At 47.3% G+C, this 72,089-nt stretch overlaps 3 non-coding genes across 3 annotated transcripts; 2 read left to right on the top strand and 1 right to left on the bottom strand.

Moving 5' to 3' along the window:
• Window positions 1-9,807: 9,807 nt before the first annotated feature.
• Window positions 9,808-9,890, top strand: trnal-uaa (transfer RNA leucine (anticodon UAA)). Its single transcript has one exon. It is a non-coding gene; the product is annotated as a tRNA-Leu (tRNA).
• Window positions 9,891-35,059: 25,169 nt separating this feature from the next.
• trnap-ugg (transfer RNA proline (anticodon UGG)) lies at window positions 35,060-35,148 on the bottom strand. The gene is given in 2 exon segments: window positions 35,060-35,095; window positions 35,113-35,148. It is a non-coding gene; the product is annotated as a tRNA-Pro (tRNA).
• A 15,371-nt stretch (window positions 35,149-50,519) lies between these two features.
• Window positions 50,520-50,591, top strand: trnat-cgu (transfer RNA threonine (anticodon CGU)). Its single transcript has one exon. It is a non-coding gene; the product is annotated as a tRNA-Thr (tRNA).
• Window positions 50,592-72,089: the final 21,498 nt, after the last annotated feature.

Genomic DNA, 72,089 nt, shown 5'->3' with positions numbered 1-72,089 from the left:
AATGATTTTTTTATACAGTGATGTGTTGTCATCTGGAATGCACTGTCTGATCAGGACTTGAAAGCAGATTCAGTAGTAACTTTGAAAAGCAATTAGGATAAATACTGGAAGGAAAATGTACAGATTACAGGAAAAAGCTGAACACCAGGACTAATTGGATAGCACAACCAAAGAGACAGCACTGACACAATGGACCAAATGGTCTCCTTCTTTGGGTATCATTCTATGGTTTTATGAACATAATGTTGGTACAATTGCCTGAGTTGGAAGGGAAGTGAACCCAGATTCTGGGTATTCTAAACACCAGACCCAAACCAAATGAACAAGCCCGTTGTTTAATCTCTGTTTTTCACACCAGCTTCTCCTCGCTCTTTCTGTGTTTCCAGCCTGGTCTGTTCCTCTGCCCTTCATTCCTGACACTCTATTGAGAATGGCCAACTCACTGCGCCTCTCACTCACACCGTCACTCCACCCCTTCACCCACTTCCAAACCTCTCTGTTCAACAGTACCTCACATCTGCTCCTCTGCTCCATTAATATAACAGGAAAACATTTTCAAACAGACATCTCCAGACAGTGAACGTTCCAGTAAGACAAGGCAAAGAGCAGATTCATTCACTTTAAACATAGAGAGAGCAGCTCTCCCTGTTCAGTCTAAGGAGCAGGTGTGGTTTCACTCCCATTAGTCTTAGAGACATGCGCCAGAATTTTAAGGGACCGTTGGAGACGGGAATGGAGGCCGGGGAGGGGGAGGGGGGTGTATAAAATAGGGATGGAAGACGTTGGACCGGATTTTTCTGTCGGCGGCTGACATGGAGGGCAGACTTCGCACATCCACACGGCAAGAAGGCATTTCAAGTATTTATGAGTCCAATTGTCAGCAATTTTATTCACTGGATCCAATTGAACTAATAGCACACGGGAACCACGGGTCTTCAGAGCCTCGCCTGGTTAAAGGAGGTGACTGGGAGGTGGGAGCTGAGTGTTGTCTTCACTGGGAAGCTATCGGGTGAGGCAGCAAAACTTGGCAGAAAGGGCATCGGGAAACACTGTCAGGAGTGGGAGCCAATGTGCCAGCTCTGCAGAGGGAACAACACCAGGGTGCCATTGGGGCAGTGCCACTTCATTGAGGGTGACAAGTGAGGTAAATGTGGCTGGGTGTTGTTTACTGTGAAGGCCTTGCACTCAGGGAGGGGCAACCTGTCATGGGCCTCATTCGAGGCTCTCATTGGATTCGAGGCTCCCATTGAGGAGGAGGAGGAGGAGTAGAGAGGAAGGGAGGGAGGCGCAGGCACCAGCAGGGGCACCACAGCAGCTTGGGGGCCCACAGGAAGGCCAGCCTCGAACAGGAGGCTGGAGAAGGAGGCAGAGGAACACGTCAGCCGAGGTTCAACTACCTGCAGATGTCAGAGTGACGGTGTCTCCGCAGACTGCACCTCTCCACGGAGGTCGTCACTGATCTCTCTGCCATAATGCAGCTGTGCCCCATGCGACTTGGTGGGCACCTGATGCCAGTGTCACTGAAGGTCACCGTGCCACTGAACTTCTTCACCACCAGATCATTGCGGGGATCCACTGGAGATATGTGTGGAATCTCACAGTCTGTAGTGAATCAGTGCATCAAGGAGGTCACCAATGTCCTGTTCAGGAGGGCCGGTGACTATGTGCACATTGATCCAAACAGTCAAGCTGAGAGAGCTATAGGATTCGGGGATATCGCTGGATTCCACCAGGTGTAGGGTGTCATTGACTGCACCCATGTGACCATCATGGCTCCTGCAGACCAGCCAGCAGCCTTCAACAGGAAGGGCTTCCACTTGCTCAGTGTGCAATTGGTCTGCGACCACTGCAAATGGATCCCATAGGTGTGTGCACAAATCCCGGGAAGCAGCCACAACGCCTGCATACCAAGGCACTCCCAGGTGCCAGAACCTTTCCGCGGCCCCATCCGCTTTCAGAGATGGATCCTTGGAGACAAGGGCTACCCACTGAGGACATGACTACTGACGTCTGTGAGGAACTCACGCACGGATGCAGAGGAGAGGTACAACACCTGCTGCGGGTCAACCCGAGCGACCATCAAGGAGGCCATTGGTCTCCTGAAGATGAGATTCAGGTGCCTAGATCGATCCAGTGGAGCCCTTCAGTATGTCCCGGCGAGGGTCTCGCATATCGTGGTGGTTTGCTGTGCACAGCACAACCTGGCATTACAGAGGGGCGAGGTGTTGACTATTGAGGATATCGTGGAGTGTGATGTCTCCTCTGATGATGAGGATGTGGAGGAGGATGCTACCCAAGCAGTGCCAGATGAAGAACCTCAGGCACAGCAGGAAAGGGGCCATGAGATACACACAAGGGAGACATGAGACACCCTTATACATTCAAGTTTCCTTTGAGCTTTACCACCTTCTGGAACCAAGGCAATAAAGTCTTAGCTTTAAACAGCCCTGTTGTCGCCTCCTTCCTTCTGCACTGCAGCATCCAGGTACACATCGCACAGTGACAAGGCCGAAGCTTTGTGAACTCAGGGCTTGGTCCCTCACTTCCAGCCCCTTGGGTGGAAGGGTTTAAGTGAAGTCCCAAAGGGCATCAACAATAGGAAGGAGACATAGTGAGAGAACATCATTTCTTTCTTCCGTGTGACAACAAACGCAACCCTATCCATCTGGAATGTACATACACCGTGAACCCTAAGTGAATCTAGGTGCTCTTCTGAAATCTTTTCCGCGTGCTCCTACGTGGTGCTCCCCCTGCTCTGTCAGCTGATGTGGAGACAGGCTGCTGACCTTGCTGCCCCATGGCTTGGGATGACATTGGTGGCCGCCCTCTTGCTGCCTGAGGCCTGGAGGGCCCCGGCACACTGAGGGCCTCCTGCACAGGTACAGGGACCCCCCTCTGTCATCGAGGGTGATGGAGGCAGGCACTGGCATCACTTGTGTCACTGGCAGAGGGGCTTTGGAGCTACTGTCCACACCAGGAACATCCTGAGAGGAGACCCCAGATGTAGCAGCCAGCTGCTCCTCCCCCTTATAAGACACACTTGTAACTCGCTGCTGACCTGAGAGGGACGTGGACCTGGTGAAGAGTTCAGGTGCCTCGTCCCCCCTCTCACCTTGTCACCGCTGGATGGATCTCATGGACAAAGCGATGGAGTGCAGGTCTGCACACATCTCCGGCAGCCACTGATTGGTCGGCTGGATCTGGCTCTCCATCAGAGTCACCAATCTCTCAAGGAAGGAAGCCAGACACACCCCCATCAGAGACAGTACAGCATGCAAGGTCTGGATGGACTCCTCCATCATCCGAACTTGGGTACACATAACCTCCGGCAACTCTGCCAGATGTTGCCTGACCTCTTGCTGCAGCTTCAGCATTTCCCGTGTTGCTGGTGACACCAGAGGCACATCATCAGCCTGGGACTCAGCATGGGCCTGACCTCCCACAGACTTCCAACTGCCAGTGGCCTCGGCTGTCACTGCATCCGTCATCTGCCCGGGCCTGTCTGTGACGTGCTCACCAGCTTGTGTGCCCAAATCTAACAGCGAGTGGATACCCACCGAGTGAGGGTTTCTGTGCTGGTGGAGGGTGCAGGGGAATGATGTGACGGTGCACCCTCTGAGGCTCCCTCCTCCTCCTCAGAGGTGTCTGGCTGTCCCCCAGTCTCTCCAGCTCTTCGCTCTTGTCTTTCATCCTAGCCTGCATGTGAAAACAGGGACATTGAAGGGTTAGGGTCTGCCCATCGTGACATTCCAACCACCCCTACTGTGCAGCTCCATTGATGCAGTGGTGAACAGATGAGCAGTGTGGCTCCTTTGCAGCGGATGCACCCTTGTGCCCCAGGAGATGTTCATTCACTCTCTTAGGTAGGTGTCCCTGTCTCTCCATCAGCTATGGATCAGCTGCTTTGCTTCCCGGCCTGTTCCATGGCCTCCTCCTCCATCGGGATGAGGACATGGAGATTAGGCATCCACTGCCAGTCTTGACATGCTCTTACCGATTGTGGGCTGTCTTCTCCTGCAGCCACTATGATCAACAAAGTTAGTCTCCCAGCGGGGACAAACCCAATATCTCTGATGGTGATAGTCCAGCAGTCCATGATGTGGACACACATATTCCTCCTGCATGTGGCCCCTCTCGAGGGACTGTGTGAGTTTATACAATGACTGACGTGCACCTCCCACCGAGATGCAGCCAAGCCTCAGGCAGCATGTCCTGCTGCCCTTCCCCAATACACATGACTGGGTGGCCACTCCCTTTCCACCAAACACTCCCTCTCACTCTGCCATGCGCAATGTCCAAAAGGTCCAAAGTGTTTTGAGTTTGCGCCTGAGCAGCCCGGATCCGGTCATTGACCCACTTCTTGCACTCGATCCATGTCTTGGGGGTGACCCCACGGCTGCTGACTTCACCTACTATCTCAAAGCAGCTTTGCTTGGTCAGGTGGACAGGCCTCCACCTCCCATCCCTGGGGAAGAGGATCTTCCACCTATCTGTTGTCACCTGGAGGCGAACCTGCAGGAAGGCATCGCTAAACTATTGGACCATGGTCACTGCAGGCTCGCATTCAGCTCCTTACCTATCAGGCAGCAGAGACAGCAGAACGGGTCCTGGGGCATCAGTGACAGCAGAACGGGTCCTGGGACAGCAGAATGGGTCCTGGGCAGCAGAGGCAGCAGAACAGGTCCTGGGGCAGCAGATGCAGTAGAACAGGTCCTGGGGCAGCAGAGGCAGCAGAATAGGTCCTGGGGCAGCAGATGCAGCAGAACAGGTCCTGGGGCAGCGGAGGCAGCAGAACAGGTCCTGGGGCAGCAGATGCAGCAGAACAGGTCCTGGGGTAGCGGAGGCAGCAGAACAGGTCTTGGGGCAGCAGATGCAGCAGAACGGGTCCTGGAGCAGCAGAGGCAGCAGAACGGGTCCTGGGGCAGCGGAGGCAGCAGAACAGGTCCTGGGGCAGCAGATGCAGCAGAACAGGTCCTGGGGTAGCGGAGGCAGCAGAACAGGTCCTGGGGCAGCAGATGCAGCAGAACGGGTCCTGGAGCGCAGAGGCAGCAGAACGGGTCCTGGGGCAGCAGAACGGGCCCTGGGGCAGCAGAGGCAACAGAACGGGTTCTGGGGCAGCAGAGGCAGCAGAACGGGTCCTGGGGCAGCAGAGGCAGCAGAACGGGTCCTGGGACAGCAGAACGGGTCCTGGAGCAGCAGAACGGGTCCTGGGGCAGCAGAGGCAGCAGAACGGGTCCTGGGGCAGCAGAACGGGTCCTGGAGCAGCAGAGGCAGCAGAACGGGTCCTGGGGCAGCAGAACGGGTCCTGGGGCATCAGAGGCAGCAGAACGGGTCTTGGGGCAGCAGAACGGGTCCTGGGGCAGCAGATGCAGCAGAACGGGTCCTGGAGCAGCAGAGGCAGCAGAATGGGTCTTGGGGCAGTAGAACGGGTCCTGGGACAGCAGAACGGGACCTGGGGCAGCAGAGGCAGCAGAACGGGTTCTGGGACAGCAGATGCAGCAGAAGGGGTCCTGGGGCATCAGAGGCAGCAGAATGGGTCCTGGGACAGCAGAACGGGACCTGGGGCAACAGAGGCAGCAGAACGAGTTCTGGGACAGCAGAGGCTGCAGAACGGGACCTGGGGCAGCAGAGGCAGCAGAACGGGTTCTGGGACAGCAGAGGGCTCTCAGGAAGACACTTCTTTAAACCAGGCAGCAGTGAATACAGGTCTGGCAGTCCTTTCAATATGGTGCCAGCACCTGCCGTTGTGTCAGATGTCGGTGCCATCGGTGCCTCGTTCCCTGCCTCTGGTCCTTGTTTGCATGGGCCCCACGCCTCCCCTTCATTAATTGGTCAGCTGCTCCGTGATCGGGGTCGGCCGGCCACATTTCACTCGTGTGGTGACGGCACCCACTCACGGTGTCTCTGCCGAGAGCCGCACCGTTAGTTTAAAATTCAGCCCATGGGGTCAAGAGTGGAAAATCTCCCCTCTGATTCTCTCTAGTTAAACTGATGGAGACACCAAATTAAAACTGATGAAACCAGGGTTTGTATCCTGGTTCTTCAATCTAGTGTCCTCCCAACTGAGCTATTCCATCCTCACTGTGAACTCATCTTCATTGGAGACAAATATAACTCCAGGCAGAATTTCCCCACCCATTCATTCCTCACTTCAGGGGAATGGGACCCGACCAGATCGCGGAGCTCAGATTATGTTAATGTTCTGCTCTTGATATCTTAATATTATCTTGCGTTTGAGCCACTTTTAATCAGGTTCACGGACAAATTCTTCCATCATCCCTTCTCCCACATTCTCTCTCTCTCATTCATTCTTTCTTCCTCACAGTCCAGAAAGAGTTAGGAATCAGAGCTCACTCCCACACCCTCTGCACACAGACCTCTGTCTGTTACCCTGTTTGATCCAAGAGACCAGTCAATAAATTACACTCTTTATAAACACAGAAAGCTGCCTCAGAGTGTTGGACAGAGATAAATACACTGAAGTCTTTTGAAAAAAGTTCATCTTACGGGTTGTTACTGAGCCCACAGAGCAGGGCGGGCCCAGGCTCCAGCCCCAGCCCCAGCCTGTGCTGTGTTAGCTGATGCCACCTGGTGTGATACTGAGCCACACGGAGCAGGAAAGGGCCTGATTGTATTCATGGCCTGTGTTGAGTTAACTGATCCCACTCAGTGTGGTAGGAGCCACACAGAACAGAATGGGCCCAGGCTCCTTCCTCAGCCTGAGGGATGATAGTTCTTCTCACACATTGTTGTACAGAGCCCCACACAGAACAGGGAAATCTCAGGCTCCATCCCCGGCCTTTGGTATTTTACTTCATCGCACCTGGTATGGTACGGAGCCCCCAGAGCAGGAAAGATCCAGCTTCCATCTCCGGCCTGTGCTGAATTAGCTGATCTTACCTGGTTGGTACTGAACCGCAATCAGCGAAGGATGGGCCGAGGCTCCATGGCCTGTGGTGTGTTAGTTATTCTCATTTGGTGAGGTACTGAGCACTATATAGAGCAGGATGGGCCTGTGCTCAGTGAGCTGATCTCACCTTCTGTGATTCTGAGACCACACACAAAGCAGGACAGGCCAAGGCCTCATCCCCGGCCTGTGTTCAATTAGCTGATCTCATCCAAAAGATTTTGATAAGGTTCCACACAAGAGACTTCTCTATAAGATTAAAGTCCCTGGTATCAGTGGTAATATATTGATCTGGATTGGGAACTGACTGGCAGGACGTAGGCAGAAAGTAGTTACAAATGGATCTGGATCTGTTTGGAGACCAGTTACCAATGGTATCTCACAGGGATCGGTGTTGGGTCTGTTGCTCTTTATTATTTTTATTAATGATCTGGATGGAGGTGTAGGGGGCACCATCTGTAAATTTACAGATGATTTGAAGATCTGTGCGAGTGTTCAGACTGTAGACGATACTCGACTGTTTCAGGCTGATCTTAATGTGTTGGGAGATTGGGTTCATGACTGGTAAATTATGTTTAATTTGGGTAAGTGCAGTGTTATTCATGTGGACAGGGCGAATGCTCAACATTCATACACCCTTCAGGGAAAAACATTAAAGTAGGTGGAAAAAAGAAAATAATTTTGAGCAGAGATCTGGATATTCTAGTGCACAGATCTCTAAAGGTACAGCAGCAATGCTGTGAAGTGATAGTTGGAGCAAATAGGGGGTTGGGCTGCATTCAGAGGACAATTGAGTATAAAATGAGGCATATTCTTTCATGGGATGTGAGCGACACTGGCAAGTCCAGAATTTGTTACCCATCCCTAATTGTCCTTGACAAGGTGGCGGTGAGCTCCCTTCTCGGATTGCTGCACTCCATGTGGTGTAGGTACACCCACAGTGCTGTTAGGAAGGGAGATCCAGGATTTTGACCCAGCATCAGTGAATGAACAGCGATATATTTGCAGATCAGATGGTGTGTGACTTGGAGGGGAGCTTGCACATGGTGGTGTTTCCATGCATCTGCAGCCCTTGTCCTTCAAGGTGGTGGAGGTCTTCGGTTTGGAAGGTGCTGTCAGCGGAGCCTTGGTGAGTTGCAGCAGTGCATCTGGTAGATGGTACACACTACTGCCACTGTGCGTCAGTGGTGAAGGGAGTGAATGTTTAAGGTGGTGAATGGGGTGACAATCAAGGCGGCTGCTTTGTCCTGAACAGTGTCGAGTTTCTAGAGTATTGTTGGTGCTGCACTCATCCTGGGTTGTGCCTTGTAGATGGTTGACAAGTTTTGGAGAGTCAAAAATCACAAAATTATTACAGTGGAGAAGGAGGCCATTTGGCCCATTGTGTCTGCACAGAATCATGGAACATAGAAAGTTTACAGCACAGGCAGGCCAAAAAACGAGCCACCCAGCTGAATCCCATTGTCCAGCATTTGGACCGTAGCTCTGCAGGTTCAGGTACTTGAGGTGCACATCCAGACTCCTTTTAAATGAGTTGAGGGTTTCTGCCTCAGCTACCCTTACAGGCAGTGAGTTCCAGACTCCCACAGCCCTCTGGGTGAAAAAACCTTTTCTCATCTCCCCTCTAATTGTTCAGCACATCACTTTAAATCTATGCCCCCTAGTCACTGACCTCCCTACTAAGGTAAATAGACCCTTCCCATCCATTCTATCCAGACCCCTCACAATTTTGTACATTTCAATCAAATCTCCCCTCAGCCTCTTCTATTCCAAGGAGAACAACCCCAGTCTATCCAATCTTTCCTCATAGCTGCATTTTTCCAGTCCTGGCAACATCCTCGTAAATCTCCTCTGTAACCTCTCTAGTGCAATTACATCCTTTCTGGAATGAGGTGACCAGAACTGCACACAGAACTCAAGTTGTGGCCTAACTAATGATTTATACAGTTCCAGCATAACCTCCCTGCTCTTATATTCTATACATTGGCGAATAAAGGAAAGGATTCCATAAGCCTTCTCAACCAACTTTTCAACCTATCCTGCTACTTTCAGGGATTTGTGGACATTCACTTCAAGGTCCCTCACTTCCTCGACACCTCTCAGCATTCACCCATTAATTGTGTCTGACTTTGCTGTGTTTGACCTCACCAAAGGCATCACCTCACACTTCTCCAAGTTGAATTCCATTTGCCACTTTTCTGCCCACCTGACCAGTCCATTTCTCCAGCTCTCCAAATGAGCTTTTCACCATGTGCCTTGCGCTGAGTTACTCATCACAGAATTCCCACTATCTGATTTAGTCTTGTCGCCAGAGTATGTATATGAATGGTCCAGTTAAGCTTTTGTCAATGGTAACCCCCAGGATGTTGATGGTGGGGGGATTCAGCGATGGTAATGCTGTTGAACCTCAAAGGGAGATGGTTACATTCTCTCTTGTTGGAGATGGTCATTGCCTGGTATTTATGTGGTGTGAATGTTACTTGCCACTTAGCAGCCCAAGTCTGAATGTTGTCCAGGTCTTGCTGCTTCTGGACATGGACTCCTTCAGTATCTGAGATGTCCCGAATTTGTCCTTTTATGAAACCTTGGTCAGGACTCACTTGGAATATTGTATCCAGTCTTGGTCTCCTCACATGATGGGTGATATTGAGGCTTTGGAAAGGGTACAGAGGAGAGAAATTCGACGAATTCCCAGTATAAGACATCTTGGTTATCAAGTTAGACTAAAAGAGTTGGGACCCTACACCTTAGAGAAACCTAGACTGAGGGGTGATCCGATTGAGGTTCATAAATAATGAAGGGTCCAATTCAGCATGGGAGAGGAGTCATAACTTTGTATTGTAAAAGGCCAGATGGCACCCGAATCACATTAAATTTCATTTTCAGTGGTTGGTTACTGTACCAGGATGGCCGAGTGGTTAAGGCGTTGGACTTAAGATCCAATAGACATGTGCATGCGTGGGTTCAAACCCCCCTCCTGGTATCTGTGCTTACAAAATGTTACTTTTTCTTTCCCTGACTTTTGCCTTGCACCATCATCTCTTCTGTCATTTAATCACTCTTGCCTTCCAACTGATCACAGCTTCCTATTATTTGATCTGCCCCAGCACCGTTCCTTGGCTCTGCGCTTGCTTATAAACTGGTAAATCTTTAACTTAATCTCCTCTGTACCCTGACAATGACCTTCTCATCCTTCCTGGATTGTGGTTCCTCACAGGATCCGCTGCCTCTCCGACTCCCCTCCAGGTAACTGAAGGCCCTGAGCCTTGGTCTCGCTTTATACGCTAGCTGGTAGTTGCTTCCTTGCAGGTCTGCCACCGCTCAGGAGAAGCTCAAAACCCAGATCAAGCAAAGTATCAAGAGGAATGTGAACAAAGGTTCCCTGGTGCAGAGCAAGGGACAGGGAGCCTCCGGCTCATTCAAAATCAGCAAGAAGGAAAACCTAGGGAAAAGTGGGAAAGAAGGTGAAGAAACCAGCACACAAGAACTCTTCAGTGAAGAAACCAGCAGACAAGAAATCTTTAGTGAAGAAACCAGAAGACGTGAAAGTGACAACAAAGAAAGTAACAGCCAAGAAAACGAGCAGCAAGGCGGCGGCAACGCCAAATAAGGTGGTGAAGAAAGCAGCGCTTCAGAAAAAGCCTCCTGCGAAGAAGGTCAAAAAAGGCAAGAGTGCGGCGGGCGGAAAGGCGCTGAAGAAAGTGCAGACATGGAAGAGCAAGGTCAAGCCGAAAGCAGCGAAGGCTCAGAAAGCAGGGTCTGGAAAGAAGTGAAAGACCGCGGGAAACTTGGAAACATCTGAACACAAAGGCTCTTCTCAGAGCCACCCACATCTCTCAGGAAAGAGCTGATCCCCTGATCAAATGATCCCTGTCCCGGCCCCGCCTGCAGATTCCACATGGAAATGATTTGGAGTAAATCCAGGATCCCTGGTGACTCCCCTCCACCCAGCCCTTTCCCCACTCTCTGTAATAAAACAGAGGGATATCCGGCCCTCACTCTAACTGGAGATGTGTTCGGTGCAGTCTCAGTTCACAAATTCAGGGGGAGAGTCTGTAAGACAGGAACACTGGCGGAGAAACCCCACCTCACAACTCAAACCCCAACACATGAGTTTCTCCAATTCAGCTGGAGTCGGGTGACAACAGGAGCTGGGATAGGCTGTGATCGGGAATGTGAGGAATGGATTTGTTCAGGGATGAATGTACCTGTAATCTCCGAAAATAATAGTTCCTTATTTTGCCCAGATGACACATTCTGCAGTGAGAGTGAAAAGTCTCTTCACTGCTTCACATTTACTAATTGTTTGGTTCGAGATGAATAATGAGTCAGAGAGTAATGACAGGATCTGAAGCTTTTCTCACACCAGCCCTTGAATGACTCAGTGTGAAGTGTCCAATGTGTGAAGCTACTGCCAGGGTTTGTCAATCTGAACAGTTTCAGCTCAGTTCCTGGGGGCCTGAAATTCCAACAGTTTGACTCTGTCTCTGATTGGTCACCCGCTTCTCAATCCAATTCTTAACCAATAGGAGAATCACATATAAGTAAATAGAAGTTCTCATTGGCTTAAATTTTCCAATTGGAAAAAGCCCGGCAATTCCAGAGCAGGAAGGAATTGAAGTGATGGAAAATTTCAATTTTCAGGCAACAATTTTAAAACCTCTCATTTTATGTTCTGTTTTACTGTATTTACCGTCACAAAATCCTGACGCGATTTTAGGAATCGTTTTCATTTGTCAATCTGTTAACTGTAAGCGGCGGGAGGAAGGTCCGGTTCAGCAATTTAAAACGGGACAAATATCAGCTTCCACTCTGTAAAAGGAACAAATTAGCGACTAACCGCTTCTCACAGGCTTCTCGGGGACTGACAGAAACGAGCGGTTTCTGATCCTTTCTGCTGAAAGAGGCGGATAATGCTGCAGGGAGCAATGAACTGCCCTTCACTTTCTGGCTGCTAATACACCCCTGACTTTAAACAGTTCAAACAGCGACTGATGCTTCTGTCGGAAAATGAGCAGATTCACCAGAATGATCCCGGTCCATCATGGCCAAAGACATCCAGCTGGCCCGCCGCATCCGCGGGGAACGCACCTTAAACCCAGCTTCAGTAACAAGTGTAACAAGGGCTCTTTTCAGAGCCACCAAATCAGCAAAGGAAAGAGCTGCCATCTCTGTTCATCATCAAACCCATTAGATTGAAGGGGCGGTCACATGGTTTCTGTTTTGTCACATCACTTTCCCGAAAGGCCTGTCGGACTGAGAGCTGATCTGGAATTTAGACAGCAGCATTACCGGAGACTCATTGCTGCTCAGCACAATCTCAACCCCGCTCCTGGGATCCGTTCGCTGGCATTTGGGGAAAAGAAATGGATCCCAGTTTTATTTGGAAGGCATTAATGGAGCCGGGTCCGTTCACATGAGGGTTATTTACAAACATTACCCAATGAGTTCACTAATATTTGAATCCATTGGAGATTAGTACACAGGACATATAAGGCAGCTCGGTCATTCTGACTCGAACCGCCAGTTCCCCGGGGTTGCAGACCCTGACACTGCGGGGAGAGAATCCCCGACTCTATCCCGCCGCCGGGGGGAAACAGACAGCTCTGTGTCCGGAGAATAGGGAGGGCCGGGGAGCAGGCACATATCAAAGCGCTGCAATGGACTCAGCTCCTGTGTGTGCACAACTCTCACTGATTCCGTCCTCTGGGAACAGTGCGGTCGAAACAGATCAGGTTAGGAGAGAAACACACAGCCCGAGAATGGCCTCTTCCTTCCTGCATTTACTCTGTTCTGGGAGCAGATTCTAATTGTGAAGCGGCGCTCAGATCACCAGAGAGAAAAAAAAAACACAATTCAAACTGTCCAAATAAAAAACAGAGAATTAACCCGGACACTTCCATTATTAAATTAATTCATCAGCTCCGAACCAGTTCCCGTTAATGTACCGGGATAATCTCGGGAATTATAAAATCGAAGGCAGCGGGATTTATTAAATTGTTGATTCTGACACCCTGTCGTTCACTTCTTCACTTAACTAGAGGGGGAGATGTGTGAGCAGAGAAACAGAGCGAAATCCAGAGAGGGAACTGAAAAGACACCTGGACAGATGTGAAACAGGTCAATCCACTGTTCCAATAACTCCATCTCTGACTCCCTCCTGACAGTAACCAGTCCTTTCAAAGAGACTGTGGGTGGCTCTGAAAAGAGCCTTTGGTTTATTTGATGACATTTTGGCCGCTTTACTTTTTCTGGGAGCTCTGAGTGCTGGTTTTCTTGGGCAGCAGCACAGCCTGGATATTAGGCAGCACCCCGCCCTGAGCGATGGTCACCCCTCCCAGCAGCTTGTTGAGCTCCTCGTTGTTGCGGACGGCCAGCTGCAGTTGTCTGGGGATGATGCGGCTCTTCTTGTTGTCCCGGGCTGCGTTACCTGCCAGCTCGAGGATTTCAGCGGTCAGACTGCAGCGTTGATCGCAACGGAGGTGCGTGAACGGGCTTACAGCTGGGAAGTCAATTTCAGCGTAAGTTTAAAAGTGAATTCCCTTTTGTTTTCAGAGGACCAGGGGACTGCTGGGTAAGGAAAAAGGTATATATTTGTGTGGTTTAGAATCTCTTTCTTTTAGTTTCGGTGACTGCAGCGTTGATAGCAACGGAGGTGCGTGAACGGGCTTACAGCTGGGAAGTCAATTTCAGCGTAAGTTTAAAAGTGAATTCCCTTTTGTTTTCGGAGGACCAGGGGACTGCTGGGTAAGGAAAAAGGTATATATTTGTGTGGTTTAGAATCTCTTTCTTTTAGTTTCGGTGACTGCAGCGTTGATAGCAACGGAGGTGCGTGAACGAGCTTACAGCTGGGAAGTCAATTTCAGCGTAAGTTTAAAAGTGAATTCCCTTTTGTTTTCGGAGGACCAGGGGACTGCTGGGTAAGGAAAAAGGTATATATTTGTGTGGTGGCTGTACCCGAGACACTACACGTGCAGTGTCTCCCACCCACCCTCCTCCTCTAACAAAAAAAAAAGGACTCTGGTGTGTTGATAAGGTAAACTTTTTATTTGGGAAGTTCTGTCCGTTGGATTGCTAACCTAACAAGTTTTGACTTTTTGTTTTTTTGGTTTTTCAGTAGATTTGTTGGGAATTTGGAATAGTGGGAATGGAGATTAAGGCAGTTGTATGTTCCTCCTGCAGAATGTGGGAGGTAAGGGTCGCCAAGAGTGTCCCTGCTGACTGCATCTGTGGGATGTGCACCCAACTCCAGCTCCTCGAGAACCGCGTTAGGGAACTGGAGCTGGAGCTGGATGAACTTAGGATCATTCGGGAGGCGGAGGAGGTTATTGAGAGGAGTTATGGGGAGGTAGTCACACCTCAGATAAAAGAAGTAGGTAGATGGGTTACCGTCAGGGGAAGGAGAGGGAACCAGCAGGCAGTGCAGGGATCCCCTGTGGCTGTTTCCCTCAACAACAGGTATACCGTTTTGGATACTGTTGCGGGGGACGACTTACCAGGGGTAAGCAATGGGGTACAGATATCTGGCACAGTGTCTGTCCCTGTTGCTCAGAAGGGAAGGGGGAAGAGGAGCAGAACATTAGTCATTGGGGACTCCATAATTAGAAGAACAGATAGGAGGTTCTGTGGGAACGAGAGAGACTCACGGTTGGTATGTTGCCTCCCAGGTGCCAGGGTTCGTGATGTCTCGGATCGTGTTTTTGGGATCCTTAATGGGGAGGGGGAGCAGCCCCAAGTCGTGGTCCACATAGGCACCAACGACATAGGTAGGAAGAGAGATGGGGATTTAAGACAGATATTTAGGGAGCTAGGGTGGAAGCTTGGAGCAAGAACAAACAGAGTTGTTATCTCTGGGTTGTTGCCCGTGCCACGTGATAGCGAAGCAAGGAATAGGGAGAGAGAGGAGTTGAACACGTGGCTGCAGGGATGGTGCAGGAGGGAGGGATTTGGTTTCCTGGATAATTGGGGCTCTTTCTGGGGTAGGTGGGACCTCTACAAACAGGATGGTCTTCACCTGAACCAGAGGGGTACCAATATCCTGGGGGGGAGGTTTGCTAGTGCTCTTCGGGGGGGGTTTAAACTAATTCAGCAGGGGAATGGGAACCCAAATTGTAGTGCCAGTGTACAGGATTTTGAGAGTAGTGAGGTCAGGGATATGGTTACAAGGACGCAAGAGGGCACTGGCAAGCAAGAACCTGGTTTAAAGTGTGTCTATTTCAACGCCAGGAGCATCCGGAATAAGGTGGGTGAGCTTGCAGCATGGGTTGGTACCTGGGATCTCGATGTAGTGGCCATTTCGGAGACATGGGTAGAGCAGGGGCAGGAATGGATGTTGCAGATTCCGGGATTTAGATGTTTCAGTAAGAACAGAGAAGATGGTAAAAGAGGGGGGGTGTGGCATTGTTAATCAAGGAGAGTATTACAGCGACACAAAGGACGTTTGAGGACTCGTCTACTGAGGTAGTATGGGCTGAGGTTAGAAACAGGAGAGGTGAGGTTACCCTGTTGGGAGTCTTTTATAGATCTCCGAATAGTTCCAGAGATGTAGAGGAAAGGATAGCGAAGATGATTCTCGACAGGGGTGAGAGTAACAGGGTAGTTGTTATGGGGGACTTTAACTTTCCAAATATCGACTGGAAATACTATAGTTCGAGTACTTTAGATGGGTCAGTTTTTGTCCAGTGTGTGCAGGAGGGTTTTCTGACACAGTATGTGGACAGGCCAACCAGGGGCGATGCCACATTGGATTTGGTACTGGGAAATGAACCCGGCCAGGTGTTAGATTTCGATGTAGGTGAGCACTTTGGTGACAGTGATCACAATTCGGTTAGGTTTACCTTAGCGATGGGCAGGGACAGGTATATACCGCAGGGCAAGAATTATAACTGGGGGAAAGGAAATTATGATGCGATTAGGCAAGATTTAGGATGTGTAGGATGGGGAAGGAAACAGCAGGGGATGGGAACAATCGAAATGTGGAGCTTATTCAAGGAGCAGCTACTGCGTGTCCTTGATAAGTATGTACCTGTGAGGCAGGTAGGAAGTTGTCGTGCGAGGGATCCGTGGTTTACTAAAGAAGTTGAAGCGCTTGTCAAGAGGAAGAAGAAGGCTTATGTTAGGATGAGACGTGAAGGCTCAGTTAGGGCGCTTGAGAGCTACAAGCTAGCCAGGAAGGATCTAAAGGGAGAGCTAAGAAGAGCAAGGAGAGGACACGAGAAGTCATTGGTGGATCGGATCAGGGAAAACCCTAAGGCTTTCTTTAGGTATGTCAGGAATAAAAGAATGACTAGAGTTAGATTAGGGCCAATCAAGGATAGTAGTGGGAAGTTGTGTGTGGAATCAGAGGAGATAGGGGAAGTGTTAAATGAATATTTTGCGTCAGTATTTACAGTAGAGAAAGAAAATGTTTTTGAGAATACTGAGATTCAGGCTACGAGGCTAGATTGGATTGAGGTTCACAAGGAGGAGGTGTTAGCAATTTTGGAAAGTGTGAAAATAGATAAGTCCCCTGGGCCAGATGGGATTTATCCTAGGATTCTCTGGGAAGCTAGGGAGGAGATTGCAGAGCCTTTGTCCTTGATCTTTATGTCGTCATTGTCGACAGGAATAGTGCCGGTAGACTGGAGGATTGCAAATGTTGTCCCCTTGTTCAAGAAGGGGAGTAGAGACAGCCCTGGTAATTATAGACCTGTGAGCCTCACTTCGGTTGTGGGTAAAATGTTGGAAAAGGTTATAAGAGACAGTATTTATAATCATCTTGAAAAGAATAAGTACATTAGAGATAGTCAGCACAGTTTTGTTACGGGTCGGTCGTGCCTCACAAACCTTATTGAGTTTTTCGAGAAGGTGAACAAACAGGTGGATGAGGGTAAAGCAGTGGATGTGGTGTATATGGATTTCAGTAAGGCGTTTGATAAGGTTCCCCACGGTAGGCTATTGCAGAAAATACGGAAGTATGGGGTTGAAGGTGATTTAGAGCTTTGGATCAGAAATTGGCTAGCTGAAAGAAGACAGAGGGTGGTGGTTGATGGCAAATGTTCATCCTGGAGTTTAGTTACTAGTGGTGTACCGCAAGGATCTGTTTTGGGGCAATTGCTGTTTGTCATTTTTATAAATGACCTGGAAGAGGGTGTAGAAGGGTGGGTTAGTAAATTTGCAGATGACACTAAGGTCGGTGGAGTTGTGGATAGTGCCGAAGGATGTTGTAGGGTACAGAGAGACATAGATAGGCTGCAGAGCTGGGCTGAGAGATGGCAAATGGCGTTTAATGCGGAAAAGTGTGAGGTGATTCACTTTGGAAGGAGTAACAGGAATGCAGAGTACTGGGCTAATGGGAAGATTCTTGTTAGTGTAGATGAGCAGAGAGATCTTGGTGTCCAGGTGCATAAATCCCTGAAGGTTGCTAACCAGGTTAATAGGGCTGTCAAGAAGGCATATGGTGTGTTAGCTTTTATTCGTAGGGGGGGTCGAGTTTCGGAGCCACGAGGTCATGCTGCAGCTGTACAAGACTCTGGTGAGACCGCACCTGGAGTATTGTGTGCAGTTCTGGTCACCGCATTATAGAAAGGATGTGGAAGCTATGGAAAGGGTGCAGAGGAGATTTACTAGGATGTTGCCTGGAATGGAGGGAAGGTCTGACGAGGAAAGCCTGAGGGACTTGAGGTTGTTTTCGTTGGAGAGAAGGAGGAGGAGAGGTGACTTAATAGAGACATATAAGATAATCAGAGGGTTAGATAGGGTGGATAGTGAGCCTCTTTTTCCTCGGATGGTGATGGCAAACACGAGGGGACATAGCTTCAAGTTGAGGGGTGATAGATATCGGACAGATGTGAGAGGTAGTTTCTTTACTCAGAGAGTAGTAAGGGCGTGGAATGCCCTGCCTGCAGCAGTAGTAGATTCGCCAACTTAAAGGGCATTTAAGTGGACATTGGATAGACACATGGATGAAAATGGAATAGTGTAGGTCAGATGATTTCACAGCTCGGCACAACATCGAGGGCCGAAGGGCCTGTACTGCGCTGCAATATTCTAAAAAAAAAGATACTCGAGCACAGCAGCCAGAGAGACCGGGGCTCCGGCACCCACACGCTCAGCATAGTTGCCCTTTCTCAGGAGCCTGTGAACACGGCCCACTGGGAACTGCAGTCCAGCCCGGGAGGAGTGAGACTTGGCCTTGGCCCGAGCTTTCCCGCTGGTCTTTCCTCTTCCAGACATTTCCACAATCTCACAAATACTTTCACAAAGAATGAATAATTTCCTTAGCATTGATAACACATCGCAGGCAGTCAGGATGGCCGAGCGGTTTAAGGCGCTGCGTTTAGGTCGTAGTCTCCATTGGAGGCGTGTGTCCGAATCCCAATTCTGACAAGTAGTGTTTTGACTGCACTGGAGGCGTTTGGGAGCAGCGGTGAAGAGCAAAGAGAAAGCAGGAACGAACATGGACAATCAAAGTAACAATGGACCCAAAGATGTTGCATCAAAACATTCGAGCAAGAGGCAACGAAGCAAACAGCAGGGCACATAAAAGATCAAGAATGTAACCTTTGTATCGGGGTTGAAGATGTTGCCAATATCCTTAATGAATACTTTACTGTTTTCCCGAATGAGAGGGTGATGCAGATATTGTTATTAAGGAGGAGGAGTGTGAAGTATTGGACGTGATAACTTAAGGAGAGAGGAAGTCTTCATGGGATGAGCATCCTTGAATGTGGATAAATCATCAGGACCAGATGAAATGTACCCCAGGCTGTTGAAAGAAGCCAGGGAAGAAATAGTGGAAGGTCTGACCATCATTTTCCAATCCCTCACTGGATGCAGGTGTGGTGCCAGAGGATTGGAGGTCTTGTAACGTTGCAACAAAAGCAAAATACGAGGCAGATCAAGCATGGCTGATCCTTTCGAGTAGAGAAACAGGGCTGAATTCCCTGAACCAGTGCTGCAGCTTTCAGAATAGAAGGAGCCGATACACACCTGATGGGTTCCACTTAAACAAAAGAGCTGGAGGTGTTGACAGTCAGAACAGATAAAATGTGGAGGAGTGTTTGAAGCAGATGATGTGTGGTTACTGTAGTTGTACTATGGAGTTATTTCAAGGAGGTGATTCTGAATGTAATGGATCAACGTGGACCCGTCCAAGGCAAAGGTTCTAAGCTTCCCTGTGGTCCAGCCTGGTTGAATGGAACTGAAGCAAACAAATCATCCAGAAGAGGGAAAGATATGTAAGGCCATGAAAGCACAGAATTCAGATGGATGCAATACCAGATGGTATGGCAAGAGTGTAAAACAGCAACAGACTGGTGAATAAAACTTTCCCATTGAATGAGACAAGAGCAAAGGGTAATAATAGTGTCAGAGGTGAGTTGTGACACTATTCACATTCCACCTTGATCTGAATAGGACTGTTGAAGGGAGTGATTGAGAAGAATAGAGGAGAAATGAAAAGAAAGGAGAAATAAACAAAAGGTCTTTTGATTTTAGAATGTTTGTTTTTGGAAATGACAGACTGTAAAGTGTGTGTGTCAGAAGATATAGAGCGAAGTTGGGTATGACAAGATCACAGGAAAGTTGTGCCCTGAGACAAGGTGTGTGTTGACAGGAAAGCTGCTCTCTTTTGCACAATATGTATTTTATTCTTATAATTTGTGCAATTACATTGCAAAGCAGTTCAAATTTAATATTACTTAAGGTACAATACAGATCAGTTTCCTTCAATAATGTACATGATGTATCTCACTATCCCTGCCTGCACAGGTTATATTTACAGTATTTACATTACACATCAAACATTCTCTGGTGCAAACAGCCCGAGGGGTTTTACACAGGTTCCAGCCCCTCACTGTACGATGGCCTACTAGGGCCTCAGACTGCAGCCTTTCCCCATTGTGTCTCCATGGTGGCTTCCCCAAGCTTTCATGCCGTCCCACAGCACATAGTCTTGGACGTTGCAATGTGCCAGTCTGCAACACTCGGTCATGGACAGCTCTTTGCACTGGAATACCTGTCCCACGGCCGGGCTCGTTCTCAATAGAGTTCATTTCAAATGAACATTTCCTAAATCCGTGCTTTCTCTCTCGCAATAAAGAGAACAGGATGTCTAGCAGATTCAGTGTGAGACAATAACACTGCCGGGTAAAGGCCGCTTTCCAACTCCAATCTTAACACAGCTGATTCCCCAAACAGCTGCAGTAAGGTGTTTGTAAACTGCAGGAAGCGGGTGTGGGTGGAAATGGTGATGTTACTGAGGAGGTTTCTTAGTATAGAATGGACTGTGTTTAGGTGGGAATATTACTGAGTGTTAATTGCATCGGGACCATATTTAAAAGCTCTGGCTTTCTGGAAAGTCTTGACTATGAAGGCCGAGTCTGGAAGGGTTTGTGTGGAGAGCTGGGTTTCGGTTCTACTGTTCATAAAGGGTTTGAAATTGGCAGCCCGGAGGAAACTGGAGGTGGAGCTGAAAGATGAGGGGCCGTTCTCTCTCTGTCTGTCACTCTGGGTGTCTCCTCCATCTAGCTCTCTGTTTAATCTTCACTCTTGTCTCCTCCCCTCCCTGCTCTCACTCTGCCTTTCTCAGCCAGGTCCAGGTGGCCTGTATAAAAAGGAGCCTGACAGAATCAGTCTCTTTTATTGTGCACTGATTTGAGGAAAGACTCAACATGTCTGCCAGTAAACAAGAGTATGCTCCAGGCTGGCAGCATGTTAGAATCCATGAGGAAAGGCATCATCACCCTCATCGACAAGCAGAAGGGGGAGAGGACAGAAATCAGAAATTGTTGGCCCGATTTCTGCTTAATGCTGACTACAAGATTCTGTCAAAAGACATAGCCAGTCGATTCAAGTCTGCTCTGGAGTTGGTGATTCACCCTGATCAGACCTATACTATACCAGGCAGGACAATCTCTGATATCTTTGCGCTACTCAGGGATATGATCACCTATGTACGGGACAGGAGGGTGGACACCTGCCTCATCAGCCTGGACCAGGAGAAGGCTTTTGACAGGATATCGCACACTTACATGATGGATGTGCATTCCAAAATGGGGTTTGGGGAGGGAATCTGCAATTGGATCAAACAACTCTACACAAACATCAGTAGTGCAGTCTCAATCAATGGGTGGGAATCAGAAAGTTTCCCGATCCAATCTGGAGTCAGACAGGGCTGTCCTCTCTCCCCTGTCTTGTTTGTTTGCAGTATTGAACCCTTTGCTGAGTCTATTAGGAAGAATGCGAGCATCAGAGGGGTGACAATCCCAGGCAGTGGAGGCACTCAGGTTAAAACCTCCCTGTACATGGATGACGTCGCCGTTTTATGCTCGGATCCACTGTCATGGCGCAGAGTGATGAGCATCTGCGACCAGCTCGAACTGGCCTTGGGCGCCAATGTTAAACACGGCAAGAGCGAGGCCATGTTCTTTGGGAACTCGGCTTACCGATCCTTTGTCCCCTTGACCGTTAGGTCAGATTACCTGAAGGTGCTGGGGATATGGTTTGGAAGGGCTGAGACGTGCACCAAAACCTGGAAGTAGTGAGTAGCCAGGGTACAACATAAGCTGAGCATGTGGGAGCAGCGATCTCTCTCCATTATGGGTAAGAACCTGGTCATCAAGGGCGAGGTGCTCACATTGCTGTACGTGGTGCAGGTCTGGCCCATACCGCATTCCTGCGCTGTGGCGATCACCTGAGCCATTTTCCACTTCATCTGGGGATCCAAAATGATCCGAGTCCGGAGGGACACGATGTTCAAACCTCTGGATAAGGGCGGGAAAAATGTACCCAACGTCGCCTTCATCCTTATGGCTACCTTTGTGTGCGGCTACATCAAGCTGTGTGTAGATCCACAGTTTGCAAACTTCAAGTGTCACTACGTGCTTTGGTTCTATCTGTCCCCAGTGTTGCAAAGGATGGGCCTGGTCATATTGCCGCGGAATGCTCCATCCAGTTGGACTGTGCCGTACCACCTATCCTTCATGGAAAAGTTTCTGTGGAAAAACACCTTTGACCACCAATCCATCAAGCAGTGGTCTGCACGGAATATCCTCAAGGCCCTACGGGAAAAGGAGATGGTGGATCCTGTCGGATGGTCCCCTGAGCAGAAGTCCAAAGTCATTTGGCAGAATGCCTCATCACCAGAACTTTCAAACAAGCACCAAGATGTTGCCTGGCTGATGGTGAGAAGAGCCCTCCCTGTCAGATCCTTCCTGCACACCCGAAGTCTCACCCCATCCACACGCGGCCCTCGAGGTGGCTGTGGTGGAAAAGAGACGTTGCCCACCTCTTTCTGGAATGTGTCTTTGCAAAGCAGGTGTGGAAGAGATGCAGTGGTTTTTGTCGAGGTTCATCCCAAGCAGCTCTGTAGCACAGGAGTCTGTGCTCTATGGGCTGTTCCCAGGGACGCACACCGAGATAAACATCAACTGTTGCTGGAAGACTATCAATTCGTTGAAAGACGCTCTTTGGTCTGCCCGAAACCTGCTGGTCTTCCAGTGCAAAGAGTTGTCCATGACCGAATGTTGCAGACTGACACATTCCAAGGTCCAGGACTACGTGCTGAGGGACGCACTAAAACTTGGGGCAGCCGCAGCAAAGGCTCAATGTGGAAAGACCACAGTGTAAGCTCCCCCCACCAAGCTGGACTGAGGAGCTGGATCCATGGGAAACCACTCGAACTGTAGCCAGAAAATATTTGTTTGCTGTAAAATGTACATGGCATGACAATGAAATGGAAGGGTTGTGAGGTAACTCTCTCCTGTATTGAAGGAAACTGATCTCCTTTGCACTCTTTGTATTGTCTGACATGGTGCTTTTTGGAACTGTTTTGTAATGTATTTTTTTTTTACAGATTTTTATGAATAAAGTATATTTTGGAAATTAATAAAAGAAAGTCTGGCAAAGGTAAAGGAGGGAAAGGACTGGGCAAAGACGGAGCAAAGCGGCACCGCAAAGTGCTTCCTGATAATATCCAGGGCATCACCAAACCAGCAATCCGCCGCCTGGCTCGCCGTGGCGGGGTCAAGCGGATCTCGGGTTTGATCGATGAGGAGACTCGCGGGGTGTTGAAGGTTTTCCTGGAGAATGTGATCAGGGATGCGGTCACCTACACTGAACACGCCAAGCGCAAGACGGTCACTGCCATGGATGTGGTGTGCGCTCTGAAACGGCAGGGCCGCACTCTCTACGAATTCAGCGGCTGAACAACTCGACCCTTTCCAGCAAACACAACAAAGGCTCTTCTAAGAGCCACCCACCGTCTCACAGAGAGAGCAGTGACCTGGAAACGGGAGCTGGGATAGGCTGTTTAGAACTGTCTGGAATAAATCTGTGCTGTGTTCGAGATACAAAACTAGAATCCCCAAATTTGACATTTCATTTGTAGCAAGGATGTGCAGTGGATTTGATTTTCTGAACGGGCTGTGTAAACAGTGCCTGAGGCTCTACAGTTAATTATTTCTCCAGTCGACACATGCCCTCAGTGAAAAGCCATCACTCCTCCAGAATCACTCATTGTTTTCATAGAATTTCAAAATGATTTCGCTGCAATGAGAGAATCCGGGAGTTTTGCAGCAGCCGTCACTGGAACTAGACCCACTTGTGATGTTATTTCTCCCGAGACGGTATTTCCTGCACTGAAACTGACAGGGTTTGTGAAACTGATCAGTTTCAGCTCATTCATTCAGGGACCTGGAATTCCCGCAGTTTGAGCCCGCGCTATCCAGAGCCCACTTCTGATTGGTCACCCTCTTCCCATTCGCATGTCTTAACCAATTGCCGAGCCTCGAATTAGAAAATACAGCAAATCATTGGCTTAAATTGTCGTCCTGGCAGAAAGTTTGAATTCAAAAAAGCCGCCAATTTCAGTGTTGGGCAGAATCGAATTACTCAACGAATCTCAATAACGAATTGGCAGCACATTTTATACTTTCCCCGATTTTCCTTTCCATCGATTGGGGTGCTAATTCACTCGGGTGCGTTTGCTAATACTAACTGTAATCCTCAGATCCATTTAACATTTCAGTAATCCTATTAAATACAAAAGGAATTTGATGATTGAATTTCCATTGGAAGATAGTGAATTAGCACCCCGATCGATGGAAAGGAAAATCGGGCAGAGGATAAAATGTGCTGCCAATTCGTTATTGTGATTTGTTTATATAATTGACCAGGATTGACTTCACCCGAACGCAGCTACTAGCTCCCACCCCACTGACCGCTCTCCCCCCTCTGCAACTCGCTTTCTCCCCCTCCTCCCTACTGGCGAAATTCCGCACTCTGGCTGTTCGCTCTCTGCATCCCCACCCCCCCACCCTGTAGCAGCCCAGCCCACAGCTGCTAGCTCTGGCCGTGACACTCGCTCCCACATTTCTTCACCAGGCGCCACCTGTAGAAGCAGGAGGGCCGCAAGGGGTGACGGGGCGACGTAGGAGTGAGTGGCTGAGAGGAGGGAAGTGGCACGGCCTGGAGCGAGTGGCCAGAGAGTGGGGTGGTGCGAAGCGAGGAACAACTGGCCAGGGGAGTAGGGGGGGTGGGGGGAGCAGCGAGGTCTGGAGCGAGCGGCTGAGGGGGGAATCGTCGAGGCCTGGAATGAGTTGCTGAGGGGGGAGAGCGACAGCTTCAAAATCTCCCATTCAGCCACTTCCTCCAGCCAAGTGGTGGGGGGATGGGGTGGCTAGATACGCAATGACACTTTCTCACGCATGCACGAAGATGGATTTGTTGCGGAAATGTGATGATGTTGGCGCTGCAAAATGCTCGAGTATCTGACCGCTGAAATCCTCGAGCTGGCCGGTAACGTGGCCCGGGACAACAAGAAGACCCGCATCATCACCAGACACCTGCAACTGGCCGTCCGCAACAACGAGGAGCTCATCAAGCTGCTGGGAGACGTGACCATCGCTCAGGGCGGGGTGCTGCCTAATATCCAGGCCTTGCTGCTGCCCAAGAAAACCAGCGCTCAGAGCTCCCAGAAAAAGTAAAGCGGCCGAAATGACATCTAATAAACCAAAGGCTCTTTTCAGAGCCACCCACAGTCTCTGTGAAAGGGCTGATTACTGTCAGGAGGGAGTCAGTGATGGAGTTATTGCAACAGTGGATTGACCTGTTGCACATCTGTCCAGCTGTGTTTTCATTTCGCTCTGTTTTTCTGCTCACACATCTCCCCCTCTAGTTAATTGCAGAACTGAACTACAGGGTGTCAGAATCAACAATTCCCAGGATTGGGGGTGAGATTGTGCTGAGCAGCAATGAGCCTCCAGTAATGCTGCTTTCTAAATTCCAGATCAGCTCTCAGTCCAACAGGCCTTTCGTATTTTAAATATCACAACAGAGCTGAGCGGGGGTGAGCGCAGCCTCAGCTGCACCGAGTCTCAGGGGCTCTCAGGACCCCAATCATAGCCACTGGGCCTGGCGGGCGTGCAGCAAGGATCCCGGGGGAGGGAGGGTGCACCATTAAAGTGATGGTGCAGCACCTCCCCCATCCTCGCCGCCACTTACCGGTTTCTTCTCCCGTTTATCTCAACATTAAGAAGACGCTTTTGCTCTAGACTACACTGGTTATAAAGTAAGACCCAACTTTGTCTCTGAAAGTGATGAATAGCAGCAACAACAGCAGAATCCAACCCCTGCAGTTACATGTGAACTTGCTGATGTTGCAGCAGATTGAATGTCTGAGTGAATCCCTTCCCACACACATGGCAGGGGAACGGCCTCTCCCCAGAGTTAGTGGGTTGGTGTTTCAGCAGATCATTACTGCTTTTCAAGCTCTTCTCACAGTCAGGACATTAAAAGGTCTCTGATCAGTGTGAACAAGTTGATGTTCAGTGAGGTTGGATGACTGAATGAACCCCTTCCGACACACGGAGCAGGTGAATGATCTCTCCCCAGTGTGAACTCACTGGTGTTTCAGCAGGTTGACTCTGGCTGGGTTCAGTTCTACACTCACTGGTTCCTCTCTCTCTCTTCCCCTGAAGGTGCTGATTCTGACTGTATGTACGTGCTCTCTCCCCCTCCGACCCTCCCTGTCCAATGTAGTATCTCCCAGTTTTGGTGATGTGCTCTCCCTGACCTGTCTCCATTTCTCCTTCTTCTGCAGACTTGCCCTGACTATCACTATTTCAGAGAATCATACAGCACAGAAGGAGGCCAATCGGTCTTTTGTGCCTGTGCTGAATCTGTGAAAAAAATGATGCAATTAGTCCAACCCCCTGCCGATTTCCCCATAATCCTGGAGAAATTCACTTTGAAATATTTGTCCAATTCCTTCATGAAAGTTATAATTTGAATCTGTTTTCACCACCCTGTCAGACAATTCATTCCAAATCCGAATCAGTTACTGGGTAAAAAGATCTCTCCTCACCTCCCCTTGACATTTTTGGCCAACACTCCCAGCTTCACCACCCTGTCCAGAGAACTGAAACCCTTCATCTCTGGTATCATTCTCGTAAATCTCCTCCGAACTGTCTCAAAAGCTTTGATGTCCTTTCTGAAACCTGGTGCCCAGAACTGGACACATTACTGTAGCTGAGATCGAGCCAGCGACGCCCACATCCCACGAACGGATAAAAAAATCTCCCTGCCAAATCCCCAATTCTTATCCATTTACAGACGCTCCTTGCCCAGTCCCCAAATCTTATTCATTTAGAGACGCGCCCTGCCCAATCCCCAATCCCTATCCATTTACAGACGCTCTCTGACCAGTTGACCTTGCTGGCGGGCAGTTTCGGGAAGCCTCACAGGGAAAAGCTTCACCGCCACCCGCAGGGACACAAACGGGATTGTTCCATCCTATTGTGGCCTTGACGCCCTGCTCCAGCTGTGTGCACCCGCTACGGGCACGGTCTCCCTGCACTTTGTGAATATTCCGCTCCAGCTGCAGATGGAGCTCAGCCACTACCGCGCCTGCTCCTTATCAGAGACAAGGCAAATTCTAGAGAGCAGAGCATTCTGGGTACCACAACTGTCATTCATGCCAATCTCTGACATGATAATCAGGTTTTATTTCCTACATTTCATTTCCTGGTATGTTAGTGTGTGTTTTCTTTTGTACCTGTCAGTGCCTGGGAGGAGAGAGTCAGCTTCACTTTGTAGCCGTGAATTTCTGGTGTGAGAATGTGGGTTTTTACTCTGTATGTTTCAGTTTTTGGTTTGTGACTGTTTCTGCTATTGCTATGTGAGTTAACTTTGTGGAAAGAGATGCAGTGGTTTTTGTCGATGTTCATCCCAAGCAGCTCTGTAACACAGGAGTCTGTGCTCTACGGGCTATTCCCAGGGACGCACACGGAGACAAACATCAACTGCTGCTGGAGGACTATCAATTCGGTGAAAGACGCCCTTTGGTCTGCCCGAAACTTGCTGGTCTTCCAGCGAAAAGAGTTGTCCACCACCAAATGTTGCAGACTGGCACACTCCAAGGTCCAGGACTACGTGCTGAGGGACGCACTAAAGCTTGGGGCAGCCGCAGCAAAGGCTCAATGGGGAAAGACCACAGTGTAAGGTCCCCCCACCAAGCTGAACTGAGGGGCTGGATCCATGGGAAATCCCTCGAACTGTATCGGAGAAATTTTGTGTGCTGTAAATGTAAAAATGTATATGGCATGACAATGAAATGGAAGGGTTGTGAGGCAACTCATGATTGTACAGAAGGTAACTGATCACCTTTGCACTGTTTGTATTTTTTGACTTGATGCTGTTTTAAACTGTTTGGGAATGTAATTTTTACAGATTTTTGTGAATAAAGTATATTTTGGAAATTAAAAAAATGTGAGTTTCACCACATATCTTTCAACAACTTGTATGTGAACATCAGCTTTTGTCCAGATCTATCAGTTTATGATATAGAATCATAGAGTTATACAGCACAGAAACAGGCCCTTCAGCCCATTGTGTCTGTGCTGGCCATCAAACACCTAACTATTCTAATCCCATTTTCCAGTATTTGGCCCGTAGCCTTGTATGCTATAGCATTTCAAGTGCTCATCTAAATACTTCTTAAATGTTGTGAGGGTTCCGGCCTCTACCACCTCTTCAGGGAGTGCGTTCCAGATTCCAACCCCCCTCTGGGTAAATTTTTTTTCCTCATATCCCATCTGAACCTCCTGCCCCTTACCTTAAGTCTATACCACCTGGTTATTGACCCCTCCGCTAAGGTAAAATGTTTCTTCCTATCTAACCCATCAATGCCCTCATAATTTTGTAAACCTCAATCTTATCTCCCATCAACCTTCTCTGCTCTAAGGAAAACAATGCTAGCCTTTTCAGTCTCTCTTCATAGCTGAAATGCTCCAGCCCAGGCAACATCCTGGTGACTCTCTTCTGCACCCTCTCCAGTGCAATCACATCCTTCCTATAGTGTGGTGCCCAGAACAGTACACAGTACTCCAGCTGTGGCCTAACTAGCATTTTATACAGCTCCGTCATAACCTCCCTGCTCTTATATTCTCTGCCTCGGACGATCTATATTGGCCTGTAATCTAAGGCTTTCCTCCTCACTATTTACGACACCACCAATTTTCGTGTCATGTGTGAGAAAGGGTTTGATTCTATCCCTATCAGTATCCGTTACATGCATGTGTTTTTAATCTGCACCCCCTCTGTTTTATTCTCTGTACTTGTCAGCCTCTTGTAGGTGAGTCTGTGTTTTGCTCTTTATCTCTCAGTCTTCGAAGTATGAGCCTGGGTTTGTACCTAATTTTCTTTGTACCTTGCAGGATGGATATTGAAGAGAGGTTTTTACACATTAACTGCCAAATCCTGATAAGTGATTTTTGGGTTTCACACAGTATCTGTCAGTTTCTTGTCTGGGACTGTTGGTTTTACTCTGTCCCTGGCATTTGCTGGTTTGTTAGTGTGGGGTTTACACTGTACCTGTCAGTTTCTCATCTGTGAGTGTTGGTTTCACTTTGCATAGAATCATAGATCACAGAATACTTACAGCACAAAAGGAGGGATTCACCTCATCGTGCTTGTGCTGCCTCTCTGCACAAGCAACTCAGCTCATGCCACATCCTCATGTATTCCATGAAAACCTAATTTTTTTTTCCCTTCAGATAATTATCATATATCCTTTTGAAAGCTATGGTTGAATCTTCCTCCGTCACACTCTCAGGCAGTACATATCAGATCTTAACCATTTGCTGCATAAAAAAGGTTTTTCCTCATGTTGCCTTTGGTTCTTTTCCCATTCACCTTAAATCGGTGTCCTCTGCTTGCTCAGCCATGAGTAATATTTCCCATTGCTTTCTCAGCACTGATGGATTGTGAGGTGGGAGACAGCCAGAAGTCCCACTGAGCCGCACTGACTCCCAGCTGAAAAAGAAATGAGATAAAGTTCAATCTTTCACAGCGAGATGCTGCAGAGAGTTATAGAACATAGAACATGACAGCGCAGTACAGGCCCTTCAGCCCTCGATGTTGCGCCGACCTGTGAAACCATCTGACCTACACTATTCCATTTTCATCCATATGTCTATCCAATGACCACTTAAATGCCCTCAAAGTTGGCGAGTCTACTACTGTTGCAGGCAGGGCGTTCCACGCCCTTCCTCCTCTCTGTGTAAAGAAACTACCTCTGACATCTGTCCTATATCTATCACCCCTCAACTTAAAGCTATGTCCCCTCGTGTTTGCCATCACCATCCGAGGAAAAAGGCTCTCACTATTCACCCTGTCCAGCCCTCTGATTATCTTATATGTCTCTATTAAGTCACCTCTTCTCCTCCTTCTCTCTAACGAAAACAACCTCAAGTCCCTCAGCCTTTCATCGTAAGACCTTCCCTCCATACCAGGCAACATCCTAGTAAATCTCCTCTGCACCTTTTCCAAAGCTTCCACATCCTTCCTATAATGCGGTGACCAGAACTGCACGCAATACTCCAGGTGCGGCCGCACCAGAGTTCTGTACAGCTGCAGCATGACCTCGTGGCTCCTAAACTCGATCCCCCTACTAATAAAAGCTAACACACCATATGCCTTCTTCACAGCTCTATTAACCTGGGTGGCAACTTTCAGGGATTTATGTACCTGGACACCAAGATCTCTCTGCTCATCTACACTACCAAGAATCTTCCCATTAGCCCAGTATTCTGCAATCCTGTTACTCCTTCCGAAGTGAATCACCTCACACTTTTCCGCATTAAACTCCATTTGCCATCTCTCAGCCCAGCTCTGCAGACTATCTATGTCCCTCTGTAACCTACAACATCCTTCGGCACTATCCACAACTCCACCGACCTTCGTGTCATCCGCAAATTTACTAACCCACCCTTCTACACCCTCATACAGGTCATTTATAAAAATGACAAACAGCAGTGGCCCCAAAACAGATCCTTGCGGTACATCACTAGAAACTATACTCCAGGATGAACATTTCCCATCAACCACCACCCTCTGTCTTCTTTCAGCTAGCCGATTTCTGATCCAAAGCACTAATTCACCTTCAATCCCATACTTCCGTATTTTCTGCAATCGCCTACCGTGGGCAACTTTATCAAACGCCTTACTGAAATCCATATAGACCACATACACGGCTTTACCCTCATCCACCTGTTTGGTCACATTGTCAAAAAACTCAATAAGGTTTGTGAGGCACGACCTACCCTTCACAAAACCGTGCTGACTATCTCTAATGAACTTATTCTTTTCAAGATGATTATAAATCCTATCTCTTATAACCTTTTCCAACATTTTACCCACAACCGAAGTAAGGCTCACAGGTCTATAATTACCAGGGCTGTCTCTACTCCCCTTCTTGAACAAGGGGACAACATTTGCTATCCTCCAGTCTTCCGGCACTATTCCTGTCGACAATGACGACATAAAAATCAAGGACAAAGGCTCTGCAATCTCCTCCCTGGCTTCCCAGAGAATCCTAGGATAAATCCCATCTGGCCCAGGGGACTTATCTATTTTCACACTTTCCAAAATTGCTAACACCTCCTCCTTGTGAACCTCAAGCCCATCTGGCCTAGTAGTCTGGATCTCAGTATTCTCCTCGACAACATTTTCTTTCTCCACTGTAAATACTGACGAAAAATATTCATTTAACACTTCCCCTATCTCCTCCGATTCCACACACAACTTCCCACTACTATCCTTGTTTGGCCCTAACCTATCTCTAGTCATTCTTTTATTCCTGATATACCTATAGAAAGCCTTAGGGTTTTCTTTGATCCTATCCGCCAATGACTTCTCGTGTCCTCTCCTTGCTCTTCTTATATCTCCCTTTAGATCCTTCCTGGCAAGCTTGTAACTCTCAAGCGCCCTAACTGAGCCTTCACGTCTCATCCTAACATAAGCCTTCTTCTTCCTCTTGACAAGCTCTTCAACTTCTTTAGTAAACCACGGCTCCCTCGCTCGACAACTTCCTCCCTGCCTGACAGGTACATACTTATCAAGGACACGCAGTAGCTGCTCCTTGAATAAGCTCCACATTTCGATTGTGCCCATCCCCTGCAGTTTCCTTCCCCATCCTACGCATCCTAAATCTTGCCTAATCGCATCATAATTTCCTTTGCCCCAGCTATAATTCTTGCCCTGCTGTATATGCCTGTCCCTGCCCATCGCTAAGGTAAACCTAACCGAATTGTGATCACTATCACCAAAGTGCTCACCAACATCTAAATCTAACACCTGGCCGGGTTCATTACCCAGTACCAAATCCAATGTGGCATCGCCCCTGGTTGGCCTGTCTACATACTGTGTCAGAAAACCCTCCTGCACACACTGGACAAAAACAGACCCATCTAAAGTACTCGAACTATAGTATTTCCAGTCAATATTTGGAAAGTTAAAGTCCCCCATAACCACTACCCTGTTACTCTCGCTCCTGTCAAGAATCATCTTTGCTATCCTCTCCTCTACATCTCTGGAACTATTTGGAGGTCTATAGAAAACTCCCAACAGGGTGACCTCACCTCTCCTGTTTCTAACCTCGGCCCAGACTACCTCTGTAGACGAGTCCTCAAACGTCCTTTCTGCCGCTGTAATACTTTCCTTGATTAACAATGCCACCATCCCCCCTCTTTTACCCTCTTCTCTGTTCTTAGTGAAACATCTAAATCCCGGAACCCGCAACATCCATTCCTGTCCCTGCTCTACCCATGTCTCTGAAATGGCCACTACATCGAGATCCCAGGTACCAACCCATGCTGCAAACTCACCCACCATATTCCGGATGCTCCTGGCGTTGAAGTAGACACATTTTAAACCAAGCTCTTGCTTGCCAGTGCCCTCTTGTGTCCTTATAACCTTATCTCTGCCCTCACTACTCTCAACATCCTGCACACTGGAACTACAATTTAGGGTCCCATCCCCCTGCTGAATTCGTTTAAACTCCCCCGAAGAGCACTAGCAAATCTCCCCCCCCCCCCCCCCAGGATATTCGTACCCCTCTGGTTCAGGTGAAGACCATCCTGTTTGTAGAGGTCCCACCTACCCCAGAAAGAGCCCCAATTATCCAGGAAACCAAAACCCTCCCTCCGACACCATCCCTGCAGCCACGTGTTCAACTCATCTCTCTCCCTATTCCTCACTTCGCTAGCACGTGTCACGGGCAACAACCCAGAGATAACAACTCTGTTTGTTCTCGCTCTAAGCTTCCACCCTAGCTCCCTGAATTTCTGCCTTAAATCCCCATCTGTCTTCCTACCTATGTCGTTGGTGCCTATGTGTACCACGATTTGGGGCTGCTCCCCCTCCCCCTTGAGGATCCCAAAAACACGATCAGAGACATCACGTACCCTGGCACCTGGGAGGCAACACACCAACCGTGAGTCTCTCTCGTTCCCACAAAACCTCCTATCTGTTCCCCTAAATATGGAGTCCCCAATGACTAATGCTCTGCTCCTCTTACCCCTTCCCTTCTGAGCAACAGGGACAGACTCTGCGCCAGAGACCTGTATCCCATTGCCCCCCCGTGGTAAGTCGTCTCCCCCAACAGTATCCAAAACGGTATACCTGTTGTTGAGGGAAACGGCCACAGGGGATCCCTGCACTGCCTGCTGGTTCCCTCTCCTTCCCCTGACAGTAACCCATCTACCTTCTTCTTTTACCTGAGGTGTGACTGCCTCCCGATAACTCCTCTCAATAATCCCCTCCGCCTCCCGAATGATCCGAAGTTCCTCCAGCTCCAGCTCCAGTTCCCTAACGCGGTCCTCGAGGAGCTGGAGCTGGGTGCACTTCCTGCAGATGCAGTCAGCAGGGACACCCTTGGCGACCCTTACCTCCCACATTCTGCAGGAGGAACATTCAACTGCCTTAACCTCCATTCCCACTATTCTAAATACCCAAGTTTTTAACCAATCACACGATAAAACAAGAAGAGAAATAGAAAAAGCCTTACCTTACCTACACACAACCGAGTCCTTTTTTTTGGTAAGAGGAGGAGGGCGGGTGGGAAACACTACAAGAGTAGTGTCTCGGGTTCAGAAACAGCTCAAATATATAGGTTTCTACTTACCCAGCATTCCCTGCTCCACCGAAACTCCCGATGAAATTGACTTCCCAGCTGTTCACTCCTCGCTCGCAATGCCTGTGCTCCTGGAAAAGCTGCACAATGAAAATGTAAGAGAATTTACACAGCCCAAATATATAGGTTTCTACTTACCCAGCAGTCCCTGCTCCACCGAAACTCCCGATGAAATTGACTTCCCATCTGTTCACTCCTCGCTCGCGAGAGTCCCGAATGAAAGAGAGCGTTTCTCATACTGTTGTTGAATTTCATTTCAAACACTCCTTGTACTCTCTGCTAATGAAGCCTAAAAAATGGAAAAACTAAATGCGCTCAAACTCACAACCCTAAGATTAAAAGTCCCATGATCGACAGACTGAACTGAATATGTCACTTCTACTGTACCTCTGTTTGGATGGATGCAACTGTATGCTCCAATGCAAGGGCAGCTTTCAACTCCTCCCATGGGTCCACACGTCAGACTAAGTTCCATGTTGTAAACGCAAGCAAAGGAAATCTGCTCACTTCCAAAACTATCAGCAAATTGAAGCTGATTACGATCAACATCATCAGAGGTCAGAACTACCTGGTGAAAGAAGACACCCTGAAGAAGGATCCACAATTATTCAAAGGCATCGACAAAGTCAAAAACAAGAAAATTGATGAGTCAATCCAAGCTAAACAGAAACACTGAAGAATTCCATTCCAGACCAGAACACAATTAGAGGCATTTTTTTGTATTCAAAGCTGGGCATTAGTATTTAATAGTTGATATATAATTTTGAATATATTTGAATTTATTTATTCATTTGGCACTGCTGAACATGAAGCAGTCTTAAATCATTAAATTTTTTTTTGTAAAATCTGACTTACCAGATTAAAATATTAGATCAAGGGAGAAATTTCAAAGATTACTGGACCAGTAATCCAGAGGCCTGGACTCAAGATCCAGTGACAGCCAGGACGTCAAGGCGGGAAACACTCCGCACTAGTCTGCAGTGAGCGATTCCATCGAAGGTAGAGCACAATCTCTTTAATATAAGAATGTATATTTTATAATAATTAATCACTCAAGACCTTCCTGGTCTCTGCATCTCAGCTGCTCTCTGGATAAACTTGCAGAAAGTATTTCAACCTGTAAAGCAGGAGTCTAGGGAATGTATAATGATATTTTCTAGCCTTCGGGCAATATTTTAATCAATACAGTGTGGGACAACCTGTCTGGGCACAACTCCATGACTTTCTCTTTAACTAGTGACCTCACAATCACTAACTTCTATGGTCACAATCTTCAGCTCATCACCTCCGGTACGTAGCTCTAATCTTAATGTACATTTAAACAACCTTTCAAGTCCAGTTACAGTTTTTGTTGCCTTACCTGCACAAGCTTAAAAAGTGAAAAACGGAAGCAAGTTTAACTGAACATTCTGGTGGTCAGTTCGGGCACGGGAAAAAAATGAAAGGACTCGGACCAGGTCGGATGTGGTGCTGTCAGGCTTGGGTCGGGTTTCATTTGCTGACCCGAGCAGGCCTTTAGTTACTGTTGCAACCTTATATTCCCACTTGACAATCTGTATATTTTGTTCATTTCAATTTTGTCGACAAGCTCTTTGAATCCAGTTCCCCGGTCCTCAAGCAGGCTCAGTTTGCAAATCGATTCCGCTTTCTGGAAGGCTGAAAGCAATCGATGACCTTAAACTAAAAATGGCAACAGAGAAGGGCTCGTCTGGGATTTGAACCCAGGACCTCTCACATATTAATCACTTATATACCCAAAGCGAGAATCATACCCCTAGACCAACGAGCCACCGTTGACATGGCTTTTATTCGCTCCTGTGGAATTTCACTGGCACCCACAGCCGATCATGCAATTTTTTCAGATCAAAACAATATCCTACAAAGCTGAAATAAAAACAGAAAGTGCTGGAAATACTCAGCACCTCTGACAGCATCTGTGGAGAGAGAAACAGAGTTAACATTTCAGGGTTTTCACCTTTTTTTTGAGCCATCTTTTCAGACTGCTTCTGTCCATCCAATCTCACTTTTTACTCTATCCACATTCTAAGGGTGGTGCAGTGGTGAGCACTGCAGCTTCACAACTTCAATGACCCCGATTCAGTTCTGTATACTGCCTGTGTGGAGTTTGCAAGTTGTTTATGTGGGCTTCCACAAGGTACTCTGGTTTCCTCCAACAACGAAAGACTTGTGGGTTGATAGATAAATTGAATGTTGTAAATTGGCCCCAGGGGAGGCGATAGGAGAAATGTGGGGATGTGGTATGGAATTCTGGGTTAACATAGGATTAGTATAAATGGGTGGTTGATGGTCAGTGCAGACTCAGTGGGCCAAAGGGCCTATATCAGTGCTGTATATCTCTATAACCATTCTCTAAGCAAATGCATTTTTCATGAATTCCTCATTTCTTTTATTAACGACAATTTTATATTTCCGGCCCTTGCTTCATACGATACCACAAGTGGAATCATGTTTCCATCAACCCGATCAAACCCCTTCACTATTTCCTCAGATTGCAATGTTTCTTTAACCCTCACAGACTGTGGAGTTTCTGCTGCTTGATTGCAGTTCTTGCTTCCTGCCAGTAGATGTCACCTCACTCCAATATAGTGAAGTTTACAAATCTGAGAGAGACACAACAGGAAATAATTGTTCACATTATAGTGAAAGTGTGGGATTTAGAAATACTAGGAGTGGAGACGAGTTATTATAGAATTTGTCAAACCAAACATATGTTATAATGTTGTGTTAAATCTGTCACTCTGTTGTCTTGATTCTGAGAGTAACATAGACTCATCGAGTCATTGGGTCATTTGTGGTATAGAAGGAGGCCATTTGCCCCATCGAGTACAGGCCAGCTCTCCATGGAGCGATCCAATCAGTCCCACTCGTCTGCTCGATCCCCCTAGACCTGTAAATTTATTTCCTTCAAATGCCCATCGAAATTCCTTTTGTAACCAACGATTGTCTCCACTTCCTCCGCCCTCGGGGGCAGCGAGTTACAGATCATTACCAATCACTGTGTAAAAAAGTTCTTCTGCACATTCCCCCTGCATCTCTTGTCCAAAACCTTCAATCTGAATCCCCTAGTCCTTGTACCAATATTAATGGGAACAATTTTTCTTTGCCAACTTATCTAAAACTGTCATAGCCTTCGACACCTCTATCAATTCTCCCCTCAATCTTCTTTGATACAGGCAGAAAAAACCCTGTTTTTCTAACCTAACCTTGAAACTAAAACCCTCCATCCCTGGAACTATTCTGGTAAATATCCTCTGCATCCTCTCAAGAATCCGCACATCCTTTCTAAAGATTGGTGAGCAGATCTGGATGCAACACTCCAATTGGGGCCTAACCAGAGTTCAGCATAACAACCCTGCTTTTGTACTCAATGTCTCTATTTATAAAGCCCAAGATCCCACATGCTTTGCTAACCACTCTCGCAATATGTCTTGCCAACTTATAAGAATGATGGACATGTACTCCAGGTCCCTCTATTCCAGCACACTCTTCAGAACTGTAGCATTGAGTATATATTGCCTCTCCCTATTCCTTCTGCTAAAATGCATCACCTCACACTTGTCACTATTAAATTCCATCTGCCACCTGTCTGCCCATCCTACTAGCCGATAACTATCCTGTTTCAGGCAGTTCATATCATCCTCACTGTTTGCCACTCCTCCAAGTTTGGTGTCATCGGCATATTTTGAGATTCTACTCGATATTCCAAGATCCAAGTCATTAATCTGTCGCAAAAAAAAGCAATGGTTCTAGCACTGACCCTTGGGGAACACCACTGTCGACTATCCTCCGGTCTGACCAAGAACCATTTCATATGACTCGCTGTTTTCTGTCCTTAAACCAATTTCCTATCCAAACGGACACTGACCCTCCTAATCCATGAACCTCAATTTTGTTAACCACCCTTTTATGTGGTACTTTATAAAATGCTTTTGTAAAATCCATATAAACAACATCCACTGCATTCCCTTCATCAACTTTCTCAGATAGTTTATCAAAAAATGCAGTTAGATTCATCAAGCATGAACTTTCATTTATAAATCCATGCCCACTCTCCTTCATTAACTCAAACCTCTCCAAATAACTTGATTTTTTCCCTGACCTGTTGGTCTTGTGCTTTTAGCAAGCTCACCACAGAGCATGTATTTGGCAATGTGACTGTCATTCATTTGGCCCATTCAACAGAGCCGCCTCTGACTCAAGAGGGCAAACATGCTGTGGATTCCTGCACGCTGGTGTACTTCCTCATTCGGCACTCTGTCCTGCCAGGAGATGCCCAATATCCATCTGAGGCAGTGGAGGTGGAAGCTGTTCAGCTGCTTTTCTTGGCTTGTATAAGTTGTTGATGATTCTCTACTATAAAGGAGGGTGCTGAGAACACAAGCCTGGTACACGTGGAGCTTTGTATTTACGGTCAGTTTGCTGTCGGTTCACACCCGTCTTCTCAACTTTGACATGACAGCTGCAGCATTGGCAATCCTGGTGCTGATTTCAGCATCAAGGGCCAGATTGCTGGTGATTGTTGATCCAAGGGATGTGAATCTGTTGACAACCTCCAAAGTGCTGTTGTCAATGTTTTGATGGAAAGTGGAGTCTCTACGTCCAAGTCTCTACGTCCAAGTGGAGTCTTGCCAAGATGAACAGCTTGTCGTCAGCTCTGATATACAGGTGAACACCCCCATCTGAGTCACTGAAAGTGTACAATAGCAGCATGGAGAAGAATACACCAATTATAAAGGATGTGATAACTAGACAGTTAGAAAATAATGATATGATTGGGCAGAGTCAACATAGATTTATGAAAAGGAAAACAGGTTTGAAAAAACCCGTTGAGTTTTTTGAGGATGTTACCTGTAGAACAGATAAAGGAGAACCAGTGGATGCTTTGGTAATGTCCCACACAGGAGGTGAGTAAACAAAATTAGAGCACATAGGATTGGAGATAATATACTGGTATGGATTGAGAATTGGTTAACAGACCGAAAACAGAGAGCAGGTATAACGGGTCATCCTCAGGATGGCAGGCTGTTACTATTGGGGTACTGCAAGGATCAGTGTTGGAGCCACAGCTGTTAACAACCGAAATAAATGATTTGGATGTCGGGATTAAATGTAATATTTCCAAGTTTGCAGATGACACAAAGCTAGGTGAAGTGTGAGCTGTGAGAAGGATGCAGAGAGGCTTCCAGGGAACCTGGAGACGCTAAGTGAATGGGAAAGAACATGGCAGATGGAATATAATGTAAGTAAGTGTGAAGTTCTCCACTTTGGTGGAATAAACAGAAAGACAGAGTATTTCTTAAATGGTGAGAGGTTGGGAAGTGTTGATGTCCAAAGGGACCTGGGTGTCCTTGTTCATGAGACACTAAAAGCTCTTGTGCAGGTGCAGCAATCAATTAGGAAGGCAAATGGTATGTTGGCCTTCACACGAGGGGTCATGAGGACAGGAGTAAAGATGTCTTGTTGCAATTGTATAGAGCCTTGGTGAAACCGCGCTGGAGTATTGTGTATAGTTTGGTCTCCTCATCTGAGGAAGGATATACTTGCCATAGAGGGAGTGAAACAGAGGGTCACCAGACTAATCCCTGGGATGGTGGGATTGTCTTATGAGGAAACTGGGCCTGTATTCCTTAAAGTTTCGAAGAATGAGAGGTGATCTCATTGAAACTGATAAAATTCTTATAGGGCGTGACAGTGTGGATGTAGATAGGATGTTTGCCCTGGTTGGTGAGTCTAAAATCAGGGGACCAAGTCTCAGAATAAGGAGTGGGCCATTTAAAACTGAGATCGAGTTGAATTTCTACACTCAGACGGTGGTGAATCATTGGAATTCTCAGAGTCAGATTTTGGACCAGAGACAGAAGAGCACGACGGAACAGAGAGTTAACAAGTGTGTCAAAAGCACTGACTCAGAGACAGAGAGAGAGAGGAGCACAGCAGGAGCAGAGCTGGGGTTAAAAAAATCAAGGAGTGACATCACAATGGAGAGTGAGAGCAGGGAAACAGAGAGCCGCTGGGGTGAGTTTACAGGATTTGGTTCTTGTTTCGGTGCAGTGGAAGGAGCTGTTTGGTGAGGATCTGTTGAGATGTGACATCACAGGCAAGCAGGTAGTTGATTGGTTTGGAAAAAGCTGCATGTTTGATGAGTATCTGGTAAGAGATTAAGGTCCATTTTAGTCCTAATGTTTAAAATAGTAAACAAACTAGTGGGAAGCTTAATAAAATATACAACAAAATAAACAATTGAATAAAATACTAAAGTAGTTAATTGAAACACGTGAAGGATGACAGGACAGGTGATGTGTCACAGCTGCAGCATGTGGGAGCTCCTGGATGCCAGTGTGATCCAGGGCAAACACGTCTGCAGTAAGTGTTTGCGGCTCAAAGAGGGAGAAAAAAGGAACGTTGTGGTAGTAGGGGACAGTATAGTAAGGTGGATTGACTCTGTTCTCTGCAGCAAAGAGCAAGAGTCCAGATGGCTGTGTTGCCTGCCGGTGCCAGGATTCAGGACGTCTGCTCAGGGCTGGAGTGAAACATACAATGGGAGGGGGAGGATCCAGTTGTCGTGGTCCATGTCGGTACCAACGACATAGGCAGGACAAGGATAGAGGTTCTGCATAGTCAGTATGAGGAACTAGGCACCAAATTAAGTAGGCGAACCTCAAAGTTAATCATCTCTGGATTATTTCCTGAGCCATGTGCAAATTGGCATAGGACAAATAAGATTAGAGAAAGTAATGTGCGGCTGAAAGACTGGTGTGGTTGTAGTGGGTTCTGGTTCGTGGGGCATTGGCACCAGTACTGGGGAAAGAGGTGGCTGTACCGTTGGGACGGTCTACACCTGAACCGTGCTGGTGCCGGTGTTCTAGCGAGCCACATAACGAGGGACGTAGAGATGGATTTAAACTGAATAGTGGGGGCAAGGGATCAAATTTGGGAAGATATGGTGAATCAAGGAGGAGAGACAAGGCAAGAGAGAAAGGTATAAATATGGAAAATGATAAACAGACTGTGACAGGAAGGGACAGAGCAGACACATCTAAGAGTAAATCAACAGATAAGGCTAGAGGTTACAAAAATAATAAAAGGACAAAACTAAGTGCTCTGTATCTGAATGCATGGAGCTTTCGAAACAAAACCGATGAACAGAGAGCACAAATAGAATAAATAAGTACGATCTGATAGTCATTACAGAGACATGGCTGCAGGGCGACATAGATTGGGATGTGAATATTGGAGGTGACATGGCATTTAGGAAGGACAGGAAGCTTGGAAAAGGTGGTGGGGTAACTCTGTTAAGTAATGATGGTATTAGCGCAATAGAGAGGGATGACCTAAGTTCAGGAGATCACGATGAAGAAGCAGTTTGAGTTGAGATGAGAAATAATACAGGCAAGAAGTCACTTGTGGGAGTGGTGTACAGGCCACCTAACATTAACCACACTGCAGGATGGGGTATAAAAAAAGAAATAATGGCAGCTTGTCAGAAAGGTACAGCAATAATTATGGGGGATTTTGATCTCCATATAGACTGTAAATTCTGATGGGCAGAGGTAGCCTAGACGAGGAGTACATAGAATGTTTTTGGGATAATTTCTTGGAAAAGTAAGTTCTGGAGCCTACCTGAGAGCAGGCTATACTAGACCTGGCATTGTGCAACGAGATAGGATTAATTAATGACCTCATAGTTAAGGTGCCCCTAGGTAGTAGCGATCATAATATGATTGAATTTTACATTCAGTTTGAGGGAGAGGAGAGTGGGTCCCAAATGAGTATTTTAAACTTAAATAAGGGCAATTATAAGGGCATGAAAGCAGAGCTAGCTAAAGTGAACTGGCAAATTAGGTTAAGGTCAATAGAGATGCAGTGGCAGACATTTAAGGAAAATTTCAGAATACACAGAATAGATACATTTCAACCAGAAAGAAAAATTCCAAAGGTGGGACTCACCATCCATGTTTAATGAAAACAGTTAAAGATACTATCAAACTTAAAGAAAAAGCCTATAATTGTGCAAAGATGGGAGTCAGGTCAGAAGATTGGACAGAATATAAAAAACAGCAAAGAATGACTAAAAGATTGATAAGGAAGGTAAAATTAGAGTACGAGAGAAAGCTAGCTAGAAATATAAAGACAACTAGTAAGAGTTTCGATAAATATTTTAAAAAGAAAAGAGTTAACAAAGTGAGTGTTGGTCCTATGGAAAGTGTGTCTGGGGAATTAATAATGGATAATTAAGAGATGGCAGATGAATTGAACAGATACTTTGCATCGGTCTTCACTATTGAGGATACAAATAACATCCCAGTATTAGCTGTCAGTCAGGAAATGGAAGAGAGGGAGGAACTCAAGAAAATTAGAATCACCAGGGAAGTGGTACTAAACAAATTGTTGGAGCTGCGGGCTGACAAGTCGCCAGGTCCTGAAGTGGCTAGTGAGATAGTTGATGCGCTGGTTTTAATTTTCCAAACTTCCCTCGCTTCGGGAAGGTTCTGTTAGATTGGAAAGTAGCGAATGTAATTCATTTATTCAAAAAGGGAGGGAGACAGAAAGCAGGAAACGACAGGCCAGTTAGCTTAACATCTGTCTCAGGGAAAATGTTAGGAGCGATTACTGAAGATGTTACAGCAGGGCATTTAGAAAAACTAAAGGTAATCAGGCAGAGTCAACATGGTTTTGTGAAAGGGAAATCATGTTTAACCAATTTATTGGAGTTCTTTGAGGGAGTTACATGTGCTGTGGATAAAGGGGAACCGGTGGATGTACTGTACTTCGATTTCCAGAAGGATAAGGTGACATATCAAAGGTTATTGCAGAAAATAAAAGCTCATGGTGTCAGGGGTAACATATTGGCATGGATAGAGGATTGGCTAGCTGACAGGAAACAGAGAGTCAGCATAAATGGGTCATTTTCTGGTTGGCAAGAAGTAACGAGTGTTCCACAGGGATCTGTGCTGGGGCCTCAACCTTCTACAATTCTCGAAATGACTTTGATGAAGGGACCAAAAGTATGGTTGCTAAATTTGCTGATGACAAAGATAGGTAGGAAAGTAGGTTGTGAAGAGGACATAAGGGGGCTACAAAGGGATATAGATAGGGTAAGTGACTGGGCAAAGACCTGGCAAATGGAGTATAATGTGGGAAAGTGGGAAATTGTCCACTTTGGCAGGAAGAATAAAAAAAGCATATTATCTAAATGGTGAGAGATTGCAGAGATCTGAGATGCAGAGGGATCTGGGGGTCCTAGTGCACGAATCGCAAAAGGTTAGTCTGCAGGTACAGCACGTAATTAGGAAAGCTAATAGAATGTTATCATTTATCGCCAGGGGAATTGAATACAATAGTAGGGAGGTTATGCTTCAGCTATACAGGGCATTGGTGAGACCTCTTCTGCAACACTGAGTACAGTACTGGTCTCCTTATTTATGGAAGGATGTAAATGCATTGGAGGTAGTACAGAGAAGGTTTCCTAGACTAATACATGGAATGGGTGGGCTGTCTTACGAGGAAAGATTGGACAGGCTGGGTTCGTATCCACTAGAGTTTAGAAGAGAAAGAGGCGACATGATTGAAACATACAAGATCCTGAGGGGTTTTGACAGGGTGGATGTGGAAAGGACTTTTCCCTTGTGGGAGAATCTAGAGCTAGGGGTCACTGTTTAAAAATAAGGGGTCACCCATTTAAGACAGAGATAAGGAGCAATTTTCCCCCTCAGAGGGTAGTGAGTCTTTGGAATTTTCTTCCTCAAAAGGCGGTGGAAGCAGAGTCTTTGAATATTTTTAAGGGAGAGATGGATAGATTCTTTATCTGCAAGGGGGTGAAAGGTTATCGGAGGTAGATGGAAATGTGGAGTAATCAGTTCAGCCATGAGCTTATTGAATGGTGAAGCAGGCTCGAAGGGACGAGTGGCCCACTCCTGCTCCTAATTCGTATGTTCATATGTAAAGACAATGTAGAGTGGTCTGTACTGTTCACAGTACTTCTCCTGTAACTGCCGAAGTGAGACAATCATGTCGACTGTCGATCTACCAGCTCTGAAGCTGCACTGAGACTCAGGATAGATGTGTGATGCCAGGGTCTGCAATCTGGTCAGAGCAATGCGAGCAAAGACCTTCCCCACAATACTTAGCAAGGAGATGCCTCGCTAATTGCTGCAGTCACTGCGAATCCCCCTTATTGTTGTACAAGGTGACAATGTTTGCATCACGCATGTTTTGAGGTGCAGATCTTTCCTTCCAACAGAGACACAGAAGTTCATGGAGATGCTGCAGTAGAACCGCTTTTCCACTCTTGATGATTCCAGGTGGAAAACCATCATTTCCCGGGGCTTTACTACTGGCAAGATGGTCAATGGCTTTGCTGAGCTCCACTGTGGTGGGGTCACTGTCCAGCTCCTCCATGACAGGGAAGTCTGGAATGGCACTGAGAGCCACTTCAATGACAATATTCTCCGTTATGTAGAGTTTAAGGTAATGCTCCACTCACCTTTCCATCTGCTTGGTAACAGATGATTCCACTTTGACACCGCACTGAGACCTTGAGCATTGTTGTCTGAAAGAGCCTGATCGAGGATGTTGAGGAACTCCTGGGTCCTTTCTGGATCAGTGGTTCGTCAAGTGTTGATCTGAGGACGACGTTCTTCTTGGATGGATGAAGCTTCCTTGGCTGAAGCCTGACCTTGTTACACACCAGGGAGTGCTCAGTGTCACAGTCAGCGCTGTGATAGCTGTGAGTGATGAGGACACTGCTGAGGGTGGTATGTCTGGTGATGATAAGGTCTAGCTGGTGCGAGTGGCGTGATCTCAGATGTCTCCAGGACACCCTGTGGCACAGCTTGACTTGGAAGTAGCTGTTCATCACACAGAATCCATGGTGACAGCATAGCTCCAGCAACCTCTGTCCATTTTCATTCATCTTGCCAATCCCCTGGTGTTCTATGCACATTGGCAAAGCTGTGTAGTCAGTACCCAAGCTTGTGTTGAAGTCTCCTGGAAGGTACAGTCCCTCAGTGCTGGGAATTCTACTGATGGCAGTATCAAGTGTCACATAGAATTGATCCTTGACATCTGGGGTGGAGGTGAGTGTCGGGACATAGATGCACATGAGATTAACTGGGCCCACGCTTGTTGACAAGTGAAGAGTAAGAAGTCTCTCTGAGCCTACTGTGGCTGGTTCACTCATCTCAAGTGGCGTGTTTTTTACTGTGAAAACCACTCCATGCTCACGAGTTGCCTCTTGGGCTTTCCCCTGCCAGAAGAAGGTGTAGTGTTTCTCTTTGAGGGATCCACTTTGGACGAGTCTACTTTCTTGCAGCACAGCAATGTCCACATTGAGCCTTGTGAGTTCTTTGTCCATCAAAGCTGTCTTGTGTGTGTCATCAACCTGCAGAAGGGTGTCAGTAAGGCCAGGACACATGGTCCTCACATTCCAGCTTGTGATGCGAAGGACTGGTGTCTTCTTTGTTGAGCTTGTTTTTCTTGGTGCATTGATTATCGATCCGCCTGTTGAGAGATGACTCTCTAAGCTCCAAGCACCCATTGAAGCAAGCAGGTTGTGGCAGGACAGCACCTAACTGATTGGGGGATACCCAGCTTTGAGTGGGTGGTAGCTATCCAATGAGATGCGATGATCTCTTCAACTGTCAGAAGTAACCCCTGGTGCTCATACTCTGCACCAATTGAGTGAGAGCTTATAATCGGTAACCGTTTCTTCCCGTGTTGTGCTAATGTTTAAGCACAAATAGTGTCCTCTTCACGGCACATTAGCACTGAACACAAAATGGCTCCTTTGGTCATGTGTTAATTATAAAATGGCTTTCTTGACCTTGTTAGTTATTACAATGGATACATTATAAAAATGGTCAAGTTAAACTAAGATCGAACTACCCAAGCTTACCTGCATCCTCCAGTCCTCTGGCAACATTCCCATATTTAAGGAGGATTGAAAGATTGTGGTTCGAGTCTCTGATATTTCCACCCTTACGTCCCTCAGCAACCCAGGATGCAACCCATTCAAACTGGGTGACTTTTCTACTGTGAGAGCTGCCAACCTTGTAATTGTCTCCTCTTTATCTATTTTCATCCTGTCCAATTTCTTCACTTCCTCCTCCTTTACTGTGACATTTGCAGCATCCGCCTATTTTGTGATACTTAATTAGTGCCTCAGCCACACCCTCTGCCTCCACAGGATCTCCTAATTGACCCACCCTTTCATTGACTGTCCATATGTTGGTAAAAGACTTCAGTGTTCCCAGTTATGTGACCCACTAATCTTTTCTCATACATTCTCTTGCTGATCTCATTTCCTTTTTCAGCTCTCCTCTGTACTTTCTGTATTCTGCTTGTTTCTCTACTGCATATAAATCCTCACATGATTTCGATATGAATGATTTTTGAACTATTTTGTTGACGGATTGAGTTTTGTCAATTTCTCCCTAGCTCCCCTCATGGTCAGGCAGAAAGTTTAACTGCTGTGTTTTTAAACAGCAACAGCTTTATTTGAAAAGCCATTGGGACAGGATTCCGGGTTTTAATCCAGTCACAAATCTGGTTCTGATGTCTTGTGGCTCCAGCTGTCACATGACCTGTCAGAGGATGACCTCATAATTGGCCCAGTCATGGAGCTGTGGGTTGATGTTTAAATTGTTGCAAAATAATTTTCCAGAAGGACAATCAAAATGAATCGATATAGAAAAGGTAGATTTTGTGAATTTGTGCTCCCAGTGGAAATTCCTGCAGAGTCTGCTGGTTTTCATATCCCCAATTCCCCACAGGAAGCTCTGTGTCGGAATCTGTATTCATTATATCAATATTATACAGAATCATTTCATGGGAGACCCCAGTGTGAATTGGAGACAGGTGGTTCAGTTTTAACTTTCAAAGTAACACAGAAGCAAAATACTGCAGATACTGGAAATCTGAAATAAAAACAGAAAATGCTGGAAATACTCAGCTGGTCTGACAGCATCTGTGGAGAGAGAAACAGAGTTAACGTTTCAGATCTGTGACCTTTCATCAGAACTGGGCTGAAATTGTCTGAGGGCCAAGTGACCTCTTTCTGTGCCTTAAACTTTCTGTGAGTCTAAGATCCGATGAGATTCTGGAATCAATTTCAGGGTCGATGACATTGCACTCTGTAAGGATAGGAAGATGGAGATTATTAAGTACAGTGCAAGAATATAGATGCTTTTACATTATTTTAATCAAAATTGATTTAAACTTTGTGTTCACGCATCCGATCTTTTGATCACAATGACACTGATAACAATGGAAAAAGCAAGACTTGCATTTCACGACCACAGGACGTTGCAAAGCCTTTTACAGCCAATGAAGGACTTTCCAAGTGTAGTCACTGTAGTCATGTAGGAAACATGGTGGCCAATGTGCGCACAGCAAGCTCCCAGAAACAACAATGTGATAAAAACGAGATAATCTGTGTTTAAGTGATGTTGATTCAGGGTTAAACAATGACCAGCACCCCAGAAATAATTCCCCTTCTATTCTCTGAAATAGTGCCATGGTACCTTTAACATCCACCTGAGAGGGCAGAGGGATCCTCAGTTTTCTGTTTCACCTGAAAAACAGCATTTCTGATAGTGCAGCACTGCCTTCGTACTGCACTGGAGTGTCAGCCATTTTTAAAGGGCTGTTAGTCCTACTGGAAAATATTTAAAGGAAGATTAAATGAAATGAAATAAATACATTGCTTTTGCCTCTCTCCCATCCCCCCAATAACAGTTAAATTAATTATTTGCCCTTCCCTCCCAAAACCTACCTTTACCATCTGACCTTCCGCCCAAAACTGCACAAACTGTAAACTATAACCCTTTCCACCATCCCCTACACTCATGACATTAATTTGACTCCGTCCCCCCTCCCCCACACTGAGAAACTTACCTTCTCCCCCCTCCACACCAGTGTTGCACCTCATTTCCCCGGATGGGGCTCCGAAGGCACGGCAGTGCCAGTCACCGGGCTGAAGATCGCAGCTGGATATCAGGAAGTGATGGGATAATAATTAATGCAGGTTTGTGGTCCCGTTGCCGAGCGGTGGGGGTTCCCCCACAACGCCTCGCCGTCGCAGGCAATATGGAGCCAGGCCCTGCCGGCGTTGAGGTCCATGGCGGGCCTCATCCGGGGCCATCTTCAGGCGGCTCCCACCCCACCCCCACCACAGATCTCGACGTTGAGGGCTCTATAGAATCCAGCCCATTATTTCTGTCAATCTTAACTCCACAAGGATTTGTCTGTTAATTGTAGAAAAATTAAAGCTCTATCACCTTTTGATAAAAGGGGGTTTCAAATCCAATTCCAAACAAATGATAGTTCTCATTGTATCTAGAACATGTTTTCTTACATACAAACATACCAATTAGGAGCAGGAGTAGACCACTCGGCCCCTCGTGTCTGCTTCACCATTGAATAAGATCATGGCTGATCTGATTGTAACCTCAACTCCACATTCCCACCTGCCCCCGATAACCTTTCACCCCCTTGTTTATCAAGAATCTATCTACATCTATCTTCAAATATTTCAGAATTTCTGTCGTCCAGCAACTCTCACTTTATTTCCTGGATTTCACCTAAAAAATGTATTTCCACACTTTGGATATCCTGTACTTCATTAATGTTTTTGCTCTCTGGGGATTTCCCTTTAATTATATTCAGTGCTGGTATTTTACTGCCACACACTGACTGAAAGTGTCCCATCTTTCTGCAGGAAAAACACTCAGCTTCTTTGGCGAGGCAGTTTTCCCACTTGTGTCTCTCTCAGCCACACCGACTGCAATTGGTTGCAGCTACCACTAGATGCTCTTCCCGTCTTTCTTGTCTTTTACCACTAATTTTTCCTTTTGTTTTCTGAACAAATTCAATTGAGTCTGCAACTCTGGAGATCAGACTCTCCCTGTCCCCTCGAACAACGGATTGGTTAAACTTTCTAACCTCTGTTTGTCTGCTCAATTGAAACTCTTTCGTTAATGTGAGATCAGCCCTGGACTGTAGAAGATCTGAAAGGGTGTTGTCTAATACCCCGAACACAATCCTGTCTCCATTCAGCTCTTCTCTTAAGTTGCCGTATTCACAAACCTCCGTGAGTTTGTTCAAGTTTTTGATAAATGAATGAATACTCTCCCCTTTCTGTTTGGTACGCTTATTAAATTCAAAGTGATTCCTGACAATGCAGCGGCCAGCCGACGTCATCAGAGCGCTCCAAGCTGCGCACATGCACAAACAGTCTCCTGTGCTCTGAGATGCTGCGCATGCTCAGCCTACGTCTTCCAGGACGAAGTGGCGCATGCGCAGGAAAACTCTCTACCCCCTCTCAGCCACTCACTCCAGGCCGCTCGCTGCCCGCTCCTCGCTACCCTGCTCCCCCGCCCTCCGGCCGCTTGCTACCCCCCCCACCCCCGCACTGCCCTCTCTCCGTCCAGTCACGCCCCGCTTCCCCCCCACGTCCCTCCAGACACTAGCTCTCAGCCATGCTGCTTCCCTCCTCTCGGCCTCTCGCTCCAACATTCGATCATTCTTCACCGCACCACCTGATAAAGCAAGGCGAGCCTCGAGGGGAGATGGGGCAATGTTGGAGCAAGTGGCCGAGAGGAGGGAAGCGGCAGAGCCCATGGCCTGGAGTGTGAGCGGCCAGAGAGCAGGATGGGGGTGGTGGTGGGGGAAGCGGGGAGTGAGCAGTCAGAGAGTGGGATGGGGGGAAGCGGGGAATGATCGTCCGGAGAATGGGATGGCACTGTTTAGAGGGGATTTGAGGAAAAAATGTTTCACCTCGAGGGTGGTTGGAATCTGGAACACATTGCCTGAAGGAATGGTGGAGGCAGGAACCCTCACAACATTTAAGAAGTATCTAGATGAGCACTCAAAACGCCACAGAATACAAGGCTACGGCCACGTGCTGGAAAATGGGATTAGAATAGACAGGTACTTGATGGCCGGCACGGACACGATGGCCGAAGGGCCTGTTTCTGTGCTGTATAACTCTCTGACTCTATGAAACCTCACTGAATTACAGAGGGTGTGCAGCACTGTCAGAGGTGCTGTCCTTCTGATGAGACTTCAAACAGCGCAACGTTCTCCGAGTATCAACCAAAACATGTCCATTGTGTAGATATGTGCCATATTTGCTTATGAAGTGACAGTCACTGCTCCGAAAGTAATTCACTTTAGGTGAATTAAGATGACTTGGTACTATATAACTGGCGAATGCGCAAGAGGTCGCGGGGGACTATTGGGGGTGGGACGGAGGCGGCGATGGCAACCTTTGAGGGTATTTTTGGGTCTAAGTTGTTTTCTGTGATAAATTGAGTAGCTCCATCTTTAATCCTGGCAGCTGCCTGAATGTCACAGACAGTGACGTTTCAGTGGAAGAGGCTGCATTTGCGCATGTTCTAGTACAGCGTCACCTGGTGGTTGCATTGTCAGCAAATGCAGCGTTTTAACTTTGGCTCCACGATGACATTTATTTCCTCAATTAAAATAGGTCTTGAGTGCCTTAATAACTTCTTCACACGTAGCCTACACACTCCCTCCATGGCAGACAATAGTGTACTGACCTGCTCCATGTCTGGCTTCTGCACGAGACCCGATGCAGTACGATACCTTGCAAACCTCTGGAACCATCTCGGCCACTCCTCGGCTTGGTTCAGTCCAGTGACCTTTTCAAAGGTGCAGGCAAAGATTTCTCCATCTTCACTTTGGTTTACTGTGGCCCCCATATAATATTCTGATATCTGTCAAGGCTTAGTACAGAATTTATAAGAATCTGACGGTTAAAATAACCTGAGTTTACTCTACACATCTTGCATTGAAGGTTTCATCGACAACTCTCCATGAGGTGCCGGACAGATTATATTACATCACTTCCTGTGATGATGCACATAGTCTATTTATATAATCAGCCCAGTAACAACCCAATGTCCACTCTTATATTATTGTACAGATGTGAGAAAAGCTGAGGATGAGAATGGAACGTCTGAATGAAGATTTCATGATGCTGATGATGTAAATGAGGCTGATCTGTTTCCCATTCCACAATCCCTCTTTATTTCTGTGCATGTTTCTCGATGCTGTTTCAACCAAACTGAAAAAGAATCACAAATCCTCCTCTGGAGCCTCAGGTGTCTATTAACAAAAGGCATGGTGGCCAAGTGGTAAGGCGTCAGTCTCGTAAACTGAAGATCACGGGTTCAATCCCCGTCTGTGCCTTATGATTAGTTTCTCACTTTAAATGTGATGTTACCAGAAAAGATGTCCGTTGCATTTGTTTTGGCCATCTGGAAATCAGTGTGATGTTACACTTTCTCCTGGACACTGGGAAGAACATGAGGAGTAGCCACATGGTCCCTCGAGCCTTCTCTGCCATTGATAGAGTGAAAGTAACTGAGGTCCAAGCACTCAACCTTATTACTGTGCATTTGCTTGATATTTAACAGAGCTATTCTATTAATCCCACATCCCGCACTCCTGTCCTTTCCCCCATTGTCCTGTTATATTTTCCATGTCAGGTATTTATACAATTCCATTTAGAGTTAACATTGAATCTGCTTCCACTGACCTTTCAGGATTGCATTCCAGACCAGAGCAACACACTGCTGAAAAAACAATCTCCTCATCACAACTCTAATTCTTTTGTCAATTACTTTAAATGTGTTTCCTCTGGTTACTGACCCTTCTGTCACTGGCAACACTTTCTCCTTCTTCACTCTATCAAAACTCTTCAGGATTTGCATTTCCTGCTGCCTTTGCTGATAGAACAAGGCTGAGCACACATCACCAAAAGGAATATGATTGGCTCTGAATCACATTTATCTTTCCTGTCAATCTGATGTGGACCTTGTATTTTCCCGGAACCAAACAACCTGAGCAACAAGTGTGGGTTCCAGTGATTCCCACCGCTCTGAGAGAGAGAGGATGTGATAATGAGCCAGATAGAAGAAAGGAATGAGATAGAGAGTAAAATAGACCTGGTCTGTTTCTACTAACCCCCGGCCCCCTAAAATGGCATCATTTTCTCCTGCCTCTCCACATTCTAATCCATTAATTAATGCAATCCTTTCATCTGGAACATAGAACATCGAACAGTACAGCACAGTACAGGCCCATTGGCCCATGATGTTGTGCCGAACCTTTAACCTACTCCAAGATCAAACTACCTACATACCCTTCATTCTACTATCATCCATGTACCTATCCAAGAGTCGCTTAAATGTCCCTAATGTATCTGCTTCTACTACCACCGCTGGCAGTGCATTCCACGCACCCACCATTCTCTGTGTAAAGAGCCTACCTCTGACATCTCCCCGAAACCTTCCTCCATCACCTTAAAATTATGCCCCCTGGTGATAGCCCTTTCTGCCCTGGGAAAAAGTCTCTGGCTATCCACTCTATCTATGCCTCTCATCATCTTGTACCCCTCTATCAAGTCACCTCTCATCCTTCTTCGTTCCAATGAGAAAAGCCCTAGCACCCTCAACCTTTCTTCGTAAAACATACCCTCCAGTCCAGGCAGCATCCTGGTAAATCTCCTCTGCACCTTCTCTAAAGCTTCCACATCCTTCCTGTAATGAGGCGACCAGAACTGAACACAATATTCCAAGTGTGGTCTAACCAGGGCTTTCTAGAGCTGCAGCATAACCTCGCGGCTCTTAAACTCAATCCCCCTGTTAATGAAAGCCAACACACCATACGCCTTCTTAACAACCCTATCAACTTGGGTGGCAACTTTGAGCGATCTAAGGACATGGACCCCAAGATCCCTCTGTTCCTCCACACTACCAAGCATCCTGTCTTTAAGCCTGTATTCTGCATTCAAATTCGACCTTCCAAAATGAATCACTTCACACTTTTCCAGGTTGAACTCCATCTGTCCCTTTAATCCCTGTTTCCTAATCCATTGATGTTTCACAATGTACTGAACTGTCCCAATCCATTGATCTAACTCAGTCTATAGAATTTCCCAATCCACTGATATTTTCCAGTCCATTTACTTTCCCAATCCATTGATGGTTCCTGACCATTGACATTCCCAATCCATTTATATTGCCTGTGACTTCAAAGCAACTGTGGAATACAAATAGTATCAGTATTATCAGATACATCGAGACGAGGTGCAATAGCCAAGTGGACAGATGTCACGTTTATAAAGAATAAAGCACTGGCTCGATATTTGTCAAGTCTATCACTGGATCTGAACTCTCAACCTGCTGTTTTTCTGTGCGTCTGCTGACTTGTATATGTGAAGAACCATTGGATGTTTCTCAATCCTCTGACTTTTCTCATTCTTGTGCCATATTTGTTCCTTTGGGTTCACCAGTGAAGAAAATTATTCCCTATTACATTTGGTGAAGACTTTAATAATCTCACATCCTTGTGTCTCACCATCTCAGGTCAAACTCCCAACAGAAACTTTAAACATTTAACTATTCTGCTGGAAACATTTTCAAGGGCACAGACATTCCTTCATTACGCTTCCTTCTTTGACATGTGATTGACAAATATGTGTGTAATGGAGAGAGAGAGTGTGAAAAAAAGAGAGAGAGAGAGTGCGATAGAAAGTTAGAGGACCAGCTAAAGACAGATAGAGAGAGAGAGGCAGAGAGAGGTAAAGCGATAGACAGAGAGAGAGAGAGAGAGAAGGAGAGAGAGTCATTGAGTCCTGGAGTCACTACAGTACAGGAAGTCATTTTGCCCATCAAGCCCATGTAAATCAATCCATTCAGTCCCATTCCCCCGCTCTATCCCCATCGCCCTGTAAGTTATCTAAACCTGTCATATTTATTATAATCTTGTACATGTCTATCAAATCTCCCCTCAATCTCCTTTGCTGCAAGGAGAACAACCCCAGCTTCTCCAAACCAACCTTACAGCTAAAATCCCTCATGTCTGGAACCATTCTGGTAAATCTCCTCCACCCTCTCAAGGACACTCACATCCCTCCAAAAGTGTGTTGACTAGAACTGGATGCAATTCTCTGGTTGTGGACCGACTGGAAATTTATACAGGATCAGCATAACTTCCCTACTTTTGTACTCAGTACCTCTATTTATGAAGCCCAAGATCCCATATGCTTTGCTAACTACTTTCTCAATGTGTCCTGCCACCTTCAAAGAACTATGCATATGAATCCCCAGGTTTTTATTCCTAAAAATATGCTTTATTCATATAAATCTGTAAAAAATGCAATATACAACAGTTCAAAACAGCACCAAGTTGACATTCCAAAAAGTGCAAAGGAAATCAGTTTTCTCCAATACATGAGTGAGTTGCCTCACAACCCTTCCACTCCATTTTACCTGACATGGACATTTTACAGCAAACCCATATCTGGTGTATACAGCACGAGGGGTTTCCAATGGGTCCAGCTGCCCAGTTCACTATGGCGGGGGGGACCTTACACAGTGGTCTTTCCCCATTGAGCCTTTGCAGTGGCTACCCCAAGCTTTAGTGCGCCCCTCAGCACGTAGTCCTGGACCTTGGAATGTGCCAGTCTGCAAAACTCGGTCGTGGACAACTCTTTGCACTGCAAGACCAGCAGGTTTCGGGGAGACCAAAGAGTGTCTATCACCAAATTGATGGTCCTCCAGCATCAAGCTGTGTGTAGATCTCCAGTACGCAAACTCCAAGTGTCACTACGTGCTGAGGTTCTATCTGTCCCCGGTGTTGCGAAGGATGGGCCTGGGCACATTGCCGCGGAATGCTCCATGCAGTTGGGCCGTGCCTTACCACCTATCCTTCGTGGAGCAGTTTCTGCGGGAAAACACCTTTGACCACCGGTCCATCAGGCAGTGGTCTGCACGGAATGTCCTCAAGGCCCTATGGGAAAAGGAAACGGTGGATCCTGTCGGATGGTTCCCCGAGCAGACCGTCAAAGTCATTTGGCGGAATGCCTCATCACCAGAACTTTCAAACAAGCACCAAGACGTAGCTTGGCTGGTGGTGAGAAGGGCCCTCCCCGTCAGATCCTTCATGCACACCCGAAGTCTCGCCCCCTCCGCACAGTGCCCCCGCGTTGGCTGTGGTGGGGAAGAGACGGTCGCCCACCTCCTCCTGGAATGTGCCTTCGCAAAGCAGGTATGGAAAGAAATGCAGTGGTTTTTGTCAAGGTTCATCCCAAGCAGCTCTGTAACACAGGAGTCTGTGCTCTACGGGCTGTTCCCAGGGACGCACACCGAGACAAACATCAACTGCTGCTGGAGGACTATCAATTCGGTGAAAGACGCCCTTTGGTCTGCCCGAAACTTGCTGGTCTTCCAGCGCAAAGAGTTGTCCACCACCGAATGTTGCAGACTGGCACATTCCAAGGTCCAGGACTACGTGCTGAGGGACGCACTAAAGCTTGGGGCAGCCGCAACAAAGGCTCAATGGGTAAAGACCACAGTGTAAGGTTCCCCCACCAAGCTGAACTGAGGGGCTGGATCCATGGGAAACCCCTCGAACTGTATCGTTAATATTCTCAATTGCTGTAAATGTAAAACTGTAATTGACATGACAATTGTGAAACGGAAGGGTTGGGAAGAAACTCATGACAGTATTGAAGGAAACTGATCTCCCTTGTAATGTTTGTATTTTTGGTGCTGTTTGGAAACTGTTTGGCAATGTAATTTTTACAGATTTTTATGAATAAAGTATATTTTGGAAATAAAAAAAAAAGTAAGGTTCCTCCCACCAAGCTGAACTGAGGGGCTGGATCCATGGGAAACTCCTCGAACTGTTTTGTTGATATTTTCTTTTGCTGTAAATGTGAAACTGTAAGTGGCATAACAATAGTGAAATGGAAGGGTTGTGAAGAAACTCATGAGAGTATAGAAGGAAACTGATCTCCCTTGCAATGTTTGTATTTTTTGGTGCTGTTTGAAACTGTTTGGCAATGTAATTTTTGCAGATTTTTATGAATAAAGTATATTTTGGAAATAAAAAAAAAAGTTCAAAGCAATACAGTGGTTTTTGTCATGGTTTATTCCAAGCAGCTTGGTAACACAGGAGTCTGTGCTCTATAGACTGTTCCCAGGGATGCACACTGATACAAATATCAACTGCTTGGAGGACTATCAATTCAGCGGGAGATGCCTTTTGGTTTGCCAGAAACTTGCTGCTCTTCCAGTGCAAAGAGTTTTCTGTGACGGAATGTTGCAGACTGGCACGTTTCAAGGTCCAGGACTACATGCTGAGGGGCGCACTTAAGCTTGGGGCAACCGCAGCAAAGGCTCAATGGGGAAAGGCCACAGTGTAAGGTCCCCCCACCAAGCTGAACTGAGGGGCTGGATCCATGGGAAATCCCTCGAACTGTATCGGGAAAATTCTGTGTGCTGTAAATGTAAAATGACAATGAAATGGAAGAGTTGTGAGGCAACTCATGATTGTATAGAAGGAAACTGATCACCTTTGCACTGTTTGTATTTTTTGACTTAATGCTGTTTTAAACTGTTTGGGAATGTAATTTTTACAGATTTTTATGAATAAAGTATATTTTGGAAATAAAGAAAAAAGTTCTCCCAGGATGAGGCTAACCTATTGTCCTGTGGGTTTGCTGATGCCTGCGATGTCTTCAAATGTGGGATACTCAACTGCCGAATTTGTGATTGTTGGGGGTCAGCTTTTGCGCTCACCACTGATTATATGAATCAAAAATAGAATTTACTAGCTGTTGCTGGACAGTGTTTCAGCTCCCAATTATTTTTTGCTATAAACACTCGTGCTCGTTTCTTCGCAGCTCCAAGTATGCACTTCTCCACCTCAATGCTTGGACTTAGCTGGCAGGGGAGAGACCGTGATCAGTGGCGTTTGATAATGCAGGTGCTGTTTTTGTGTTTTTTTGGGGGTGGGAGGTGGTTTCAGCACCGTATTTAGGGCATTTCGCCCTTTGGGATTGGAGATCTACCGTGGTGGTGGTTTCCCTGTCAGTTGAGGATTTAGTACTTGTCCCAGGAAAACGTCAAGTAAAAATGGCTGCAACCAACACCAGAGATCCAGGCCAGGGGGTGCGTAACACCGTTAGGGTGGCGGTGAAAGATAGTGAAGGAGGTGCACCCATCGACTGCACCTACTTCATTAAGAATTTTGTTTTTCCAAAATATACTTTATTCATAAAAATCTGGAAAGAAACACTGCAGCCTCACAGCTCCAGCGACCTGGGTTCAGTTCTGGGTACTGCCTGTGTGGAGTTTGCAAGTTCTCCCTGTGACCTCGTGGGTTTCCGCCGGGTGCTCTGGTTTCCTCCCACAGCCAAAGACTTGCAGGTTGATGGGTAAATTGGCCATTGTACATTGCCCCGAGTGTAGGTAGGTGGTCGCAGAATTGAGGGAAGGTGGGGACGTGGCAGGGAATATGGGATTAATGTAGGATTAGTGTAAATGGGTGGTTGGTGGTCAGCACAGACTCGGTGGGCCAAAGGGCCTGTTTTAGTGCTGTATCTCTCCATGACTCTATGACATTTCAAAAAGTGTGAAATAAATCAGTTTTCTTTAATAGAGGAGTGAGTTGCCTCACAACCCTTCCATTCCATTTTACCTGCCATGTACATTTTGCAGCAAAACCATATTTGGTGTATACAGCCTGAGGGGTTTCCCATGGGTCCAGTTCCTTAGTTCACTATGGCGGGAGGAACTTACACAATGGTCTTTCCCCATTGAGCCTTTGCAGCGGCTACCCCAAGCTTTAGTGTGTCCCTCAGCGCGTAGTCCTGGACCTTGGAATGTGCCAGTCTGCAACAATCGGTCGTGGACAACTTTTTGCGCTGGAAGACCAGCAAGTTTCGGGCAGACCAAAGAGTGTCTTTCACCGAATTGATGGTCCTCCAGCAGCAGTTGATGTTTATCTCGCTGTGCATCCCTGGGAACAGCCCGTCGAGCACAGACTCCTGTGTTACAGAGCTGCTTGGGATGAACCTCAACAAAAACCGCTGCATCTCTTTCCACACCTGCTTTGCAAAGACACATTCCAGAAGGAGGTGGGCAACTGTCTCTTCCCCACCTACTCAGCAGAGATGACATCTGTTATTGAAGCAAAAAGCAGAACCGATCTGATGCACAACATGAAACCAGCAGCCAGAACATTATATGACTTGAAATTAGCCAAGGCAGTTGTGCAAAAGACAGTGAGACACTGCGCAAATAAACACTGGACAACATCACAAATGTAACAATGCTTTCAAAAGCAAATCTCCCGAGTATGCTCACACTCGTCAAGCAGAGGTGACTTTGCTGGCTCAGGCACGTTCGCAGGATGGAAGATGACACATTCCCAAGGGTATTCTGTATGCGGAGGTCGCCGGAGACAGAAGACCAGTTGGATGCCCAAAGCCTCACTTCAAGGATGCCTGCAAGCAGGACATGAAGGCCCGAAACATCGATTTTCACACATGGGAGACACTGGCCAACAACAGAGGGAAATGGTGATATTACCCCTGGACTGGTGTGTGCGTCACCATGACAATCAGTGACTATAGCAGCTTGACAGCAGGTGCCAACATGGAAAACAGCGACACCTGATAATCCCACCTCATATGTGTCACTTGTGGAAGAACCTGCCTCTCACAGATTGACCTCTTCAGCTATCGGACAAAGTGCACCATGGGAAACTATCCCATCACCAATGGATTTGCTGCACGTCCATCATCTCACGTAGAAGGAAGGATGACGACGACATCCACAACCAGGGCGGCCCATCGTGCCTGTGGCAGCTCTTTCATTTCCTTTCAACTATTTATCGAAATTCCCTTTTCAACCTTACGATTGAGTCTCCTTCCACCATTCTCTCAGGCAATACATTCCAGACCAAAAACAACAACAACTTGTGTGTAAATTTGTAGAGCACCTTTAACGTAATACAGCGTCCCATGGCACTTCACAGGAGTGTCGGAAAGCAAAATTGGACCCCAAGCCACACAAGACCGTATTAGAGCAGATGGCCAAAAGCATGGTCACAGAAGTAGGCTTCCATGAGTGTTTTAAAGGAGGGAAGAGAGGTCGAGAGGCGGAGAGTTCAGGGAGGGAAATCTCAGGCTTCGGGCCTGGACAGCTGATGGCACAGCTGCCAGCGGTGGAGCGATAAAAATCAGCGATGCTCAAAAGACCAGAATTGGAGCAGGGCCGGAATCTCGGGGGGAGTGAACCAAATAAAATCCGGCCCTTTGTATCCCCCTCACAGCATACATTCCCACCGAGCTTTTTATTATCAATCAATTTCCCTCTTGCAGTTCTATTTCACACCAAGAGATGGCAGTCTCATGCCATTTCACAGCAAGCTGCAGACAAGCTTCCTTCACTGCCAGTCTAATACTGTGTTGAGTGGACAAGGATGTGTGTGGCGTGCAGTGTGTGGTTTGCAGCAAGGTTAGACTCAAACCAAAGAAGCTGCATCACTCCCAACGGAAGGGCCGCCCGCGCATCAACACTAGCAGAATTTCTTATCCACAGCTGTTACGTAAGTTTCTAAATTCACTTTATAAAGTCCTTCAAAACACACCGACAGGGGATGCAGAGACCAAGTGGGCCCACATCAGAGTTGCCATCTATGACTCAGCTCTGATCACCTATGGCAAACGTGTGAAGCAGAATGCAGACTGGTTTCAATCACACTTTGAAGAGCTGGAACCTGTCATAGCCGCTAAGCACATTGCACTGTTGAACTACAAGAAAGCCCCCAGTGAGTTAACATCCGTAGCTCTTAAAGCAGCCAGAAGCGCTGCACAAGGAACAGCCAGGCACTGTGCAAATGACTACTGGCAACACCTATACAGTCATCTTCAGCTGGCCTCTGACACCGGAAACATCCGAGGAATGTATGATGGCATGAAGAGAGCTTTTGGGCCAAACATCAAGAAGATCGCGCCCCTCAAATCTAAATCAGGGGACACAATCACTGACCAACGGAAGTAAATGGACTGCTGGGTGGAGCACTACCTAGAACTGTACTCCAGGGAAAATGTTGTCACTGAGACCGCCCTCAATGCAGCCCAGTCTCTGCCAGTCATGGATGAGCTGGACGTACAGCCAACAAAATCGGAACTCAGTGATGCCATTCATTCTCTCGCCAGCAGAAAAGCACCTGGGAAGCACAGCATTACCCTGAAATAATCAAGAGTACCAAGCCTGCTATACTTCCAGCACTCTACAAACTGCTTTGCCTGTGCTGGGACGAGGGAGCAGTACCACAGGACATGCGCGATGGCAATATCATCACCCTCTATAAGAACAAGGGTGACCGTGGTGACTGCAACAATTACCGTGGAATCTCCCTGTTCAGGATAGTGGGGAAAGTCTTCACTCGAGTCGCTTTGAACGGGTTCCAGAAGCTGGCTGAGCGTGTCTACCCTGAGGCACAGTGTAGCTTTCGAGCAGAGAGATCCAACATTGACATGCTGTTCTCCCTTTACCAGCTACAGGAGAAATGCCGTGAACAACAGATGCCCCTCAACGTTGCTTTCATAGATCTCACCAAAGCCTTTGACCTCGTCAGCAGACGTGATCTCTTCAGACTACTAGAAAAGATTGGATGTCCACCAAAGCTACTAAGTATCATCATATCATTCCATGACAATATGAAAGGCACAATTTAGCATAACGGCACCTCATCGGACCCCTTTCCTATCCTGAGTGGCATGAAACAGGGCTGTGTTCTCGCACCTACATTGTTTGGGATCTTCTTCTCCCTGCTGCTCTCACAGACGTTCAACCCTTCAGAAGAAGGAATTTTCCTCCACACAAGATCAGGTGGCAGGTTGCCCGTCTAAGAGCGAAGACCAAAGTACGGAAAGTCCTCATCAGGGAACTCCTCTTTGCTGACGATGCTGCATTAATATCTCACACTGAAGAGTGGCTGCAGAGTCTCATCGACAGGTTTGCGGCTGCCTGCAACGAATATGGCCTAACCATCAGCCTCAAGAAAAAGAACATCATGGGACAGGACGTCAGAAATGCTCCATCCATCAATATCGGCGACCACGCTCTGGAAGTGGTTCAAGAGTTCACCTACCTAGGCTCAACTATCACCAGTAACCTGTCTCTCGATGCAGAAATCAACAAGTGCATGGGAAAGGCTTCCACTGCTATGTCCAGACTGGCCAAGAGAGTGTGGGAAAATGGCGCACAGACACGGAACACAAAAGTCCGAATGTATCAAGCCTGTGTCCTCAGTACCTTGCTCTACGGCTGCGAGGCCTGGACAACGTATGTCAGCCAAGAGCGACGTCTCAATTCATTCCATCTTCGCAGCCTCCGGAGAATCCTTGGCATCAGGTGGCAGGACCGTATCTCCAACACATCCCCAGCATATACACCCTAGTGAACCAGTGGCACTTGAGATGGCTTGGCCATGTGAGCCACATGGAAGATGGCAGGATCCCCAAGGACACATTGTACAGCGAGCTCATCACTGGTATCAGACCCACCAGCCGTCCATGTCTCCGCTTAAAAGATGTCTGCAAACGCGATATGAAGTCCTGCGACATTGATCACAAGTCGTCGGAGTCAGTTGCCAGTGATCGCCAGAGCTTGCGGGCAGCCATAAAGGTGGGGCTAAAATGTGGCGATTCGAAGAGACTTCGCAGTTGGCAGGAAAAAAGACAGAAGAGCAAGGGGAGAGCCAACTGTGTAACAGCCCTGACAACCAATTTTATCTGCAGCACCTGTGGAAGAGTCAATCACTCTAGAATTGGCCTTTATAGCCACTCCAGGCGCTGCTTCACAAACCACTGACCACCTCCAGGTGCTTACCCATTGTCTCTCGAGACAAGGAGGCCAAAGAAGAAGATTCTTACACCTCTCTGAGATTTGCCTACATATTTTCTCCTCTATCCCTTCCTGTCTGTTTGGAGGCCTGTAGTACACTCCCAGTCAAGTGATTGTCCCCTTTTTGTTTTTAAGTTCTTCCCATATGGCCTCATTTGAGGAATTTCTAAGATATCATCCTTCCTTACTGCAGTAATTGACTCCTTGATCAACAGTGCAATGCCACCTCCTCTTTTACTCCCTCACCAGTCTTGCCTGTAGATTCTGTACCCTGGAATACTGAACTGCCAGTCCAGCCCCTCCCTCAACCATGTCTCTGTGATAGGAATAAGATCATAATCCCATGTGCTAATCATCGCCCTCAATTCATCTGCCTTATTAGTAAGACTCCTTGCATTAAAATAGATGCAATCCAGCCTTGCATTTTTCACTTGTGCCATAACAGGTCTTCCAGACTGACTCAGTTTCTCTTTTAAATTTGACTGTGTTTAACCCCCTACTGTACCTCCACTCTGTATCCGACCCCCTGCCAAATTAATTTAAACCCCCTCCCCCCCCCCTACCCCCCAAAACAGCACTGGCAAACCTCTCAGCAAGTATGTTGGTCCCGTTCCAGTTCAGGTGCAACCCGTCCAACTTGGACAGGTAGGTCCCACCTTTGCCAGAAACACACCCAGTGGTCGAGGAAACTAAGGCCCTCCCTCCTGCACCATATCCTCAGCCAAGCATTCATCTGCTCTCCCCTCTTACTCCTATACTCATTAGCATGTGGCATTGGGAGTAATCCAGAGATTACAACCTTTGAGGTCCTGCTTTTTAATCTGCTATCTAGCTCCCTAAATTCTGGTTGCAGGACCTCATCCCTCTTTCTACCTATGTCATTGGTGCCAATGTGTACCATGACCTCTGACTGTTCACCCTCCCCCTTGTCCTGCAGCCACTCTGTGACATCCTTGATCCTAGCACCAGGGAGGCAACATACCATCCTGGAGTCACGTTTGCAGCCACAGAAATGCCCATCTGTACCTCTTACGATAGAATCCCCTATCACTATAGCTCTTCTACTCCTTTTCCTCCCCGCTTGTGCAGCTGATCTACCTGTGGTGCCACAGACTTGGTTCTTGCTGCATTCCCCTGAAAAGCTATCTCCTCCAACAGTATTCAAAGTGGAAAATCTGTTAGAAAGCGAGATGGATCCAGGGGACTCCTTCACTACCTGCCTAGTTCTTCTACTCTGCCTGGTGGTCACCCATTCCCTTTCGACCTGAGCAGTATTTACCTGCGGTGTGACCACCTCCCTATACGTGCTATCCACGATGATCTCAGCCTCGCGGATGCTCCACAGTATCTCCAGCCGCCGTTCCAGATCCGAAGCGTGGATTTCGAGTAGCTGCAGCTGGAGACACTTCCTGCACACGTGTTCGCCCTGGACACTGGAAGTGTCCCTGACTTCCCACATTGCACAGGAGGATTACTCCACATTGCTGAGCTGCCCTGCCATGACTTACCCTTAATTTATCCCCTTAAATTACCCAAAAATTAAATTATTTACACTAGGGACCTTGATTCTCCCCCAAAAAACACGACCTCCTTTATTGAAAAAACTGTAGACCTTTCCCTTTACTTTTAGTTACTTACCCAGCTATTTAGAGTAACTCCCTAACAGCAGATACTCACCAACCAATCACCTTGCCGCCTTCCTGTGACATCACTGCTCACTTTGATTTCAAACTCCGGCGTGCCTGGACAGCTCTCCGCTCCTCTCCCGGAAGGTGAGTGACTAGGCCGCGATCCTCAGGCTCAATTTATCGGCTCCACTCTCGATGTTCTCCCCACAGGTCCGCTCCTCTCCCGGAAGGTGAATGACTGGGCCGCGATCCTCAGGTTCAATGTATCGGCTCCACTGTCGGTGTTCTCCCCACAGGTCCAGACCTCTCCCGGAAGGTGAGTGACTGGGCCGCGATCCTTGGGCTCAATTTATTGGTTCTGCTCTCGGCGTTCTCCCCACAGGTCCACTCCTCTCTGCTCCGCTCCCGGAAGGAAAGTAAGTCTGGTATCTGTGACGGACAATGAGGAGAAACACAATATGAGGAGAGAGTGAAATACATTTTACTCTTTAGACGATATTATTTATTATATTTCAGCTGTTCCTCGTTTCACAAATATTTTTGCGGGCTTTTCAAATTTGTGAATGGGTTTAGCTCTGACAATTTGCCGCTGCCAATCTCCGCCCCATTTTCTCATTGCCCTTTGATAATAGGCAAAATAGCAGCTACCTGATTGGTGACATGAACCAGCCAATGAGATTCAGCAGACAGTAACCAATCGGAAGTAGCCGGACTGCATTCCTCCAGAAGGTAAAGCAGGGAAGTGCGGGAGGAATTCCTCACTCTTTGTGAAAGTATTTGTGAGATTGTGGAAATGTCTGGAAGAGGAGCAGGGGAGAGACCATGATCCTGCCTCAGGTAGGTTTTTGAGTAAAATGGCTGTAACCAATTCTGTAACTTCAGGGCAGGGAGTGTGTAACACCGTTCGGGTGGTAGTGAAGGATAATGATGGAGATGCACCGGTTGATAGTACCTTCTTCATTAAGAAAATCCTTATTGATTGATGTGGATTCCAAGCTGTAAACATCTTCTGCCTGCAGGACTTCCCCAGCTGTGGATATGTTGACGTGATGTTCAAGAACGTGGCGGATGCATCAAGTTCCTGAAGGTGTTTAAGGAGAAGGGAAACCAGGCGCCGCTGTCGATCCTCACAGTGGAGCCGCTCTATACACTGCCATCGCAACGTGACTGGGTGGTGAGAATCCACCTCTACAACCTCCATGTTCCTGTCGTGGATGTACTCACCTTCTTCACCAGGTACGTCGAGGTGGCCGGCGGCAGCACTGATGTCAAGGACCCATTTGGATTTGGACCAGCAAGCGTCAGGTCAAGGTGACCTTGAAGGTCAATGCCAACGGAGCCATCATCCATCCTCCCTCCAGCTTCACTTTCGGGGGAAGTCGAGGCTTCATGGTCTACGTGGAGCAGCCCAGAGTTTGTCGTACCTGCGGCAAATCTGGTCATGTGGCAGCTAACTGCAGCACAGTCGTCTGCAAGAACTGCAAGAAGGAAGGCCATCAGACCAAGGACTGTAATCATTGTAAGTACTGCAACCTGTGAGGTGGGGCAGGCCACCTCTACAAAACCTGCCCCAAACGCTGCCTCAGTTATGCTCAGGCAGCAAGGACCAAGGAAAGACCGGGTTAAGGAACGGTGAACACGTCTGGTGCTGGGAGGGAAACAAGCAATCCTCCCCACAGCGATGAAAGTTTATCTGAGAAAGAGAAGAAAGGGGAAGCAGCTGCAACCAGAGACCCAACACCTACTCCGTGCCTGGAAACTCCTCCTCTACAGACAGAATTAATGGAGGAGGAGGCAGCAGATGGACAAACAGGTCAGTGGCAGGTGGTACAAAGGAAGACCACAAAGAAAAAACCTCCAAAAAAAGAACAGGTCACCACCCAAACCAGTGGCAAGAGGAGGCTACCGTCTGAGACAGACTACAGCAGCTCCTCCTCACTGGACGAGGAAGGGCCGGAACGATGGCACCTCCAAAAGAAGCAGCAGAACTCAAAGGAGCTGGAAGATAAAGCCCCCCAGCTCCGGGGCACTGGAAGCTGTGACGCGCCCAGCGCACCCCAAACCAAAAGCATGGAACCCAAGGAGATGCTCAGTGCACCCCAGCTCCGGGAGACCGAGAGCAGCGAAGTGTCCTGCGCACTCCAGCTCCAGCTCCGGAAGTCAGGAACAGTGATGTCTTTGAGGAGGGACCGAGGGGAAAGACACCAACAGCAGAGGACAACCCAAGCCTTGCTGCCTAGAAGACCCGCCCCCCCCACCCACCGATGTCACCCCAGTGGAACAAAACCCTCATGAATAACCATGAGGGGTTTCTGGGCTCAAACAATGTGAAACAGCTTGCGTACACTATGGGGATGCAGGAACATACTCAAGGACTGGGACTAGCAAGGACACCTGGTGTGGTGAGCAACACCCAACTTTATAGTGGATATAAAGATTGCTTCGATTAACATGCATTGTGTTAAATCCACCACGTGATGTGTTTCAACCTTGGATGACTTCGCAAAGGTCAAAGCCGGCGTACTGTTTCGTCAGGAGTGTGGAATCCTGCACCGCAGCACTTACAGGCAATGGTCACGATGGTGATCCCATGGGACATCGATCTGGTCCAGGGGAAATGATTCCTGTTCCTCCGGCCTGGGTATTCTGCTGCGGGAAGGCAATTTAACCATCTCTGAAGTTAAGATGCTGGTGGGCGGTCGCCTTCTCGTAGCAGATGTAATGTACAACAATGCTCCGCTCCAGTTAAGCAACGTATATGCACCGGTCGAATACAGTGAGCGGCTGACCATCCTCCAGCAACTCACACTGCTGCTGGTGACATCCAGGCCGGTCATTCTTGGAGGTGACTTCAACTGCATCATTGATGCAGCTGGACAATCTGGCAGTAACGACAGAAAACTGGACGCTCCGCACAGATTCTTAAAAAATGCCAAACTGCACAATGTCTTCAGCAAACCTGCAGACGGAGCGCAGCGTAGATACACCTGGTCAAGATCGGACGGGTCTGCCCGTTCCAGGATTGACTTCCTGTATGTGTCCCCTGCTTTCACGGTCAGATCCACCGACGTCAAGCCGGTGTTCTTCTCCGACCACTGCCTCTTACTGGCTGACTGTCACTTACAGGATGACCAGCGGGTTGGCAGGGAGACATGGAAGCTGAATGCTACACTGCTAACCCAGAGAACATTGAGGAACTCAAAAGAGATTGAAAAAGTTGGAGAACAGTGAGACCCTCTTTGAGTATCCGGTGAACTGGTGGGAAGTGATCAAGGTGAATATCAAGACGTTCTTTATCTCCAAAGGTGTTCAGAGGGTGTGAGAGAGACAAAGGGAAATGTCCCAACTCCAGAAAAGAATGCAAAATCTGCTCTGGCTGCAGTCGATGGGGGTCGAGGTCAAGGAGGTGCTCCAAGTGGTGAAGAGCCAGCAGGCCTCGCTCTTTGCCACGGAGGCCTCCAAGATCATCTTCCGGTCCAGAGTCCGCTCCATTGAGCAGGATGAGAAGTGCTCACGTTTCTTCTTCCAAAAGGTACACAGAGAGAGCTCTGTGATCAGCAGCCTGAAGGAAGAGGATGGCTCGGTCACAACTTCGCAGTCCGACATACTAAGGATTAGCAAATCCTTGAATGCTGGGATGTAAGACGTGAAGTCTATGGACAGCACGTCCTCCCAGTCCTTCCTGTCATCGATCACAGAGGTCTGAGATGACAGCATGCAGGAGAATCTGGACAAACCGCTAACTCTGGACAAGCTGACAAAGGCCATCAAGTCTTTTGAGACGAAGAAAACTCCCGGAAGCGACGGCTTACCAGTTGAGTTGTATTCGGCCCTGTGGTGCTGGGTCAGCCCAGACCTGCTGGAAGTGTACGAGAGTATGCTCCTGGCCGGCAGCATGTCAGAATCCATGAGGAAAGGCATCATCACCCTCATCTGCAAGCAGAAGGAGGAGAGGGCAGAAATCAGAAATTGGCGGCCCATCTCACTGCTTAATGTAGACTACAAGATTCTGTCCAAAGTCATCGCCAGTCAAGTCAAGTCTGCTCTGCAGTTGGTGATTCACCCTGACCAGACCTGTACTGTACCCAGCAGGAAGATCTCTGATAGTGTCGTGCTACTCAGGGATACGATCGCCTACGTACGGGACAGGAGGGTGGACACCTGCCTCATCAGTCTGGACCAGGAGAAGGCTTTTGACAGGATATCGCACACACACATGATGGACGTTCTTTCCAAAATGGGGTTTGGGGAGGGAATCTGCAATTGGATCAAACTGCTCTCCACAAACATCAGTAGCACAGTCCAAAAAAATGGGTGGTAATCAGAAGGTTTCCAATCAAATCTGGAGTCAGACAGGGCTGTCCTCTTTCCCCTCCCTTGTGTGTTTGCTGTATCGAACTCTTTGCTGAGTCTATTAGGAAGGATGCGAGCATAAGAGGGGTGACAATCCCAGGCAGTGGAGTCACTCAGGTCAAAGCCTCCCTGCACATAGATGATGTTGCTGTATTCTGATCGGATCCGCTGTCCATTCGCAGACTGATGAGCATCTGCGACCAGTTCGAACTGGATTCGGGAACCAATGTTAACCATGGCAAGAGCGAGGCCATGTTCCTTGGGAACTGGGCTGACCGATTCTTTGTCCCCTTCACTGTCAGGTCAGACTACCTGAAGGTGCTGGGGATATGGTTTGTAAGGGCCGTGACGTGCACCAAAACCTGGGAGGAGCGAGTAGCCAGGGTACAACATAAACTGAGCATGTGGGAGCAGCGATCTCTCTCTATTATGGGTAAGAACCTGGTCATCAGGTGCAAGGTGCTCACGTTGTTGCTGTCTGTGACGCAGGTCTGCCCATACCCCACTCCTGCGCTGTGGCGGTCACCCGAGCCATTTCCCGCTTTATCTGAAGACGCAAAATGGACAGGGTCCGGAGGGACACGATGTTCAAACCTCTGGATAAAGGCGAAAAAATGTACTCAACGTCGCCCTCAACCTGATGGCCACCTTAGTATGTGGCTGCATCAAGCTGTGCGTAGAGCCCCAGTATGCAAACACCAAGTGTCACTACGTGCTGAGGTTCTATCTGACCCCGGTGTTGCGAGGGATGGATCTGGTCACATTGCCACAGAACGCTCCATCCAGTTGGACCGTGCCTTCGCGGAAATGTTTGTGTGGAAAAACACCTTTGACCACCAATCCATCAGGCAATGGTCAGCACGGAATGTCCTCAAGTATATTTTTGGAAAAGTCTGGAAGAGGAAAGACCGGCGGGAAAGCTCGGTCCAAGACCAAGTCTCGCTCCCCCCGGGCTGGACTGCAGTTCCTGGTGGGCCGTGTTCACAGGCTCCTGAGAAAGAGCAACTATGCTGAGCGTGTGGGTGCCGGAGCCCCGGTCTATCTGGCTGCTGTGCTCGAGTATCTGACCGCTGAAATCCTCGAGTTGGCCAGTAACGCGGCCCAGGACAACAGGAAGACCCGCAACATCCTCAGACACCGACAGCTGGCTGTCCAGAATGACGAGGAGCTCACCAAGCTGCTGGGAGGGGTGACCATCACTCAGGGCTGTGTGCTGCCTAATATCTAGGCCATGCTGCTGCCCAAGAAAACAACGTTCGCAGACCTCCAATCCTCCGGCACCTCCCCCATTTTCAGTGAGGATTTGAAGATGATCCTCAGCGCATCCACTATTTCCTCCCTGGCTTCCTTTAACAACCTCAGATGCAAACCATCTGGCCCTGGTGATTTATTCATTTTGAAGGATGTCAGACTCTCTAGTACTTCCACTCTCATTATGCTTATCGTATCTAATATTTCACACTCCTCTTCTTTTCCTACAATGTCTGCATCATCCCTCTCCTTTGTGAAGGCAGAGACAAAAAACTCGTTAAGAACCCCACCCACATCTTCTGGATCCACACAGAAGTTCCCTTGTACATCTCTGATAGGCCATACCCTTTCCTTAGTTTTTTTTTATTTCCAAAATATACTTTATTCATAAAAATCTGTAAAAATTACATTGCCAAACAGTTTCCAAACAGCACCAAAAAATACAAACATTGCAAGGGAGATCAGTTTCCTTCAATACTGTCATGAGTTTCTTCCCAACCCTTCCGTTTCACAATTGTCATGTCAATTACAGTTTTACATTTACAGCAATTGAGAATATTAACGATACAGTTCGAGGGGTTTCCCATGGATCCAGCCCCTCAGTCCAGCTTGGTGGGGGAACCTTACACTGTGGTCTTTCCCCATTGAGCCTTTGCTGCGGCTGCCCCAAGCTTTAGTGCGTCCCTCAGCACGCAGTCCTGGACCTTGGAATGTGCCAGTCTGCAACATTCGGCGGTGGACAACACTTTGCGCTGGAAGACCAGCAAGTTTCGGGCAGACCAAAGTGCGTCTTTCACCGAATTGATAGCCCTCCAGCAGCAGTTGATGTTTGTCTCGGTGTGCGTCCCTGGGAACAGCCCGTAGAGCACAGACTCCTGTATACCCTTTCCTTAGTTATCCTCTTGCTCTTAATGGACTGATAAGACATCTTTGGGTTTCCTTCAAGTAGTTGTATCCAGTCCACATCCACCAAATCACCTCTCAGTTTTGTAAAATTTGCCTTCCCCCAATTTCGAACTTTTACTTTTCGAGCTGCCCTGCCATTAATTAGCTTTACAAACTCATTATTGCTCGTGTAATAAGTGTAATAAGTAGAATAATTTACCAGTTACTCACCGATCAGCTTCTTCCCCTGTACCATGGAGGCTGAAAAGGCAGAAAAGAAAAGAGAGACCAAAGAGCACCTCCTTCCCCTAGTCAGTGAAGTCCCTCACACATCAACTCACAGTTTTACACTCTGTCCAAACAGCACTTTCTAATTAGTAATTATTCATAAATTACACTAACTAAAACATTAGTAACCTGACCAATTACAAGGTAGCTATTTGAGGGTTTTTAAACAAAGAGCTTTTTTCCCTATCCTGATTTCAGGTCCCACTCTGGACACTTGCTTTTGATTCCAGGACGCTGAGGGCAGGGTGCTGCCGAATATCCAGGCCGTGTTGCTGCCCAAGAAAACCAGCGCTCCGGGCACCAAAACCAAGTCAATCTGCCAGGATTTTATCAAATACCCAAAGGCTCTTTTCAGATCCACCCACAGTATCTGAAAGGGCTGATTACTGTCTGAAGTCTGCTGTACCCACACCTCTGTCTATCCCTCTTCATCTAGAACAACCAGTGTTATCTTCCATTCCTTTCACCATCATGTGTTTAACTCGCTTCTCCTTATAGACAGTCAGATATCAATGTAATAATGAAATGATCTGTGTCAGTGCTGGCCATTTCCCTGTCCTGATTTCAGACCCCACTCTGGACACTTGTTTCCCATTCCAGGACCTTCTTGTATTAATATTCAGCACCACCTGTCAGTCAGAAACTTGTCTCAATTAACCGATCCTTTCACTGAACTTCCAACTGCTGCTGTCTATTTCTCGAGGGAAAGAGCTGCTCACTGAATAAGGATGTGAGGGGAATGTAACCCGGCTGCTGGTGAGAAGGTCCCGTTTTCTCAATCAAAAGCCTTTTATTTTCACAGAAATAACTTGTTAAATACAAATCTGATTCCAACACGTCAATAACAGGACAGAATGGGAACCTTTTAAAAGGATGAAGCAACTATTTCAGTGGCTTCTCACTGTCCCCCTGAAGCCTGTGTGAAGGGGAATTACCAATAGTCTGTAATTTATTACTTCCACACCGAGTTTGAGTTATTTGTCGTGTGAAAGATTGCTGAACGGAGTCTTTTACTGTCAGTTACGGATGAGAAGTTGACAAAAATTGGCAAAATAAAGCTGTTCATAAAATAGCACCAGCAATTTGAGTCGGTAAAAGCAAAATTGTGTTTCAAAAGTTTATTTAAACCGCTACGGGAAAATAGATTTTTATGTACTTTTCCAGTCGATCACTTCTTTTCCATAGTGAAATTGGCGGCTTTCACAAATTCAAATATTGTGCCAGGTTGACAGGTTCAACCAATGATTTTTTGTATTTTGTGCTTCGAGGTTCTCTGATTGAATCATGCATGTGTGTTAATGGCTGTGTGGCCTAATGGATAAGGCGTCTGACTTCGGTATATTCCATGATGTTATCAGAAGATTGCAGGTTCGAGTCCCGCCACGATCATTTTGACCCAAAGGGATTATGCAGGGCTTTGGGGATCGAGTCGGGGACTGAACAGATTGGAAGCCCGACATAGACTTAATGGGGCGAATGGCCTCCTCATGTGTTGTCACTGACTTTTTGAGAAGAGGGTGACCAATCAGAGGTGGGTTGGGGTTCCAGCGGGCTCAAACTGCAGGAATTCCAGGTCTCTGAATGACTGAGCTGAAACTGATCAGTTTCACTGCAGGAAACACCGTCTCGGGGGAAATAACATCACAAATAATTCCATTTGACTAATTATTCAATTCTAAAACAATGGGCAGATGTGAAGGTGTGATGTTACTTTTCACTGTGAGGGGAGAATCCGCCATCTGGATAAATCAGCAACTTTATAACATCGTCTGTACGTTTGGAAAAGAAACGATGAAAACTCTCCCCATAACCCTGGTGCGGTGGAAAGGCTCAATTCAGAGATTGGAAGATAACGAGAGCACAACATAAATCATTAACTGATATTTCCGGCATAAAACACACCCCAGCTTCCGTTCCCATGTCACTGCTGTCCCTATGAGGCGGTGGGTGACTCTGAAAAGAGACTTTGTTTTGTGTTTCTGCAGGAAAACCACAAAGATCCTCCCAGGCAGTGAAACTCATCTTCCCAGAATCTCCATACCAGATTGAAACAGAAAACACAAAGACAGTGAGAAAGTTCCAGAGAGTTAGTGAGCATTAAAACCAATGAAATAAACCAATTCTAGAGAGATGTTGGTGCAGCTTTTACAGAGAGATTGTGGGTGGCTCTTAAAAGAGCCGTTGTGTTTTGAGTGTTTTCACTACATGGTGGAGTTTTACTTGGAGTTGATGTACTTGGTCACTCACTTTGTCCCTTCTCACATTCCGAGCGCTTTATTGGGTGGAAATATTTATTCAGGCAGTTTCAACAGCTCAGAGCCGACATTGAGTCAGAAACCAGAAATGGGAGTACGGGACACAGACAAGGAATTGAGGCTGAACCATTATAAATCTCACTGGTTATAGGCCTCAGCTAGAGCATTGTTTCTAATTCCATGTTTCATACTTTAGCAGGAATGGCAAGGCCTTAGAGAGGGTGCAGAGGAGATTTACGAGAATGCATCAGAGATGCAGGAATTCAGCTAATGTGGAAAGAATAGGGATCTGGGGTGTGTGAAGCTGGGGTCCTTGTT

This window comes from Heterodontus francisci, unplaced genomic scaffold, assembly GCF_036365525.1.
Source record: "Heterodontus francisci isolate sHetFra1 unplaced genomic scaffold, sHetFra1.hap1 HAP1_SCAFFOLD_51_1, whole genome shotgun sequence".
NCBI classification, from domain to species: domain Eukaryota; kingdom Metazoa; phylum Chordata; class Chondrichthyes; order Heterodontiformes; family Heterodontidae; genus Heterodontus; species Heterodontus francisci.
The sequence above is the reverse complement of the archived record's forward strand: the minus strand, read 5'-3'. Positions and strand labels throughout refer to the sequence as shown.